Source organism: Polyergus mexicanus, unplaced genomic scaffold (genome assembly GCF_030449975.1).
Source record: "Polyergus mexicanus isolate NDT 795.1 unplaced genomic scaffold, iyPolMexi1.0 SCAF_64, whole genome shotgun sequence".
Lineage (NCBI taxonomy): Eukaryota > Metazoa > Arthropoda > Insecta > Hymenoptera > Formicidae > Polyergus > Polyergus mexicanus.
In genome coordinates, this window is record NW_027223384.1 from 59 (window position 1) to 72,147 (window position 72,089).

The window sequence follows — 72,089 nt, forward strand, 5'->3', positions numbered from 1 at the left end:
AACCGAAGAAAAAAATAACAAATACATCTGTTGACATATATTTTGGTTGAGAACGCATCTTGCTATAATCTTTAGACTTGTTTTGGTTGAAAATACAATTGGTAATTTAAGCATGAAATACAAATTAATGAAATATGTCAATGACTAATGCGTAATGTTATTGTTATATTAGGAAATACTTTACGTGTGATCTCATCCAACGAATTCTTTACATGAATAGTCACACGGCGTACTTAATTTTACGTATACATATATGTATATATGTATATATATATATATATATATATATATATATATATATATATATATATATACAGAGTGTCCCATTTTAAAGGACCCACTCAAATATCTCAAAAACACTAAATCGAAAAATGTTTCAAACAAAAGTTGTGTGGTTTCAAGGGGGCCATAAGGTGGTGACAATGATTTGACCTTGGAAAATCATTTGAAGGTCATGTGAAGGTCAACTTTAAAATCTTAAAGGGAAACCCCCATTTTTTATTTAGTATTCTTGTAGCTGACATCGAGAGCTTTCCAAAACACTATAATAAAGTATTTTTTCATTAAGTAGTTTTTGAGTTATTTTATATTTTAATCTGACATATTTTGATATAAAAAATAAATCCCGAAACAATCTCCTCCTCCAACACTAAGAGTGCTTTGAAATCTCTTCGGGAGTAATAAAATAGATAAGGAGACTCAGACTGAATCAAATAGATTTGGTCCTATTAAATATACGAAAACCCATCCAATTAGAACATATAGAGAAAAATGTCCCATGTAAATATGTTTTAATAAATACAATTAATTTGTTAAAGAAAAATAAAAGAAAAATACCTCGACAAATTGGTGACCCCGACGTGATCATGGAGGGTGACAACCAACTAATCTGGTTATTAAAGCACTTCCCTTTTGGCCAAAAAAGCCTGAACTCTGGTTTGCTCAGTTAGAGGGGCAATTCACCCTAGGAAGAATAACACAAGATGGAACGAAATATTCTTATGTGCTTGCATACATGGAAACCAAGTATGCACGGGAAGTAAGAGATATCGCCTCCCGCTGAAGGAAAATATGAAGCCTTAAAAAAAGCATTAATTAAAAGACTTTCTGACAGGGGCAGCGAATTCGTCAATTACTGGAGCATGAGGAAGTCGGTGACCGAAAACCCTCCCAATTCTTGCGACATTTGCGGACACTTGCCGGTACAAACATTTCGGAGCAACTTCTGCGAACCTTATGGTTAGAACGGTTACTTTCTCAGATGCAAGTCATTTTAGCAATTAAGATTGAAGACAGGTTGAAAGACGTCGCCGAACAAGCTGATTGTATTGCGGAAGTCACTAGCCGAATTGTGGTAGCAACTGCAACTGCACCTATCGCCGCAAGCTCTTCATTAGAAGACCAAATAAAAACACTCACGCAACAGTTAGCAAAATTGACCCAGCAAGTTAAAGGGCAATTCCGTTTAAGAAGTCGATCCAGGAATCGAGTAGTGAGAAAACGATCACAAAGTCGTAATAGGATTGATGATGGACAACGCTTTTATCATCGTAGATTTAAAAACAATATGAAAAAGTACACAACTTTGTAATTTTAAAAAAGAAAACAAGGACAGTCGATGATGGCGGCCAACGACACTGACCCACGACCCCGCCGCCTTATCGTAACAGACATAAAAATTAAGAAGCAATATTTAATAGGTACGGGATCAGTATATATCCACGTAATCTATTAAAAGGCTCGTTGGGGTTGAGCACATACCAACTTTACGCAGCAAGCAATACAATTATTAAAATTTATGGACAAAACTTGGAATTAAATCTTGGTTTGAGAAGAAAATTCCTTTGTAGATTCCTTTGTAGTGGGTTCCGTCTCCCCTGCGGGGGGACTCCATTTTCAGAAGATATAACCTAACCCAAACCGTAACGTTACGTATACGTAAAATTAGGTACGCCATGTGACTATTCATGTAAAGAATTCGTTGGATAAGATCACACGTAAAGTATTTCCTAATATAACAATAACATTACGCATTAATCATTGACATATTTCATTAATTTGTATTTCATACTTAAATTACCAATTGTATTTTCAACAAAAACAAGTCTAAAGATTATAGCAAGATGCGTTCTCAACCAAAATATATGTCAACAGATGTATTTGTTATTTTTTTCTTCGGTTATATTTCATTTTTTTATGTTTCGTGCTCTATTTTTTTTCGGCTATATAATTAATCAGATTTTGGTCCCATTTTGGATAACATGAGATGTGTTCTGTCACCTCTCTTTAATACGGTTTTCTTTATCAAATCCATGGACGGATACTTAAGATCATAGGCTAATCCTAATTTTGCAAACATATCGATAAAGAATGAGATGTAATTCATTCTATTGTTTCCTATTTCCGCCGATCTGTAATCCCAGGGAAACACGTGATGATAATTGTGATATCCTTCTCCCAATGTCAAGTAATTGATAATATTATTATCCGTCGGTTTTATGTTTCTAAAAACGAAAACATTTTATCAAACGATTTCAATATAATGAGACTAAACATTAAGCCTTATATAATTATGTCACAAAAATTACACCAAGGCCGCTATATAAATAAAACATTATTTTCCGAAGAAAATTTTAACAATATAATAATGCGCTTTGTATTATATAAAGTAATTATTTGTTATTATGCAAACAATTATGTTAAAGTTTTAGAATTTATTGTTAATCGCGCACAGATGAAATTCTGGATATCGTAATTAAACGTGCGAATTACATACTTATCATATGGTCTAGTACCCCACGCATGAGCGATGCTATTGATGGTCCACACGGTGTGCAGAGTAATAATGTATCGTATAAATACTTGCGATATTATGGCTCTGGCCCAAGTCTCGTTCCAGAAATATACGGGTATTATTGTAGGTAGAATGAAGCCAAAGAAGAGTTGAAGTGATAAATAATATCTATAAAAATACTACTGTAAATGTTTTGAAATCATTCGAGTGCCGTCTATGCATTTCACTAAATATCTATTAAGAAATTCTTTGAAATTCTTTTTCTTATATAGTAATTCTTCATAATTTTGAATTTAGAAAAAAATGAGATTATGATTCACTTATAAGAAATAAAATTGTTGCATTACATATCTCAAGAATACATTTGCCGATATTCATTTATGTTATTATACAATATGTAAAAAAAATACAAATTTATTCTGTAATTCATTATAAAATAAAGAAAATATTCTTTACTTTTCGCCAAAAACTACGACAGGATCCGACAGAAAATCTGACATATTGATCTGTTTGCTTTTTTCAATAAATTCCGGATGTTCCTTCATCATTATCCAACCAATATGCGTAAAAAAGAATCCACGCTCAGTATTGTGAGGATCAGCATCAGTGTCACAATATTTGTGATGCATACGATGATTTCTCACCCACGAACCTAGTCTATTCTATGAATAGCAAAGACATTTCTATGAAGCAAAATATTATGTTATCGAAAAAATATAATACATAAAATATTATTTATTACATATTTACTTTTCTAATCCATTTAAAATCGATTTTTGTCGAATTGGTATTGGACATTTTTTTATACTTTTAATTTTATCTCGAATATCTTGATAATTAAAGAAAAAAACTTAGAGAGAATAAAAAAAATTTTTTAATTAAAAGAAAAACAAATATTTATTTTCATACTTTTGTAACATGTAAAATATGTTTCTGTAAATATAGGCATTTTTATATATTTCTATAATAATCATAAAATAATTCTATATGCAATGTACCTGTACACTTGAGCTGTAGCATAGTAGAAGTAAAATTCTTAATGGTAACTTAGCTTTGAAAGACTTGTGACTCCAAAATCGGTGCGCACCAGCAGATGCGCCGAAATTGGATATGATGTACATGCTGATTACTTAAAAATATGAAAAAATTATATTCAAAAATGAGAAAAAATTTCTTTTATATATAATGTTATTTCTAAAATAGTATTTGGTAATTATTTACTATAACGGACCCAGCTCCAATCACGTTGACCTTGATATATGTTGTCAAGGACATAATCCTGAGTAACTTTTCCTTATAACTTAATCGGCGGTCGTTGTTTATTAAAAAGTTATTAAAAAATAAAGTTTGAAAAATAAAATATTAATTTTTACATAAGTTTGTAATTTCCACGCAAGAAACAAGGTCCATCTGCATCAGAACCCTGATTTAAATGTGAAACAAGGTCTTTACATAATTAATATAATATTAGAAAAAATCAGTACACATAGGAATCAAAAATTTTATTTATTCTACAGTTGCAAATGTACTGTTTTCATTTAAGGGATACAATGTTGCCATTATTTCAAAAAAATTACGTATTCGTACACAATATTGATATTTACGTTTAAATATAAACTCAGCCAAATAATGTATGTAATGATAATCACGAGTTCCATATTTTGGTATTCCACTTCAAATATCACGCCATATGCGTTCTATGTTTTGTGTGTGAACTCCTGCATGAGGGTCTAGTTTTAAATCAGAAATAGGTTTGGGTTAGGTTATATCTTCCGGAAATGGAGTCCCCCCGCAGGGGGGACGGAACCCACTACATCCACGCATACACTTTCCCATTCACACAACAATTCTGGGCTGAACCTCGTTTTGCATTGTAAAGTATATGCATGGATACAGTGGGTTCCGCCCCCCCTGCGGGGGGGCTCCCCTTCCGGAAGATATAACCTAACCCAAACCTATTTCTTATTTAAAACAAAAATTTGGTGTGGATTACGTCGTATAATTTAAACCAAATTTTCGTTTCGAATCCAACTTAAACTTTAAATATCTCAAAAATTATAAGAGACCGCCGATTAAGTTATAAGAAAAAGTTATTCAGGATCAAGTCCTTGACAACATATATCAAGGTCAATGTGATTGGAGCTGGGTCCGTTATAGTAAATAATTACCAAAAATATTATTTCTAAAATATAAAAACAAATTAGTTATTAGCTTCGCAAAAAGAAATAATAATATACGTAAAGACTTGTAAGAAATTATCGACATTTTTGAAAAACTTTTTAATATCTTTTGTAATATTAATCGCATTCAACGAATGTGTCAATTAAATAATCAGCTCTTAGTAACTGTGAATTGGATTTAATAGATGTAAAAGTATACAAAATATACAAGTCGTAAACATTTATTTATAATGTATTTAATGTAATTATATTCATAATGATTCTGCAATTAATATCTTGGACAGTACAAGAAGACCGAAAGACATCTTAAAAATATTTAAAGGATGGTAAGAAGTCTTTAAGTTGTCTTTTAAACATCTTTTATAGACATGTGCTGTCTGGTATGTAAATACATTGAGTGCTTTTTTTTACGACTGCCAGTTCTGCGTGACTTTTTGTGAGTATCAAATGACTCGGACAATAAAAAATTGAAGAAATTAATATTATCAATTGTTTTATTAATATGAATGTCTGAACGTTTCATTTCTGATATGAAAACTTTACCAACTTTCGACTACTATAATTTTGCTTCGAATATATATAGTACTTTGAGAAGATCACATAGTGCATTAAGATTTAAATGACATATTTTAAAAATCTCTTTCTTAGGATTCTATAGGAATATACATATATATCAAATTTTTGGAATACTTACTCCACAATGTAGTCATTGGATTTTTTAAATAATTGAAAGTACATATCCCATAAATTCCAATGATGTGTAATAATGCAACTTGCAAAACAACATGCCATATTATATCGGTTTTAAAATTAAACAAACTTGATTTTATTGTTTCAGAGTTTTTCATGTACGTCACCATAGTAGTACAGCATTGAAAAATTGAGGTATCGGTATCCATTTTTCTGAATGTTAATATATGAATAACTTTTTTTCTGAAAGATCAAAAAACATGATTATCGCTTTACTGTTTTTCTCTATAAATAAAAATTAATGTATATAAATTTATTAAATATTATAACATGTGTACGTGCATGCGTGCATATACATATAATTATAATATATATATTCTTTATTTGAAGAACATTGAAAATATTTTAATTGAAAAAAGTTGTGCACTCGCTGGCCTGATCACTAAGGCTTCTTTATTAAACAATATTTCTTGCATCTCTTATCTTCACTTATATAGAGTGTAAGGATCCACTAACTAAGAGGTTATTCAGGATATAGGGATCTCTTAAACGTCAGGATAAAGAGGGGCTTAGACAACAGGAAGTTTTCCAGTATGGAATATTTTAAGAATTACAGCGTTTGTATGCTGTATAAATAGATATATTTGTGAAAACAATATAAATATTGTAACGAACACGCTGACTCTTACTAGCGGTATCTAACCGAAAAATAGCTTACAATTAGAGCTTCTTTACGCGTGGAAGACTTAGGACGCACTCTCTTCCTTCGCGTTTCGCGTATCTCTCAATCGAACCGGCAGCGCCGATCGCCTGTTCCTCCTTAACCAATAGTAACACCTTTCGTCATCATGACGTCATAGCGTCCTCGCAGACGTCTACCAACATACGCACGCAGTCTTAAATAAATGGCACGGGTAAAGTGTAACCTTAGGGATGCCGGAGGATGCCGGAGCGACGGGCGAACTCCGACGGGTGAACGCCCTCATCTAACAATAAATGTAACTAAAAGTGTCAGTATATTATCAACGCTTTATAGTTACATTACCGATATCATTATGTGGACATGCAGAGTAATGGAGTCAAGGATATGTGCATACTTTGGAAATAGCAATAAAATACAATCTTTCCGCATTGTGTTAAATATGTAGAGACAGAAAATATGTTGGATTACTACTCTATTTCTGTTCTATCGTCTCATAGAAGCAACGACTTTACATAGACATCTGTTTATCTCGCATACATATTTTGAATACAAATTTATAATATTGCTCATATATTATCTCATATATATATTTTTTTTTTTTATTACATTTATAAATACATAAATATATATTTATTTAATTATTACGTACAAATTTATTTAGTTGCTTTTAAGAAAAAATATGTAATTTGCAACATGCAGGTGCATACTTTATTTATTTGATATATTTCAGGGTCACATTTTTTTACATGCAGATGATAAGGTATAATGAATTAAAAATATATTGTCATAATGCAACTCAGAATACATTACACAAATATGAAGAACAAGTATAAATCTCTTTGAAAATGTATACATAGAAATTAATATAAATTTTTCTATTTAAATCTTATTTGAGTCTGAATACAATAATTCTTCAAAAAACAGTGAGTATTTAAATCTCAAGTTCTTTCTTTTTATGCATTATAATTAGTAATATGCATATGATATATAATAATTACTCATTATTATAGATATCGATGTTTGGAGACTGGCTGATGACAATAGATATCATAATTTATTTCTGGTTTGCACGTAGATTAAATCAGAATTCATTATTTTATTATATTTGTGGCATAACACTAAGAAGGATTTTATCCCTTATAATTTTAATATATATATATAAGGAAAATTAAACCACAGGTAACTAGTTTATAGTTGATTTTTTAAATTTTTGATATTTTTAATGTTTTTTATATGTTTATTCAAATTATGTAATGTTAATTATCATATTTTACAATTTACATTCTACGTTCCAACAATTTTATATACTTTTTATATAATGTATAAACGCAAATATTGTACTTTCAATTAATAATAAAATATATTGCCACGTTTTTATTTGTTATTTAAAAGAGACTTGTCTATAACACCGCAATATGTATATACCTATCCTATACTTACCTATATAAAATAAAAATTTATTAATAGCAAAATAAAGATATATAAATTTTTTTAAGTTTACAAGATGTATGGAAAGAAAATAACATTTATCAGAACATAAAATCAATAAACACAAAGAAAAGTTTCAAAAAGTTTGGAGAAAATAAAAATACCTAGACGATCTTCCCGGGAAAAAATAGATTAAATGTAAATAGATGTAATTATATCTAATTAAATCTCGTTAATCTAAAAAATGAAAAACTTAAGATCTTAGATGTAAGCATATCCCCAAGTAGCAAAGAAATGTTTAATAAATGTTTAAAGCTCATTTTTAAAGATATTTTAAAAATGTTTATTAGTATTTTATCAATAAAATATTAAAAAATTAAATATTTAATAAACGTTGAATCAAGACTTATTTTGCATAAACGTTAAAATAGAGTTTTTTTAAATAAAAATATATAAAAACAGATTTCACTCATAATTAGAAACGTTTTAAAAATATATATCTTAAAAAATAAGTTTCAAACATTTATTAAACATTTCTTTGCTATTTGGGTCCATTTAGATCCAGATAGATCTATCGATGCAGATCTATTTCAAAAATAGATCTGCACCAGTAGATCTAAATAGATCATCATATGTATACTTAAATCTTAGTTGATCTTTGAAGATCTACAGAGATTTAGATAGATCTACCAGTGTAAATCTACATAGATTTATATCGATCCACTTACAATTAGATCTAAATTGTTACATAAGTAGATCTAAAAATATATAAGATATATATGCTTAAATCTAAAAGTAGATCTTAAGTTTTCCATTTTTTACATCTAATAAGATTTAATTATTAGATATAATATTATATCTATTTACATTTAATCTATTTTTTTCCGGGTTTACTAAATAATAGTACTTAAATTTAAAAAATAATGTTGTTAACATTTGACGCTATTTAGAGTATATAAATGTATAAAAAATATATACGAAAATAAAATATATTCCTAGCATTAATCCAATTATTTTAATAGGTTCTTTTTTTATCGGACGCAAAAAACAAATTTTTAAATGCAAACGATATTGCATTGTATAATTTTATTAAAAATTATTGAAAGAAAAACTATAAGTATTAGTATTATCATATTTAAAATAGTTATGTTAAAAAGTCAAATATTACATATAGATAGCCAAGAAGCAAAACTCTGACAAAAATAAATATTAGAGTGTAAATCAAATGTAAGGAAAAAGTGACAGAAGCGTAAACGAAGCTTCTAGAAAACAAAAATTAAAACAACGAAACGTAAAAGAAACGCTTCTTTTACGTTTCGTTGTTTCAATTTTTGTCTCCTAGAAGCTTTGTTTACGTTTCTGTCACTCTCTCCTTACATTTGATTTAAGCTCGTTTGACTTAATTAAAACAGTTTATGACAGATAAATTAATTATTTCAACAGTAATATAAAAGTTAATTATTATATTTTATATATATATATATAAAATATAATAATTAACTTTTATATATATATAAAATATAATAATTAACTTTCATAAACTTTCAATTAACTGTCATAAACTGTTCTAGTTCGCCGGCCGTTTGCCACTGCTGCAATATCGCGTCACTGATCTGTCTATTAATCTCATGTTTATTCTCATCATTTCATCTCTCACACTGTCACACTCGTCTCGCGGTCATTTAGTCCGGATTTGCACCTAGGGGCAAAGTCTATCGACAAAATTGGATATATTTAGTCTGGACTCAAACCAGGAGCATAGTCTGTCGACAAAATCGGATATATTTAGTCTGGACTCAAACCAGGGGCATAGTCTGTCGGTAAGGGAGCATAGTGTGTCGATAATCTGAGCACGGAAATGGCAGTCTCGCCTTAACCTAGGCCATTGGCTATCTGTCTATTCATCTGTGCTCGATTTCGCACACACACATATGTACAAAATTTTTATAAACGAAGATCTTTTTTACTAGGTTTCTAAATACATTTTTAAACGTTCACTTATATTCTTTCATGCATTTCCGAGTGGGAACCTATCTTATTTTGTACGTACAAACTGTACAACTTTTATATTAAGCAAATATTGTTACGACCTGACGCAAGAAGCCAATAAGAAAATTGTAATTTTTTAGTTTTTCTTCGTTTTTAACATAAAAGCGCATGGTTCCCACTTTGTTGATGTATATACTTTAATCGTAGAAAAGGATTTCTCATTTCATGTAACCAATAAAAAAATTTCGGTATACAAAAATATAATTATTATGACCGGTAAAACAGGACAGTCCGGAATCCTCTTAAGACGATTATAAGACATAAAATGTAGCATTATTATTAAGAGACGAAAAAGATTTCCGAATTTTGAGTTTCAAGATATCGAAAAACAGATTTAAATAAAAAAAATTTGCAGAATAAAAACGTAGCATAGATGTTTAGAATATTTAGAGCAAAAAGGAGATCAATAAAACTATAAACTTTATTTCACGTTTGCTCAAATTATGAGCACTATATTGTGCACATGATTCAGTTACATACAGAAATAATCTTTGAAATAACTTCTACTCAAAAATTTAAAAAATGTACATGATAAATAACAAGAAAAATTTATACTCACCACGATCAATTTTCAAATAATTTTTTTTTACTGACAGTAACTCTATTAAAAACAGAACTTTATAAAACTGGCTAATACATATGATGACCTACACCATAAAGCAAAACATGCCACACTATCTGTTAAATCAGATTTGAACTGTGTGATAACTGCTCAATATATAACATCTTCACTCCCGGAAAAATAGGTGGCAGAAATCAATTATACATTCAATTAAAATCACTTTATATACATTGTGTCAAAGTTTAGCGGTTCCGCAATCATAGTAGGAATGTTAAAGTAGTATTTTACGAATATTCATGCGAGATGCATAATTTGTTCAAACTTATGCGTAGTTATAAAGCATCGAGTATATATATATACATATATATTTATGTATATATGTCAAAGGGCTATTTTGACGACACTTAAATAATGAATATTTTATTGCATACATAAGAATACATTTACTTCCTAACGTATACATTACTTTTATTTTTAACATAAAATGTACTTGTACATATGTATAAGAAATAAATTACCAATTGGCTAGTACAACGACAGTACAAAACTATTTACAGTAATATATCATATGATTAATATGACGACACTATTATTTTTTATGAAACGATTATTTTAACGACATTCTATATATCAACTATTTTAAAATACACAAATAAATTCCAGACACAATAAACGAGTAAAAAAGAATTAATGAAAAAAATATAAAGAATTAATAACACAAAATTACTTTTGATAAAAACTATACTTTTAAGTCGATTTTAATTTTAATTATTACAAAACTATATTATAAAAAACGATATCCGACAATTGGAAAGAGAGAAACTCTGAACTAGTGAAGCCATTTCAGTTATAAAGGATAAACTTTATTATTGCTTCAACAAATATTGAATAATATAAGTTCATAAATAAATGTTGATCATTCCATTATAGACCTCAAAATTATATGTACAGAGACTTGAAGAGAAAATCAGATTTCTGTTAATAAAAATAAAATGTGTTTTAATTTCATAGAAACTCGTGAATCTGTGAATCTGTCTATAACATTTCTATAAATACAAGATTGATTTTATGACAAATACTATTTCAAATTACAAATCTTTATAAACTGAATTGCTTCTAAATACTTGGCTAGTTAGCTATTGATTTCATTTAGTTTTGATTTTTGATTTTTTAAAGGTTTTTATTTTTTAGAGTTATTTTTTAGAGGAAAATCTTTTTTTAATTTTTATTTTGTATAAAAATTATTTTTCAAGGAAAAACTTTTTTAAAAGTTATTTTGTAGGGATAGATATTAAACTTTTTTTTGCGTACATGTTGGGATTTTTTTATATACTTGGCGTATTTTTTTTTTACCTTTGTGAGGTTTTTTTTAGGTGATTTCAATATTCTAATACATCAACAATACAAAGTTATTATAATTTCAACTATTAGTGACAATTAATGAATTAGCATTCCACTATATATAACAAGATTCTATTAGCGGAGACTATAATATTAAAGTCCCATTCGAAAAATTCTTGTGCTTTGTAATGGATTTCTTCTTGGTATTTGACATATGCTAGATCTGTATGTACTTTGCCAATTAATATTCATTTATTACTGTTATCTGTTGAAATCAAAATAAATATATATAATATTAATAGACAGCAAGACATTAAGATCTTCTTCTTTGCAAAGGAATCATACTTATATATGCAATTGTCATCATCGTGATTTTCTTTTTCCTTAAATTCAATAAGTAAAAACATACAAAACTTAAACATATTTTTTCAAAATGTATGTTACAAAATTATCTCAATAGTATATATATTCACTCCATAGACAAATTTATTATTTCCAATGTACAAATTTCACTATAAATAAAAAAGATCAAATATAAGCAATATACAAATGTCATTTCAATCTTCTAATACTATCATCAATACAAAGTTCTTATTATTTCAATTATCAATATAAATGAGTGTTGATCACTCCACTACAGGTCACAAGATTCTATTAGCGGAGACCATAATATTGAACGCTTAAAAGATTCTCATGCTTTGTAAGGGATTCCTTTTTAACATTTGGTGCACACTGGATCTGTGTGTGGTTTGCAAATTAATATCCATTATTGTTACCTGCTAAAATCAAAATAAATGATAAGATATGATATTAATACATACGAATTTAAACATTTTCCTTTGTATAATAAATCTTACCTGTATAATTGTTATTATCAAAATCCAATCCTTTTTTCAATTTAATAGAAAACATACAATATTTACATTATTATTTCATAATGTAGTTGCACAATCCAAGTATCGCTGATGAACTTCATTCTTGCTTCAACAGATATTGCAAGTTGATGAATAAGCGTTGATCATTCCATTACAGATCACAAGATTCTATTAACGGAGACTATAATATTGAACTCTCGTTTAAAAGATTCTCGAGCTTTGTAATAGATTGCTTCTTGATATTTGATGCAAGCTGGATCTGTGTGTGGTTTACAAATTATTTTATTCGTTATTGTCGTCTGCTAAAATCAAAATAAACATGATATAATATCAAATATGACTTTAAATCATTTACCTTTGCATAACAATCTTACCTATATAACTGTCCTCATCATAATTCAGTCTCTTTTTCAATTTAATAGAAAATACTTAAAAATATTAATAATTAAAATATTAATAAAAAATATTAATAAAATAAAAAATATTAATAAATATTATAATAAAATATAATAATAAATAATAAAAAATATTAATAAATATTAATAAAAATATTGTAAATTATGAAAATATAATAAAATTACTTACTTTTAATTATAATGTGCCTCGTTGCAAAATTTTTAGAATTTGTTTTACATTCCTATAATACCCAAATACTTTCACGAACAAAATGTTTATTCAATGATACTTCAGTAAAATTAGAAAATCTAAAAAGCTTACAGATATATATTTTGAAAAACTATAAAAATAATAACTAGATATAAATATAATAATAGAGAGAAACACGCGAAGTTAAGATAACTGTCATCTACCTTGTTGCAACATTTAAGAATTTGTTGTACATTCTTATGGCACCCAAACACTTCCATGCAAAAAATGCTTATTCAATAACACTCCAGTAAGATCAGAAAATCTAAAAAACTTACAAATATATATTTTGAAAATATAAATGCGATCACACTAAATATAAATACAGAAAGAAACACGCGAGGTTAAGATAACTGTCATGTATACAGTAGGTAATATAGGCTACGCTACGGTTGGAAAAAACTACAGATGTTCCGAAACACTGCATTAACCAATTATGATAAAGAAATTTTATAATTTTTTAACCTCATTGACCAACCACCAAAATATTATGCAGCATCTCAAGTTTTAAGGGTCATAAATATACAACTATTAACACTTTATTATCGTAATTCCAAATAATACAGGACACGAAAATAAATGCAATCTTTAAACGTTGTCGCATTCTTTAGCGTTTGCCGTGCTTTAGACCGAAATTGTTATCTACAATCGTTCTTTCCGAAAAACATATTTTCCGCTTTGATCTCGGCTATCGCCAAAGATATCGATGTCATTAAAAACATATTATTCTACGTGAAACACATTATTCTACAAGGATTGACGCATCAAAATTTTAAAATTAATATAACTTCAATTATTAAAGCGACATAGCGAGCCGAAATCGTGACGCCTTTGCCTGGGTCGTTCGCGTCTAATACATTTTTTCGCTTAAATTTCAGCTACCGTTAAAAATATAGACATCAATCGAGAAAGATATTAATTTACGAGCTCTGTATTACTAGGATTAACGCATTAAAATTTTTCGATTAACACATTTTCGATTATTAGAGCGATACAACAGATTGAAATCGTGACGTAAACAACTGGCTCTTTCGCATTTGAGTCTATCTTTTAAATGGCAATCGCTAAAGAAATCAACATCGTTCAAGAATTGCATTTCTTCTGTTTTTTGTATTATTGCCGAAATATAAGCGAAAAAGTATTTAACGCGAAGGACACAGAGGATTATATATAACAATCTCGTTGCAATGCCTTGTCTTAATAATATAATATAATATATTATACAATTCATATAAAATTTTAATGCCGTAAATTTAATAACACAGAGGACAGAAAAAGATGCAGTCTTTGAACGATGTAGGATTTTTACCGATTGCTGTGTTTTAAGAGATGGATTCATTAGACGCGAAGCAACCATGATGACGTAACGATTTCGAATTGTTCTATCGCTTTAATAATCGAAGTTATATTAATTGTAAAATTCTAATGTGATAATCCTTATAATGCTGAATACGTAGAATCATTTTAATGCGTTAATCCTTGTAATAGAGATCATGTGTTTCTCGAATGACGTCGATATTTTTAGCGGTAGTCTAAATATAAGCGAAAAAAGTTTTTGGCGCTAAGGGCACAGGCGATACATAACTTTGTCTCTCGGCACGGCAATCAACGTCATTAAAACTTTTTTCCTACAACGAAGCAAATTAATCTGTTATATATTCATTATTGCTTCAAGAAAAAATTTATATTTTTATAAAATTTATCTAGAAGTCATTTAATTTATAAGTATATATGTATATACTATACATATGCCTATATGTTCCCTATACGATAAAAGTTGTTTATAATACATTTAATTTTAAATTTTATGTCATATATTATTTTGAATTAAAATTTATTTGCTATGCAATAAATAAATCTCTAATTATTTTTTGCTTCTACTTGGAAATTTTTTATTTTTATATTAACAATTTTATTACACAAAAAATTCAATATAATTTTTAAAATATAATAATTATAATAAGAACATACACATATACACACATTTAAATAAATTAAATGAGTTAAATATAATACATTTTGTAATAAAAATATTAATTTTTTTATTTAAATAATAAGGAAAGAATATATAGCATATTAATTTACTTCAATATAGGAAAAAAAAGAGAAAGCTAGTTCAAGAAATGAACCAGCGTAGTAATCTTATGCCTTACATATTACACCATGTAGCTTATCTATGATTTTGAATACTAGAGGTATATATAGAATATGTAAATTTTTTAACGTGTTTTTCTCATGAATGTTGCGAAGTTTGACAACGATTTAAGAGTTACAAAATATTATTGTAACATATTAAAGAAAAAAGGACGCATACATTGAGCAAAAGTAAATCTTTAATTACTTTTTTCTATTCTTTATTTCTTTGATTACTATATATAAGAAACATACACACATATAATTAAATTCAAGCATTATTTTTACTTTCTAATTCTAAAATAATTAATACGTTATAATATATCGTGCTAAACAAATACGCGAAATTTAATGAACAAGTCAGACAGCTATACATATTATCGAAGCTGACCGGCTGACGACAATATGTTAGGCCGGTATTACATTTTTCGCAAAATTTTTAAATGTTTTGGCTACAGGATAGAAAATTTTTTGAGTATCTAGAAATTTCACGGTGAAAACTGCTGCATTCATTTTTTTTATTGCATATCTTGTAATCTCAAAAAGCCGCGCATGTGCGTCCATCCGAGTACATCAGATTGTGAGAGCACTTCACCGGCGTAAATGTTTTCCCGCGCTAATGCTTGTTCGCCCATTGTCTTGTTTAGTTCGTAGTTCGTGGTCCGTAGTGATAACAAGTTTTTTTCTATATCTGCTTGTTATGCATTGTAATTACATCTATCCTATCTAATCCTAACCAAAGATCTTCCACTGGCTCATATGGCATTATTGCATTTGGTAAGCGTATCTTTAGACATATTGATGGCTTTTCTTCAGCCTATGACCTAAAAACTATAGGTAAGAATAGATTTACGGTAACTTTCCCGGATGGCAATTCAGCAAATAAATTCTGCAATATTTTTAATGAAAAATCTAACATCATCTTTCCTAGGGAAACATGGATATGCTATCCATATATGCTACATACCTAGTTACAGGGTTGTTAGACAGTTTGTCGTCAGGGGTATTGACGATGACGATTCCCCTGAGGACATAATAAAAAACATCCGCCCTTCGCCGGACTGGGATATTTTATTGCAACCCCCCTTCGAGGCTTCCAGACTGAAAAAACCTTTTCGAACCCAAAATAAGGATAACACCTTCACTACCAAATTCATTGATTCTGACTCATATATTATCCGTTTCAGGACAACAACTATACCCCCTAGCGTTATACACATGGGAAAAAGACTTCATCTCATCCCATTTATCGAAAAAGTCAGAAGGTGTCAGAGGTGCCAGAGATTCGGCCATGTTGCAAAGATCTGCCGGACTCCGAAAAAGAATGCTGTTTGCCAGCGTTGTGGTAAGAATACCTCTTCTCATGGCTGTAATAGTAACGATAACGAGCGCTGCATGGCCGAAAAGCCTTCTTGCATTAATTGTCAAAGACAAAAATTGCCGGACTCTGTTACGGAACACGAGGCATCCTCCAACTCCCGTTTTCCAAATGCAGAGAAAAATAAAAAAACTCATTTCTTACCATAACATCTCATTTGGAAGCCATTTCAATTCTTGAAAATACAAATCCTCATTTACAATCAGGTAACATTCTATCCCATCCACTCCCCCCTCTTGGAGTTTCCCTTCCTACCCTGGGTGAATTTCTCCTCGGCGCTTCTCCAGGATCTTATGCGGAGGCGGCATCTAGGAATAACTATAGCAATTATAATCATAATCTTAGCTCAACCATTAACAAAACTCAGTTCCCCAAAATCGTCAAATCTCAACACATCTCTAATAAATCTTCCATTAATCCATTAGCAACCTATAAAAGACAAGAGGCCAATCCTAAACCTAAAGTTTATTACCCCTCCCAAAAGAAACTCACCTACATAACCCTCTCCCAAAACCCTCCTACATCACCACCTAATCCATCTACTATCACCGAATACCACAAATCGTTACCGATCATCAAACACATCCACTCTTTCTCCCCTCGCTTCAACTTCTAATAATCTAAACACTCTCTCCTCGCACTCTGAAATCATAAACAATTGGATCCTTGAATGTCAAAACAGATTCTCCTCTGTCAATCTCATACAAATGGACATATTATCCCAAATGGGAATTCTCCTCAATAATGCCATTCTTTCCTGATGGACTCTGCCATGGGCTACCTTACGCTCATTGCATAAAGTAAATTCATATAATGACAATCAATATTTTGCAATGGAATTGTCGCTCATTGCGGAGGAGAAACCCCGAATTGGCTTTCCTACTGGATAATTACAATATTGATATCGCCACTCTATGCGAAACCAGATTAGACGAACAATTTCACCCCATTGTTAATAATTATGATATCTAATCCCAAGACCGCAACCGTCATGGCGGTGGCGTCGCTATTCTAATTAAGAAGAAATATAGATTCACACAAATTGCAGATAACAATATGAACCTTATCTATAATCGCAATAACATTGAATATATTTTAAGAAAAGTCTGGCTTAATCCAGATAAACACATATACATTTGTTCGCTCTATAGGCCTCCCCGAGGCGATAATTATGCATATACTGGCTTGGACTTCGCTACTTCAATGTTGTATTAACTTAGACCCAATAATCATTTGTGGTGACGTTAATGGCAAGAGTGCTCTATGGTCCTCAGATGTTTTGGGTTCGGATCAGGAGGGAGGCAAACTGGAAAATGTCATATCACAGTTTAATCTCCCGTGTCTTAACAACGGCGGCTACACCTGGTCGTCGGTGGATTTCTCGTCCACCTCAGCCCTTGATGTCACACTGACCTCTCCATCTATTGCGCACAAATACACTTGGGAGGTTCTTGGTGGGAATCACGGTAGCAACCATTTTCCTATTATAATAACCATTTCACACTATAACTCTAACCCGTCTTTTGGTCGCCCCTCCTTTGTCACTGCCAACATTGATTGGCACATATTCCAGCAAGAATGCTCCAAATTTGTACGTCATTTTCATATTCTTAATGATAACTTGAAATCTGCTTACGATAACTTAATCAACAATATCCACCTCGTACTGACGACCGCAGATGCCAAAAAACAATCCTCAAACTGTATTAAGAAAAAATCCCCGACTGTATGGTGGGACGATGAGTGTAGGGGAGTGATCCTGCGAAAGAACCAAATTTATCATAGGTTCAAGCTTTCCCCTTCATCTAAGAATCTAACGGAATACCTAGAATTCAGAGAGTACTCGTCTAAATTTTTTGCTAAAAAAAAAGAAACTAGCGTTCCGCGAATTTCGCTCTTCGTTGAGCATTAATACACCGACATCAACTGTTTGAAGATATATCAGAGCATTTACAAATAGAAACTCTAATAATTCTCCACGTTCTCACATCTCTGAAGACTCTTTTCTGGAAGCTTTCAATAAATTGGCTCCCTCTTCTGCCCATATTCCCACTACTAATATTCAAAGCTTTATTTCATCTTTGCCTAACATCGGTATTAACATTGATAAAGAATTCCTTCTTACTCCATTCTCCAAACTAGAATACAATGAAGCCACATACACTTTAAAAGTTAAATCAGCTTCCGGACCCGACTTAATTTCTAATAAAATAATTCCCGGAAGAATTACACTATCTTATATTAAAGCTATTCAATCTAATGTTCAACAAAAGCATATACCCTCATCAATGGACTGAATATTTTACGGTATTCATCCCCAAACCAGGTCGAAAAGACTCCCTAAGACCGATTTCACTAGCTAATAATCTATTGAAGATCTTTGAGGAGATGATATATAAAAGACTCGAATGGTGGGCCGAAAATAGTTCCATTTTTTGCAATACTCAGTTTGGCCTCAGAAAAGGCCTATCCTGTATAGACAGCATCTCCACACTAACTACGAACATACACATTTCTAATAGGGCTCGCAAATTCACAGGAGTCGTATTCCTAGATATTATGGGAGCATTTGACAGGGTCCAACCTGAAGTTCTTACAATGCTTCTCTCCAAATACGGTCTCCCTCCAAAAATTTTAAAATTTATAAGTGCCCTCATCTCTTGCCGACATCTTATAGGTTTCGCTGCAGGTATTAATTTGCACAGCCGCTATACTACAATTGGCCTTCCCCAAGGCTCCATACTCAGTCCTATCCTATTCAACTTATATATAGCCCTTTCTCACACCGTTTTACCTAACTTAGTAAAAATTTTGTATTATGCTGGTGACATAGCAATCTACTGCTCTGACAGCCAGTTGGAGTTCATCAAACACCAGCTAAACATCGCACTCGATAACCTTTGTCAATTTTTCACCAACTTCGGACTTAGTTTTTCTCCCCCAAAATCCAACTTTATGATATTCTCTGCCCTTAAACCGCGTAACCTTCGTATCCTTTTAAATAGACATAAATTTACATTAAAAATCAATGATGAAAGCATCCACTTTTCCGCTGCAACTCGTTTTCTGGGGGTCATATTGGACTCCGAACTTAACTGGAAAGCACACATCAACTATTTGAAAAATCGATTAACACCAAGAATTAACATCCTTAAAGCTATTACAGGGATTCGCTGGGGCGCCCATTCCGCTAATCTTCTCACCATATATAAAGGCTATATTAGACCTATACTGGACTGCGGGTGTCAAGCTTTTAACCCACTGAGTGAACAACTCTACTTAAAAGCCAGCCGCATGCAATATGCGGCCTTGCGCACTGTCTCAGGCCTGATGATAACCACTCCCACTAACGTCCTGTTAGATATTAACGGGGAATTCCCACTTGAATCGCGCTGACATTATTTTACCTTGAAGTTCTTATGCAAAACTGTTGCGCGACATTCTCATCCTTTATATCAAACATTAACATATATTTCCAGTCAGCCCGACAACGAAAAACATAATACATGTTGCCTCATTGATACCTTTCTCGACTACTCAGATCTTTACGAGCAAATTGAACACTATTCCTTGCCTGGATATCTTGAATTTCCATATAATTGTAGACACCATGAACCCATAATCAATACAGACCTGGGCTTTCAAATCTCGGCAGATGCGGACATTATCGATTCCTTTAACCGCCTCACGCTGCCCTTTAAATTTGAAATTTCCTATTACACTGATGGTTCTTGAACGGAGTCCGATAAGAAGGTTGGCTACGCGGTTTTTTCTCCGGAGACTGGCTTGGAATACAGAGAAAGAATAAACAATAACAATACTATCTTTGAGGCTGAAGCTCTGGCAATACTGTTCGCCATTAATACCATCTTAGAAACTAATGCACGTAAATCTGCAATTTTTTCTGACTCTCTGAGCGTGATATCTGGTCTCAAAAACCGCCGCTACGGGCGACCCTCATCACAGAATTTATCAAATTCGAAAAGCTCTTTTTGAATGTTCAAGGCAGTCGTTAGAGACACATATCTTTTGGATCCCTAGTCATAGAGGTATTCCCGGCAATGAGAGAGCTGATTCGCTGGCCAAAGAGTCTCTACACCTTCCCGATCCCTTCCTCCTCAGCAAGTGTCACTACACCAATTTGTATTCCAAATCCAAAACTCTATCCAAAAATAGAGCTTCCCAGATTATTCGTGCGGAAAGCCTCACTAAAGGAACAAGTGTCCTGTCCCCCCCATGGTACACTGACAAAAGCATAAAGGAGGATCTTCCAAGGCCAATTGTCACATTCATCTCGAGAATAAGAACATATCACACTTCGATGAAGGATCATCTTTGGGACAAGAACATCTCCACCTCCTCGGAGTGTTCCTGTGGACACCTATTTCTCTATGGTATGCATATTATTAAAATTTTCTATTATTCTTCTAAATATGCTTGAATTAAAAAAATTGAATGATAATTTACATTTATTTTTTTTTCTATATTAGATATTAATGAAAAGACTAACTCATCAGTAGATGAAAATAATAAAAATCGTAAGACTGATATGCAGAACCATTCAAAGAAGTTGACTAGTAATATCTCTGGTATGTAACATTTTTATTGTAAAAATATTTTTAAGGAATTTTTTAAATGGATTCTTGTGTTATTATAAATTTGCATTCTGCATTAAATCATGTCAAATTCTATAAATCATTTCAAATTTTGTATTCTTGATTTTTTTTAGAAATAATATTAATGGATACGGCAGGAGATATAGATGCACTCATTAATTTAGAACTATGTACAAGTGAAATTTTCAATGATGATAAAAATGTTTTTAATCCATTAACATTTTCCTATGGTTAGTGTATTATTAAAATTTTTAATTAATTTTTTAAATAAACTTGTATTGTAGAAGTTAGATGATAATTTTTTTATTTTTTTTCTATATTATAGATGAAAGGACAAACTCATCAATATAGATGAGAATAATAACAATCGTAAGATTGATATGCAAGATCAATCCAAGAAATTGAATTGTAATGTTCCTGGTATGTAAAACTCCTACTGTAAAAGTAGCTTTAACTAATCTTTTTAATCGAATCGTATTATTTTAGATTTGCATTTTGCATAAAATCACGTCAATTTTTGTATATTTTGTATATCATATTTTTTTTAGAAATAATAATAGCGGATACAGTAAGAGACATAGATGCACTCATTAATTATGAGGAATGTACAAAAATTTGCAATGATAATGAAAATGTTAATGTGTTAACTCCCCCCCACCCCATGAAATCTTTTATATGAAAGTAAATATTAATTAAAAAAAAAAGTATATATTTAAAGTATATTTAAAGTATATTAATTTAAATGTAAGGCTCTCAAATTAGAAATCTATTAAAGGCGCAGTTATAAAGGCGCAAAAAAATATATTAAAGAAACTCACGTTACATAAATAAACGCAAAGCGGACGTTTCGGCTAATCTTTTAGCCTAATCATCCTTTATGTCAGAAAAGAGGCACCGCTATGGGCTTAATCGACAGAGTAATTTTACTGTCCTACATTCCACCATAAGAATTTTAAGCTCGCTGTGGAAATTCTGTTAGATAATGGCTATCCTCTTGAGTTCATCTTTAAAGTCTTAAATAAACGCCTCAAGACCTTATTTCATAAGATTAGTTCTAATCTCGATAATACAAAACAGATAGTCGAACAGGAAAAAGTTTCTTATTTTACGATACCGTACGTCCCTACAATATCAGAACAATTTAAGAACTTCACCAGAGACTTAAATGTCAAATTATCTTATCGAAGTCTCAATAAATTGAATACATTCATTAAAGTTGATAAGGACTCCTGTCCAAAGTTGACTCACAGCAATGTAGTCTATAAAATTAATTGTGATAACTGCGATGCGTCATATGTGGGACAGACCAAAAGACAATTACATACTAGAATTTCAGAACATAAAAATCATATACGAAGAAACACGACGAACAATTCCGTTATAACAGACCACAGATTGACATATAACCATGATTTCAATTGGGAGAACGTTGAAATATTAGATAAAGAACCACATTTAAACAAACGGTTGATTTCTGAAGTTTTACATATTAAAAGGAAGAAGAATAGTCTAAATTTGCAGACTGATACTGAGTGCCTTCCTGAGGCGTATCTTACTGTTTTAAAAAAACTTTCGAGAATTTGATTTACTCCTAATGCCATTTATAGACTTAATTAATTTATCTTATATTTTGACATACTATTTGACTTATTTGACATAATTTAATTTTTTATACATTATTGTCTGTTCCCGATAATTTTGACAACAACTGTAAGCTATATTTAAGATTCTTAGTTATTATTGACGTTTTTTATAACCTTTGTTTTTTGTTTATATTCATACTTATTTTTACATCATTTTATTTATGTTATGATTTCGTCATATATATATTATTTTTGCGACCGTACCTATCAACCGTTGAAAGGAATGTTACGTCATTTGTTTTTAACCGTTTGACATACTACGATCCCTCGACACCTGTTGTTGTATTGCAATTGCTGTGGGCTGATTGTGCCAAGTTAACTATACTCTCCGCTAATCAATCGGTGCAATGAAGTCCGGTGGTTCTCTTACGTGTAAGTCATTGTTGAATATTGTGTGCGTGCGCGTTCTCTCACATTAGATCGTTTTAAAGAAATCGCGCCGATTATTTACAGGCTTTATCAGAAATTTATTGTTCCGGCATGCTTGTATGCTGACTGGATTCAACTTACGACCTACTAATCGAGTAGCTGACCATCCCAGCGATACCAGTAATGCGATTGAATTTTCATGAAGATGTGAGAGATCCCCGTTATGCGTTTTCGACAATTTGCTGATGAATGTTTGAATTTGCGAGGTGGTCTATCTTCGGTAATTTTAATTTAATATATTGCGAATGTTTATGAATTTACGAAGTAATTTCTTTTCCGGTTAATTTTTATTTTAATTTAATGTGTTACGCTGAAGATGGCTAAAAGATTAGCCAAAACGTCCGCTTTGCGTTTATTTATGTAACGTGAGTTTCTTTAATATACTTTTTTGCGCCTTTATAACTGCGCCTGGCTCTTATTGCCAATATATCCCTTTAATAGATTTATATCATTAATGCTTTTACTTGTGTAGTTTGTAAAATTAAATTTTTTACATTTATTTCAATCTCTAATATAAAGTATACAAAATAACTCTTTTAAGTAACATCCAATATTGACAGGTTTCTGAAAATATTTGCAGAAAAAAATTATAACACCAATGTGTTGAAGCAAATATCGATGTAAGAATATCATTGAAATGAGAGGCAATTATAATATCAATGTATATATATATAAAATTTATATAAATTATAAAGCTGATTTTTTGTGCGTTTAAGTATGGAAAAATGCACAGTAATGCACAATATGAAATTGTTTTATGAATTACATCATTGATAATTTGAAAAAAATTCTCATATCGCATGATCAATATTGTGCATTTTTCTGCATAAGTGCGCCAAATATCTTCTTTATATCCATAAATTTTAGCCGCCTCGCATCTAAAAATTATTATAGTTTTGATATTTGATATTATGACTTTCGTTTTCAAACTTTATCGGAAATCTATCATTAATTAATGTGAGATGTGAGATATTCTGTATCTTATTTTATTTTGGTTATTACGTAGTTAAATCAATATTTGAACTTGTTTTTATTTTATTTATAATTTTTGTTTATTTGTAGCTACATGCAATGACTCTGAATAAATAAACATAGAGAATTGTGTTAAGAGATTAACTTACAGTGTTGCTGGTATGTTAAAGTCAAATTTTATTAGTGATATATTTTATTATTTTATTATTTTCTTTCTAATTTTCTTTCACTGCTGTAGAATTCTTAATATTTATAATTAATACATTTCTAATAATTTTTTAAAACTTTTTTATCAGACATTGCAAATATGTTGAAATATGTCAAAAACGAAGAAATCATAAGTAGTGTATCTAGGCCGGTTCTAAGCCATGGTCCTCTGAGGGGGGTGAGGGGTGAGGGGAAACCGGCGCGGGGGGGATGACGTCACGGGGGAGGGGGTGACGTCACGGGGGGATGACGTCACGGGGTGGGAATGACGTCAGGGGGGGGTGACGTCACTGGGGTGAGTATGACGTCACGGGGGTATGACATCACGGGGGTGGGAATGACGTCATGGGGAGGGAATGACGTCACGCGGGGATGACCGCGGCGGAACGGTAGGCGCGGGGTCCGCGGTGAGGGGGAGGGGACCGCGGCGTAACGGTAGGCGCGGGGTCCGCGGAGAGGGGAAGGGGGACCGCGGCGGAACGGTAGGTGCGATGGCCGCGAAGAGGGGAAGGGGAACCGCGGCGGAACGGTAGGTGCGGGGTCCGCGGAGAGGGGGAGGAGACCGCGGCGGAACGGTAGGCGCGGGGCCGCGGGGAAGAGGGAACGCGAAGGTACGATGCCGCGAGTAGGTGTGGCATTGGTGTTGGAAAAGGATGACGTTCGCGGGAGAAAGAGATAAAGAGAGATAGCGCGAGGCATGCATGTACCGATGAGATAGCGCGAGGCGATGCGAGAGAGAGCATACGCGAGGCGGTGCGAGAGAGAGCATATGCGAGGCGGCGCGAGGCGATCACAGGCACGAGGGAGAAGGATAGCGTCCGCATTGGTGTTGGAAAAGGATGACGTTCGCGGGAGAAAGAGATAAAGAGAGATAGCGCGAGGCATGCATGTACCGATGAGATAGCGCGAGGCATGCATGTAGGAAAAGGAAAGAAGAAGGTGTAGAAATAATTGATACTTTAATTACAATTATAATAATAATAAGTTTATTTCATAATTGTGTGTATATTACAATGTGTGTGTGTGTGTGTGTGTGTGTTAAAATAAAAATAAAAATAATAATAATAAAAATAATAATAATAAAAATATATATATATATAGGCGGCGCTCCTTCTGAAACAGAAAAATATTAAATATTAAAAATTAAATTTATATTAATATAATATTTTTTTAAATAGATACTTACATTATCCTCCTGGAGCCGCAAGCTCTTCCTCCCAATCCTCCTCCACCTCTTCCTCTAAATTTTCTTCCTCATCTGACACCTCTTCCTCTTCCTCTTCCTCCGGCTCCCAATTCTCCTCTTCTTCATACGGCTCCAAACCGAAAAGAGGCCGTAAATAAAAAATGTCTTCGTACTGCGTTGGGTGCACGCATGCACACTCGCGGGCTTCGCGAGTGTCACCCCACAAGCTTGCGTGCGCCCAACGCAAATTTCCTCTCATCCACCGCATGTATCGGCGGTGGATGACATCAATTTGCACGAACTGAAATATATTATTAATTAATACATATCACACATAATGTCGCACACACATGCCAAAACACTGAACACTACTTACCAGATTAAGACGAAACATTTTTATTCGTCGTTCTTTAAGTCACTCACTTCTAACTGTCAAACACTTTGTGATGAACATAACGGGATAGACATTGTCTCAAACATTTTATAGTAGGAGATGTATCACTTACGAAGAACGCTTACTCTCAGCTCTTGATAAGAAAACAAAAGTTAGCATGTTTTCACGAGCAAATATCTAAAGCCTTTTAAATATGAATAATATATTATAATATGTAAACCACTATCGAACGACTATCGAACGGCCATTGAACGGCTATCGAACGGCCATTGAACGGCTATCGAACGGCTTTGAACGACCATTGAACGGCTTTTGAACGGCTTTGAACGACTATCGAACGGTCATTGAACGGCTATCGAACGGCTTTGAACGGCTATCGAACGGCTTTGAACGGCTTTGAACGACTATCGAACGGTTTTGAACGACTATTGAACGGCTATCGAACAGCTATCGAACGGCAATCGAATGACTATAAACGACTATTGAACGGCTAACGAACGACAAAACAATTATTTGTACACCATTCAAATATTTAAAGTCTATGTGCATGTACTGAAATGTAACATCCGTAGCTTGATAAGGTGGCTGACGCCGCTATCTAACGTCACGTACTGAAATTTAATACTCGCATACTGGGATATGAAAGAGGAAAAGGGAAGAATAAGAAAGAATAAAATATATTTTAACAGTAGTTTATTCTAAATAATGTTTGGGTGAATCTTTATGATGATTCGTCCACCAATTGAATATTTTAAATACATTTTGTAAAGCGCAATTTTTCAAATGTTTTTCACAGCGCATAGTATTAGTAACATCTAGCTTATTTAACGAAGTGATATCTTCATAATCCGCATCCAAGGTCTCAATAATAACGTCGTTTCTCGCATCATCGTCAAGTATATCGACCAACCATTCTCGTTTTTCGCATCCTTTAACGTACACGATAGGAGATGCTCCATCTTCCTCTTCCGTCGCACCCATCACAGCTCTCGTAATCAAACGCCTAGCGAAGCTGTATGGAATGTTTCCATCCTCCCATTGAAGTCCATGGTGATGTCCGATTAGCCATGAAGCTTGACATCTCTCAGATTTTGTAAGCGCATGCCATGGTACGGGACTTGCAAAAAAGTAATGAGAGAGAACAGATCCATTTCTCAATATCGCTACTTCCTTCACGACAAAGTTTCTCCCGATAATGAATCCCTGCAGATCCACAAACGTTGGCGCGATCATGCTGATAATATTACCGTACGATTGCAAGAACGATGTACGACTGTTGTCGATCGCCAAAATCTCAATCTTTATATATATTGACATTGGAGGGGATATTTGCTGATTTAGGTAATTTTACGAACTACGTTGGTCAATGGGCAATATGGACAACACGATCGTGCAAGATGAGACAATAGGCGGTAGTATTTGTCGGTATATCCTCCTTGCACTCAAACTCTAATCTCACGTCCACGGTGGAATTTTTGACAGACTCGTTTTGTCGCGAGCAATCGATAACTGCGAGAGGACCGCAATGTAGAAATTTTGAAATGTTTAATAGCACATCATCATTATCACACCCGTAATAAGATTTGCGAAAACGAGAGTACATATCGAACAAGAGGGCGAATCTATTTTTATCGAAATCTAAATTCAAATCATCGTAGGGATAAAATTCCGAGTTTAGATAGAGTTTAACGTTGGTCAATTTGCAGTCGTCGAATGTAGTAATATCTTTTGACACAGCATTTTTTCTACCAGTCTGCAGCGCAAAGATCACGTATCGCGGCTTCTCCAGCTGAGAGGCGGCTTTCACGGTCCACGAATGCTTGGTCATATTATGCAATAGAGGAAATTCGTATAGATCCCAAGAGCGAAAACTGATATTCAAGTATCGCCCGCTTTCCAACGCGCGCAGCAAGGATAGTTTATTGATCTCGCTCAATATTACATGTGGCATACGCCATTGTATCTTGAATAATTCGATATCAACTTCAGTCGAAGCATGTCCAAATATGCAATTGTTGTCGTTGCGCGAACGTATCAGAATTAATTCGTGACGAGCGTTGATCACAATTCGCTTATAATCTTCGCAAAAACCCAATAGTATATTTAGCGGCACGCAAAAATTGAAGTAAGATTCAACAGCATTATGTGACATATTCCACGCAGCATTCCCCAAGATTTTACCTTTCTCGGTTGTTAGAGAGATATAGTTTTTAATCGTGGAAGTTATTCCAACGTTTCTGTTGCGGTCAATCTCCACACCGTCGAGTTCATATCGAAGTTCATCAAACATAAACGCGACACAATTGTTTCCCAATACCACTCTTCCCTCTTCAGCTACTTTACGCACCATCAACTTTCCTTCGACGTATAGAAAACTTTGACATGGTAACGTGTACAAATCTTGATGCTGTATCGGTATCCGTATCTCGTCGCTATATCCAAGCGTTGTGTTGGCGTATGGATTGTACGTATGAGTCTCAATCTTGATGATACGGTCGTCAAAGATCGGCTCATCTCCGATATTCAAGATGTCAATCATATTGTTATGTATTTCGTACGACGAATCCCAATGATTTTAAAAACTCGCGATTCAACGCGCTGAGCTTCTTTTTAGCGTAACCAGATATCTGATTATTGTCAAACGATACAGCAGCCACTCGCCTTCTCGCAAAAATATTGTCCCTCGCAAAAATATTGTCTCTCGCGTGCTCCGTGCTTCCGTTCAACACAAGCATTTCATTTGTCAAAGGCTTTATTTTTGCCGCCGCCGTATATGCAATCTTACGGTAATTTCCTCTCCTCGAAAATCGAGCAGATGTCCTTCTTGATCAACAATGCGTATCGTTAAATCAGTAATGCTCCGTGCGACGATCGGTAGATAAATGATCTGTGCTGGCGTTTCCGATATTTTATATCCTGGCGGCACGCTCGGTGAAAATTCATGTATCGTGTGTACGCGCTTGTCATTGCTGTACGCGCCAGTGGTTACGCTGCATTCTATACGAATAATATTTACGCTAATAATATTTATTGGTACATCCGATTCGTGCCATTTCCGAGGCTGTAATATACGATTCGACGAGAATCCCAACAACGATCCAACGTTGCCCGGTTTACTAAAATTTATTCTATAGACACATTTGATTTCACTTTTTAGCGTATTATGATTAGCGCGAATCGTTATTGGATATTCATCGTGTTTTTCGTCATCAACAATATCGTTGGAATCAACTACGCGTCGATGTCGTAAAATTGCATGTCGGAGATATTCGTTTATAGCGTGTAATTCGTACGATCCCTCGGGAATCGTAATTTCCTTATCGTCGTTATCAAAATAAAATTTATTATTCCAAGAATTCACGTTCGATATCGTATGATACGTTTCAAAGTCCGTTAAACCAAGCTCGTAATCGCCATCGTCTAAATCTATAGCCGGAAAGTAACTTACAGCAAGCGCGCTACTCTTGCCGGTCAACGTAAGTGTAAGTGACATGCTGGAAAACTGTCAAACGAATACTGAGTCGCGATGGTGAATTGTCAGGCTTTAAATTTATATCGATCATCGACCGTTTGAAGAAATCCAAGACACAATTGTCCACAAATACTTTGATTATAATTTTGATAGGCCGTGTGATTGTATTCTATATTTGCAACATTCTGTCCAAAATATTGCACTAATTCCTTGGGCGGTCGCAGATTTCCAAAACTATCGAAATATACTACACGATCTCCCCTCTTTGAATACGCAACCCAATGAGTACCGGAACCATCGACCTCATCCAAATTGACGATACCGCTCTCATTTCGTCGTACACCGTTTATCGGTAAATTATTGCGCATGAACACACCTCTAAAAAATTGTATACGCATACGTCTTGCAAGCTGTTCCAATTGTACATTGGTTGTTACACCGGCAGGCATTTTTATTTTGACATTTTTTTTTCTTGGCTGCTGTTGAGAACCCTCGTCCACGCTTGTATGGAGCGAGATAAAGTCCGTGACCTTCCATGGCGCGATTATGACGCTGCATTTCTTCGAGCTGACGTTGCGTCGCCTTGCTATCGTTCACCGCCTTCGCGATTCCCGCTGCTCCGCCAGCCAACGAACCGAGAACTCCCAATAATGGTAAAATTGGTAAGAGACTACCGCGCTTCGCTATAGGAAGTATTCGTTTTTTCGCAGTCTTTTTCTTCATCGATGATTTTTTTTTTTCAGCCCCATACCGAATTTTGTCTTTGCCTTCATAGCCGCCCAAACAGCTGTAGCGGCTGCTCTTTCGCCAAGAGTCGAATCTCTCGCGGTAATACGCGTTCGCGCTTTCGTGGCGAGTATATTATCCGCAACGTGTCGTTGACCAAGATCGTTGCTTCGGGAATAAGGTATGTCGTACTCGCGACACGCGGCATCCAATGGATTGATACCTCGATCGCCTCTAGCCAATCGTGTTTCTAAATGAGTTCCTGGTCCGCAAAACTGATAGCCTGGAATATGTAATTCGATAGGAAGTGCGTTTATCGCACGATTTAACAAACCGCTACCTCTTATAATTTTTGCTGACATTTGTCACAATTTTTTATTAACGGTGTTGGACCGTCGAAATGTGTTTGTTGCCACGGCAAATTATAATGTCGCGTGCATCGACGATACTGTTGAACCTCTGAGTCAGCTTTTATATGTTCGGGAAGCTTGTCCCACAATTGTTCCACGTAGCTACCAAAGTCTCGCAGTAAAACAATCTTGGAGATAATCTGTAACTGCTCGGTGGTAAGCTCGAGAATATCGCTGTCAACCGATAGAAGAAGAAACATTTTTGAGACTGAGCGGTTTCGATTCGGTGCGCCTCTATAAATAGGGCCCCGATGACTCATTTTCCAAAATCTGATTTGAGATTTGCGAGAGCAGACATGTGGTTCGCGCGACAAGCGACGATAATCAAAGTGATATATTTTGACGATAAAACACGAGTAATGTCCGAGAAAGAAATACGCAAGCATGGAAACATGCTGCCGACTACTATACGCGGTATCATTTGCGGTCCTTCGAATTGCGGTAAGACTAACGTGTTGATAAGTTTGATAGAAAGTCCACACGGTGTACCTTTCGAGAATGTGTACGTATATTCGAAATCGCTTCAACAACCGAAATATCAATACTTGGAAAATTTGCTATTATCCATCGATGAAATTGGCTATTTTACATTCTCTAATAATAGTGACGTTATTCCACCGAGCGAGGCGCTTCCGAATTCCATTTTTATCTTTGACGACGTGGCGATAAGCAAGATACGATAAGAGAGTACTTTGCAATGGGTCGACACTCGAGCGTCGACTGTTTCTATCTTTGTCAAACGTGCCAAGATACCCAAGCATCTTATACGGGACAATGCAAATTTACTGATTTTATTTAAACAAGATGGTACAAACTTGAAACATGTATACAACGATCATGTAAATACTGACATGTCTTACAGCTATTTTCGCGCATTCTGTCAGAAATGTTGGCAACACAAGTATGGATTTGTAGTGATTGATAAAGACAGTTTACAGACTAATGGAAGATATCGAAAAGGATTTAACGATTTTGCAATACCCTAAAGTGGTTAGTCGCTATCGATACATCGATCGAACAATGTCTAAAAAATTTTCGTCCGAGTGCAACATGACGATGACGATTGACAGTGACGATCGTGAGAAGATTGCGAGAGAGATTGTAAAAACGAGCGAATCAATCCGCAAAAAATATCGTTCTTTAAAAACCGGTACGCGTGAGTAAATTTAAGACCATCTTTGACAAAGGTTACACACCAAATTGGTCGACCGAAGTGTTTAAGATCGTTAAAGTGCAGAAAACTAATCCCGTGACCTATGCACTCAAAGATTCGCGCAGAAATTCCGTCGCCGGCGGATTTTACGAATACGAGTTACAACGCGTTGCCAATCCCGACATACATCTCGTGGAAAAGGTAATACGCAAAAAGGGCGATGAGATTTATGTGAAATGGCTGGGATTTGATGCAACACACAATTCTTGGATACATAAAAATAATATATTATAAATACGTTAACAATAATACATAATATTAAAGATATTTTCCAAATATATAAACAAAATTGTACACTTTATAAAATATACATATAATTTACAATAAATATACATATAATTTTAATTTACAATAAATATACAATTTTTATTTACAATAAATATACATGATTTTTATTTACAACGGTATTTTGTAATGTCCCCACGGTAGCGTGTCGGTGGTTTCGGGTACGATATACCGCTTGTCATCGTACGGACTTAGAGCAATTTTTGTCTCGCGAATAGTGTATACTTCGTGTAATTTAGATCTTATACAAGACTGCTGACGCGTCATTTCAATCTCTTCGTTCAAACACCGCGTGTAATCGTTGAACGTTATCGTTCTCGCGACGACGTTACTCTCGACACCTTTTATCTTTTTTGTGTCTTTTTTACCATTTACTCGCAACGCGTACATTTTTGCCCTAAGCCCGACGAATTCGGTCATGATGGCGCCATTATTTTCATCCTTCATTAAACCCGGTATCTTTTTATTCGCGAGCGGTATACCGTACACATTGTCCACCGCATAATCGCTGGTATCGAATCTGTCGACGTTGCGCTTTATATTCTCATATACATCTTCACACTCGATGTGATATATGAGACTGTCGGTGTCGGTGTACATGACTTTACATTTCTCTCGATACATAGGTATCATATAATCGTGGTGAAACTCGTACAAACATATCTTGGATATGTCGAGTATACACATACCCACGTAGATTGGTTTATTAAATTTCACCTCGAGATTGCGCAATTCAACGGCGATCAGATTCTCCGAAAACATGCTTCTACTATGAAAATTTGGTTTTGCGATCATTGCCTCTGCGCCATATCTTCCATCCCAATGTGTCACGAGCTTAATATTAACGTGATTGCGCACATTTTCCATCGTTTTGCCAAATACCGCATTATTCATTAATTTATATAAATTTTTTTCAAAATCATTTTTCGCGAGTGTTCGGAATTGTGTATTGAGTTCGATATAACTGCGAAGCCATGGAGATTGCGAAAACTGTAATATTCGATGTATTTTTGTAACGCGAAGTCCGTGTCGCGTGCATTGCTGCAGGTTGCGGTAATGTATTACGTAACGTTTCTTATCGTATAAGGTTGCGAGCAGCTTATCCTGCCGCTTACCAGGTGGTTTGTCGCGTGTCGGGCAAAACGGTAGATCAGTGTGCGCATCGTGAAAACGTTGCGGATACTCGAGATCGACTTCAAGGATGTAGCCTATAGGCGAATCGAGCGCGATCGATGATGTATCAAAATCGGATACGTCGTCGACCCATCGAAAATCTGCATAGGGCAAGGGTTGGCACATTGCCCATCCGTACAAATTATTTACATCAAAGTACGTAAGATACGTTGAAGGTTTCGATGGGTCGTACGACTGCATATACTTGTTATTAGCATGTGCGTATCTGTTGGAACATTGACTCAAACCACCGCGTATTCCGCGTTCGATAAATAAAACCATGTCGATATCCGTAAGCAATTCGAATGTAATATTTGTATGCTTCAACATGGCGTCCCACGTATATCCGGAAAGAGTGTAGTAATACGCGGGGTCGAGCCCATAACTTTTAATACAACTCTCGCGGAAATTTTCAAAAATGTCTGCTAATAACAAGACATCAATTTTGAGATACAAGTCGCTATATTCGCCCAGCGTTCGAATGGAGAACCGCTCCCACACGTTCTCGGCGTGCGCGTAATCGCTCTCGGATATCGTGTCACCGGTCAAGGAACTGTAAAATGATTCGCGCGGCGGTAAACACGTATCTTGCAACCTGTCGACGCAGTCAATATATTCGTACGGAAAGACGCCCTTCCGTGTTAATAAATTGAAATTGTCATTCGATAAATTTTGAAATTCAGATTTTAAAATTTTGAGTTTGTCTTTATTCAAGAATGATGCCAATTTATCGAGACTAGCTGTGAGAAATTTATACGAATCGATAAAACGCAATTTATATAATATGATGTTTTGATCTCTCTTCAGTAAGATTAACATTTTTCGTAAATGATATATATTTTTCCTTTGTTATTGGAAGTAACTCGATTCCCCCTTCGAACGCTGTAGCTATTTCCTTGATAATGAAGTGCGCGTCGTAACCGGGTAAATTATGAAAAACTATTGGAATGCAAAAAGAATCTTTATAATTTAGACTACAATTTGAATGCGCGGGACCTCTGTATCGCCCGGTCAGATGGCAATAATCGCGTACGCGTGTATCGTCTTGTACAAATGGTTTCTCGCAAATGTGGCATTGTGTCGCGCTATGAAAATTTTCCCATTCATCAGATGTTAAATTTACCATGGGGACATTAGCTGATAAAATACTTTTTACACGCAGTGCTAAATTTTTAAGTTCTTCGACGAACCATGATATGCAATCGATATTGCGACGAGAATGATACGCGGATAACGAATCATCGTACAAACAATGTACATAATATGCTAAGCTAAAAACTTTGTGATGTTGGTAGTTTCTCTCTTCCTCCGTCTTCTCTAAAACGCACTCCAGATCGGCGTACACGACGAAAGGAAGCCGCTCCTTCCGATTATAGTTGTTGAATGTGAGCCACTTGTTCTTATCGCTCGGTAATCGGATAGCGCACTCGTTCATCTCGCGACAGTCCACCGTATGTGATTGTAACTTGTTGTTCGAGCCAAAGTAGTGCAAACATCTGTAAAAGAAATAATTTTTAATTTTTGTTCAAAGATTTCTTTAATATAATTTATTAAATATATACGTACCGATCGCAGATATATTTTTTGTGTTCTTTTTTGCTCAATTGCGAGCTCACGAGGCGGGATAGATTCTTGATCCACGCGAAATGTCCAACGTTGTTGTCTTCCACGTACAACAGGTTGACGTGTTTGTCTTTTTTCAGCTCACTCAGACGTATCGGGACAATGTTCTTTTCCTCGATACTATATACATTGATTGAGATATTGTTGGCATGTTCGAATTTTTTAATTTGATTCACATTCACTGGAAACTCAATGTCCTGGAGATTCAGCACTGTCGTGTAATGCGGGTACGAAGATTCCCGATAAACATGATCTTCAGCTGGGTATAGAGCGGCGACCACAGACCATGCGAAACACGCATTGTCATTAGATTGCACGTTGATTACTGCTCTCTTCATCGTTATTTCTCGCGGTAATTTTATGTGACATCCCGCGCGCAATGGATTATATTTATTTATATTTACATTTAAATCGAGTATTCGCGATAATGCCCACCCGCTATCGCGTTCTTGAAATTCTTCGAGCGATGCTAGAGTGGGCTCGACAACGCGCTGCTCGTACCATTCGCGTAAATCGGATGTGCGAAAGAGTTCATAGTTTCTCGTATTGATACTTTTATTTGCGCGTTTATCACCCGTCACAAATTCACCATTGAACACTGTATTAATTTTCACACTAAAGTTTTTTTTCAGCATGGTTTGCACGTGTTTGAGCACAATGTCTTTAGCATCCCCGAAAAATTGACGAGGCTCGATGTGATTATGATTTATAACCGCATCAGTCAATATGCGGCTCTCGAACGCCGTATCAATCTCTCGCCAAATTAATCCGTGTTGCCGCGTGCTGCATCCTGCACCCGCGTGTACAAAACGTGTGCGTAACGAGTTCTTCAATCCCTCGAGTCGTGCAATTCGGGCAATCAGCGATTGTCGAATCCCAATCGATAATCGTGGACGTTTGATTCGACTTTGTCCTTCTAATGATTCGATATATTCGTCGCATCGTTGCTCCCACGCAACGTACTCCTCTATCGAATTCACCCTTGCAGATTGCTCGCGTAGATTTCGTTCGGCATTGTTTTCCGCCATATTTCCAAATTTATACAAAAAATTTTTTGCTAACAAGATGTGCTTATTAACAGCTCTTGTCTCGGAATTCTTGGCGAAAATACTGACAGGGTGTGCCTCTTTACCATGATTTTATATTCTATCTTGATGTTTCTTTCCATCATGTGTGTCTAAATCTTTATTTCGCGATTTGTCACGTACATTTTGGCTAATGTCGATTATTGCATTTTGTCGTCTAGAGCTGATGTCAAATCCCAGATGTATCGCAAAAGTTTCAAATTACATGCAGCTGTCCAATGTTAGTGCAATTTAATCATGAGGATTATCCTTATATTTTAGGATTTTGTCATGTTTTGACACGCGCGTTTGAAATCTGATATCTATGGGTGATGTCATCGCGAAGCAGCCGCACATCGGCGCTTGCAAATTTTATATTACGTTGCATTTTTGTGCATTCGGCTAAATCTCACACCTGGTGATGATGTCATCGCGAAGCAGCCGTATATCGGCGCTTGAATGGAAAAATTGAAAAAAATATCGCGTCATCAATAATCCCCCACCACATTGCAATTTTGAAACGCTAGTACATATTTTAAATATGTTCAATACGTTCAGTATTGCATCAACCACTTGTGTGAAAGGTTCATATAAAAATGTATCCCACTGAAGGAAGCCGCATGAATTATTACGTTCCGATTCAAGATGCTGATAAAACTTCACCGTGTAAGAAGAAATGTAACAAGTAAGTTTTAATTAACTTGAATATTTTTTATACTTTTTAAATATTTTTTATACTTTTTAAATATTTATATAAATAATATTGTTTTTACTCCCTAGCATTTCATCCAAGTCTCGTCGCGCGGTTCATATACTCGGAAGACGATACGCCTTAACTCCGACGTCGTACAAATATTTGGACATTGGAATAAACGTTGGAGCTGTATCTTGCGTGGAATTGGTTCTCGGCGATAATCGGGGCAATCAAATAATATTGCCCTTTGAAACGTGGAAATCGCTAATGCTGAAACGTGCGGACATTGAACGACTTCTACAATCGGCTGAAATCCCATTGCGGATTCGAGATTTGACATTCGAAGTGGTTAAAATATCTGATTCGAATATTATAAAAATTGGATTATCAAATAATTCTTTATATATGAAGCCGCCAACTCTATTCTATTTATTCGATTTTGAAAAATGTATAAATCATATGTATTACTGGTTATGCGAAAATACGCATATTGTAAATGAAAAATTCAAACAATTTGTAACTGTTTTACAACAGAATAATATCGTTAATGTATGCGACGCTACAAAAACTATACATGAAAGTGATATGTTTAACAGCGAATCGCTCATAGATTGCGAGTTATTGACATGTGCTGTAAATGATATTCTTCACGAGGCTTGTAATAAATAAGTGATTTTACTAATTATCTGTGAATTTAATTATTTATCCCATCCTTTATGTATGAATAAAACTGTGTAATAGATATGCGCAGTCTGAAAAACTTAAATCTTTCTCTCGACACACTCTGCTAAAGATGTAGAAAAAATGATGAGGTAGATGAGACGTGATACTCCAGTTAGAAGGAGACAAAAGATATGAAACTACAATATATAATTGAGAGGAGTGTGTAACGTTATAATACGCAACCGTCTTCATCCTTACGACGATCTTAACAATATGTGTTATGGCTGATCAAGAAGTTATTATTATTGAAGATGAGGATGTCATTCTCGAAGATGACAACTTGATGGAAATTGAGATTTTGTCGGACGATTCATCAGACGAAGACCGCATACTTTCTGAGGATTCCGATTACAATAGTGATTGCAGTAGTGTTATTACGGACATAAATCAACGTACTTTAAACCGAGTTGAAATAAATAGTTTAGGTGCGGTAAAAATTTGCGGTATATACTTTTATTATAAAAGTGAAGACAACAAAAAATTTTGCACATGCTGTTTTATGCGTATTTCAGATTTATTTTCGAATATTCGTGTTGTGCGAGAGCATGAAAGTGCAATTTATGAACTTATCCTGGGATCGTTTTGCAGAGAGTGTGGAAAACCGCTGTACCAGATAATGCCCTGCAATATGTGCCCAATTTGCACAGTATAAGCTGGACAAAACTTGTGTTGTAAAAAGACTTAAATAGGAAATATGGGGTCCTCCGAACATTTTGCGGAATTAGAACAATTTCTATGGGAGGATTTCATACAGGTGAACTCGGTGTGTGCATGTGAGTTATGGGAAAGAACATGCCTTAAATGTCTCGAGTGGTTGGAAGAACAGTACCGACACGAGATGTTACAACAGGGGCATGGAATTCAATCGCTGGCTAGCCGAATCGCGCGACTTGAAAGTTTAAGACATTCGTTACGCACAAAATACAAACCTTTAGATGTCCGTGTCCCAGCGCTATCGACAAACACTCCTGTCACTTCAATTGTACAAATGGTGCAAGGTCAAGCAATCGGTTTGAAGAAATCTCGTACAATAGATTTGGATCATTGTCTGCGAGATCATTATATAGTGATGTCCAAGGATTGGGATTTTGATATATAAAAATGTAAGTATCTATTTAAAAAAATATTATATTAATATAAATTTAATTTTTAATATTTAATATTTTTCTGTTTCAGAAGGAGCGCCGCCTATATATATATATTTTTATTATTATTATTTTTATTATTATTATTTTTATTTTTATTTTAACACACACACACACACACATTGTAATATACACACAATTATGAAATAAACTTATTATTATTATAATTGTAATTAAAGTATCAATTATTTCTACACCTTCTTCTTTCCTTTTCCTACATGCATGCCTCGCGCTATCTCATCGGTACATGCATGCCTCGCGCTATCTCTCTTTATCTCTTTCTCCCGCGAACGTCATCCTTTTCCAACACCAATGCGGACGCTATCCTTCTCCCTCGTGCCTGTGATCGCCTCGCGCCGCCTCGCATATGCTCTCTCTCGCACCGCCTCGCGTATGCTCTCTCTCGCATCGCTTCGCGCTATCTCATCGGTACATGCATGCCTCGCGCTATCTCTCTTTATCTCTTTCTCCCGCGAACGTCATCCTTTTCCAATACCAATGCCACACCTACTCGCGGCATCGTACCTTCGCGTTCCCTCTTCCCCGCGGCCCCGCACCTACCATTCCGCCGCGGTCCCCCTTCCCCTCTCCGCGGCCCCCGCGCCTACCGTTCCGCCGCGGTCCCCCTTCCCCCTCTCCGCGGACCCCGCGCCTACCGTTCCGCCGCGGTCCCCTCCCCCTCTCCGCGGACCCCGCACCTACCGTTCCGCCGCGGTCCCCCTTCCCCTCTTCGCGGCCATCGCACCTACCGTTCCGCCGCGGTCCCCCTTCCCCTCTCCGCGGACCCCGCGCCAACCGTTCCGCCGCGGTCCCCTCGCCCTCACCGCGGACCTCGCGCCTACCGTTCCGCCGCAGTCACCCCCGCGTGACGTCATTCCCACCCCATGACGTCATTCCCACCCCCGTGACGTCATACTCACCCCCGTGACGTCACCTCCTCCCCCGTGACATCATCCCCCCGCGCCGGTTTCCCCTCACCCCTCACCCCCCCTCAGAGGACCATGGCTTAGAACCGGCCAAGATACACTACTATCATACAATTTTGAAAGTTAATAAGAAGTATTATGTTTTACTTTATATCAGAAAAATAAATTTGTTTACATACTATTATTTGCATCTAATATATTAGTAAATTATATTGATATTATCGTATTCTTTTTGTGATATATATCTTTCGTTAATGAATGAATATACAATATATTATACGTATACAGGGTGTCCCATTTTAATCTCCTCAGCAAATATCTCAAAAACCAAGCCCGGAAGAGAAAAATGTTTCAGACAAAAATTGTTCGGTTTCGAGGGAGCCATAAGATGGTGACAATGATTTGACCTTGGAAAATCATTTGAAGGTCATGTGAAAGTCAACTTTAAAATCTTAAATGGAAACCCCCATTTTTTATTTAGTATTCTTGTAGCTGACATCGAGAGCTTTCCAAAACACTATAATAAAGTATTTTTTATTAAGTACTGTTTGAGTTATTTTATATTTTATTCTGACATATTTTGATATAAAAAATTAAATATCTCGTAAAATATTTAGTTTTTGATAATCTTATAATACTTCTATGTAAATTTTAAAGTTGACCTTCACATGACTTTCAAATGATTTTCCCAGGTCAAACCAATGGTACCATCTTATGGCCCCCTCAAAACCAAACAACTTTTGTCTGAAATATTTTTCTCTTCCGGGCTTGGTTTTTGAGATATTTGAGGAGATTAAAATGGGACACTCTGTATATATATATGTGTGTAATATATGTGCAATATACATATATTGTATAATATATATGTATAATAATAGATATATAAATATTTAATATGTAATAAGTTTACATGTGTGTCTTTTATCTAGCAAAAATGGATTTTGATTTTTAATCGAGATTTATAATAAAAAAAACTAAAAAAAGTTTTTGATATATTCTATCAACATATGTACATATACACAAATAATGGCATAATGCGAAAAAATTTATTTCAATATAAGCACTAGAAAAAAAAAATTATGACTTTATTTCTAATGTTATAATCTAATATATTTGCACTGACAGATAAAAAGTCTTAATTTTTAAAAATTATTTCTACATAATTTTCAAATTTTTTAAAATTCTCTTATTTAAAAAAAGTTTTTAATCTTTAAATATGTTTATTGAGCAGATGTAAACTTAATCTATTCTTGGTTTTGTTCAAATTTAGATAATGATAGCGATAAAGAAAGCGATATAGAGTATTTGCCTTCAGAAAATGAAAGTTTATCAGATAATGACGTATCTTCTCAAAAACAAAAATCTATTAGGTGTACAACTTTGCTTCCGCCATTTTTTTTCCGAAATTCGAGGCTTTATTGTAAAAAACTGGTTATACATTTATGATTCAAAGTATTGTCCATCGCTGGCCACTACTTTCTCCCATCTTTCGGGCAGCGTACGAATCCCGCGTTGAAAAAACTGGTCATCTTTTTAAGTGGTCCACGAATCGATCCAATTTCTTACTTCTTCATAAAACCGGAAGTGCTGGTCAACCAGGCTGTGTGCCATTGATCGAAACAAGTGATAGTCAGAGGGAGCAACGTCTGGAGAATACGGCGGGGGAGGTAGGACCCCCCTCCCATTTCAACGTTTCCAAGTATGTCTTGACCACTTTCGCAACATGGAGTCGAGCATTGTCATGCTGCAAAATCACTTTATCGTGTCTTTCGTTGTATTGCGGCCGTTTGTCTTTTAATGCTCGGCTCAAACGCATTAATTGCGTTCGATAACGATCGCCTGTAATTGTTTCAATCGGTTTTAACAGCTCATAATATACTACGCCGAGTTGGTCCCACCAAATACAGAGCATGATCTTGGAGTCGTGAATATTCGGTTTGGCCGTCGACGTGGAAGCATGGCCGGGATTTCCCCATGATTTTCTGCGCTTGGGGTTATCGTAATGAACCAATTTTTCGTCCCCAGTCACAATGCGATGCAGAAATCCCTTCCGTCTTTGCCTTTCAAGCAACTGTTCACAAGCAAACAAACGCCGTTCAACATCTCTCGGTTTCAACTTGTACGGCACCCAATTTCCTTGCTTCTGAATCATTCCCACGTCTTTGAGGCGTTTTGAAATTGCTTGTTGAGTCACTCCCAATAATCGTGCCAATTTTTTTTGACTTTGACTCGAGTTTTCATTAAGTAATGCCTCCAATTCTGCATCTTCGAAAACCTTCTCTCTTCCACCGCTATGCCGATCTTCGACGTGAAAATCACCATTCTTGAAGCGTTGAAATCACTCACGACACGTTCTTTCACTAATAGCGGCTTCACCATAAGTATTTGAGAGCATTCGATGAGCCTCAGCCGCAGATTTCTTCATATTAAAGCAGAAAATTAAAACCTCCCGCAAATGACGAGAATTTGGCTCGTAAACTGACATTTTCAATCGAGAATAACTTTATGATGCAGACACAAATCGACTAATGTTTCTATGGGGTTATCTTGACAGATGCCCAAGTTTATTGCATGACGTCTATGATCTATTTATAGACCACTACTTACCGCTAAAGCCATCTATAGGAAAACGGCGGAAGCAAAGCTGTACACCTAATATTACTGCAAAGAAATCTTCAAGTTTAGATAATTCATTAAATATTGTCGGTACATCTGTAGGTACATCTGCATGTAATGATGAAATGATGCATGTTAAAAAATCTAACGCAAAATCTGTCAAACATCACTACTGTTTTTACTGCATGAAGCCACAAACACAATTGGCTCGACATTTAGAACTAGTGCACTGTAATGAGCCTGAAGTAAAACAATTTGCTAATTTGCCCAAAAAGAATAAAGAAAGAAAAAGAATTATAGATACCATAAGAAAAAATGGAAATTTTAAATTTAATACATCTTCAGAATTTAATAATGGGCAGCTTATTGTATGCAGACGTCCCAATAACAAATTTGATAAAACAGCTACAGATTTTACCGCTTGCATAAAATATAAGGGCTTCTTTGCAAAAAATACTATACGACATCATTCTAGAAACTGTCTTGAAAAAAATTTTTTAAACAATAGGACTATAATGGTTATGGGCAGAAAAATAATTGGTAGAATACATGAGCTGGCAAATAAAACTTCAAGAAACACAGTGTTTTCTATAATGCGAGAGGACGATGTAACACGAATAATAAGATACGATGAATGTAGATTATTACTACTATATTGATCGCTGGGAGGTAGGAACTTGTGATGAAGCGGCGAGGTTTTTGTTAATAAAGTCGATGGTTTTTATATCAAGACATTCTATATATATTTTCGTCAATTTACATGTGATTGACTTGGCGAGAAAAATAATTGATAGGAACGTAACGTTGCTGGCCTCCTCGCTTCCGGGTTTGTGTCGCCTGATCTCGGCACTCGGCTGAGCGCCCGTGAGTCTGGGTCTCCTGAGTACCCTTAGCAGGGAGCTCCTCGGTTTGCATCTCCACTGAGCGGGATACTGGAGGGGCCCAGGTCGGCAACCATCACGGTACCGGTCCGTCGGGTGACGGTTCTCTTGGTTGTGGCGTCTTTGGTCGCCCGTGACTCTCGTCAGATGACGAGATGATTATTGGCGAAGTCGATCGTATCTTCGATGTTGCTCCCGTAGCAGGCGAAGGCTCTCGTCTCAGTGCCTCCTTGCTCCGTTGCCACGTGGGTTCAACGTCAGTACGCCCAGGGTGGGAGTTGCGCCGTTGTACCTGGAGCCGCGGCTGATGAGCGCCGGAGATGATGCGTACAATTCTCGGCTTTGATGGTGGTGCGCCCGGCTGAGTCGAGGATACGCCGGAGCTGGGGCGCTTAGCGCCAGGCGAAGGCGAGGACGCGCCGGAGCTGGGGCGCTTGACGCCAGGCGAAGGCGAGGATGTGCCGGAGCTGGGGCGCTTAATGCCAGGCGAAGGCGAGGATACGCCGGAGCAGGGGCGCTTGACGCCAGGCGAAGGCGAGAATACGTCGGAGCAGGGGCGCTTGACGCCAGGCGAAGGCGAGGATGCGTCGGAGCTTGGGCGCTTAACGCCAGGTGAAGGCGAGGATACGCCGGAGCAGGGGCGTTTGACGCCAGGCGAAGGCGAGGATGTGCCGGAGCTGGGGCGCTTAACGCCAGCCGAAGGCGAGAATACGCCGGAGCAGGAGCGCTTGACGCCAGGCAAAGGCGAGGATGCGCCGGAGCAGGGGCGCTTGACGCCAGGCGAAGGCGAGGATGTGCCGGAGCTGGGGCGCTTAACGCCAGCCGAAGGCGAGAATACGCCGGAGCAGGGGCGCTTGACGCCAGGCAAAGGCGAGGATGCGCCGGAGCTTGGGCGCTTAACGCCAGGTGAAGGCGAGGATACGCCGGAGCAGGGGCGCTTGACGCCAGGCAAAGACGAGGATGCGCCGGAGCTGGGACACTTGACGCCAGGCGAAGGCGAGGATGCGCCGGAGCTGGGGCGCTTGACGCCGGGCGAAGGCGAGGATGCACCTGTCTTCTTCTTGGTCAAGAGGTGAAGAGGCGTCGGCCTAGTTCGCTGGCGTATGCCAATTTCTCCTCCCAGAAGAGAAATTTTCGTCTGGGTCTTCGTCTTGGCAGTCAGTTGTTTCTTTCTTGCGATAATTCTGGCGCCGTGTCGATAGGAGTCGTAGCTTAAATGCGCTAATTACTGATTGATTCTTTCTTCCCCGGGAAGCCTGCTTATCTTTTCCGTGGGTCGACTTTGACCCTCGGAAAAGTATACCTGGCGTGTGACGCCTAGTGGAGGTGCCCGATACTAGGCGCCCGCGGCGTATACAGGGTGATTCAAAACAACCTTCTGTCCTTGCAATGTCATATACTTGACACTATTCTAAGAAGATTTTTCCTTTGCCAAAATTTTTTCCGAGGCTTAGTTTTTAAATTATAAGACAAAATAGTTAACGAATTACAGGCCGCGTACGCGAGGCAGGCAGGAGCGGCGCAACTCACCGTCCGATGCTGGTGATTACGTGAGGCGCTCGCTGAGATCAACTGTTTGCTACATGCGATGGGGTGTATGTGTGAGAGAGAACGTATACGCGTATACACACACATACACATTCTCTCTCTCTTTCTCTTTTACACCCATCGCGTGTAGCAAATAGCTGATCGCACACACGCACTCTCTTTCTCTCTGTCTCTGTCTTTCTCTTTTACACCCATCGCGTGTAGCAAACAGCTGATCGCACACACGCACTCTCTCTCTCTCTCTCTCTCTCTCTCACTCACTGACTCTTACCTTGTATGTAGAGATTCGTTGCCCTCATACGACTCAAGAAGTAATATTTTTGTATGATACAACGAATAACTAACAAACTTTTTTCACACACGAATTGTACCACTTGTCGAACTTTTACGAATTAATCCACGCACTTTATCGATAAACTGAATTTATTAATGATTATAACGGTTAATCACAACTACCGATTACTACCGATTAATTATTAAAATAACTTGAAGAAAGAAACGCGTTATTCGATGCGGAGACTGCGCGACGACAACTTGATATGTTGACTGGTTTTCCGTTGACCTTGATCTTGTATGTCTTCTCATTTCTTTGCAGTACTTCGTATGGTCCGTCGTATGGTTGTTGTAGCGCTCCGGTTGGGGCGTCATGGCGTACGAAGACTTGTGGTGTCGTTGCCATGTCCTTGAATATGAATACTGCTTTCTGTCCGTGCCTTTTTATTACGGGTCTTAACTGTTGCATAGTTTTGCGTAGTTTCTCAACTACTGTGTCTGATTGTTGCTCTCTCTCCTGTCCCTGTTGTTCCCATAGGAATTGTCCAGGGAGCCGGATTGTTTCTCCGTAAACCATTTCGGCGGGGGTTGCCTGCAGGTCTTCCTTCCATGCGGCTCTAATGCCTAGTAGTATTGTTGGTAGTACCTCCGTCCATGAGGTGGTTTGATAGCATTTGATTGCGCCCTTCAATTGTCTGTGTAAGCGCTCGACCATTCCGTTGGCTGCCGGGTGGTATGCTGTTGTCCTTATGTGCGTCGTACCGGTTAGCTGTGTTAGTTGTTTGAATAAATCTGCTTCCAATTGTCGGCCCTGATCCGTTGTAATTTTTGTTGGTGTGCCGTAGCGTGTGATCCATTCTGTGTATAAGTGTTGTGCGACTGTTTCTGCGGTTATGTCTCGTATTGGGATGGCTTCTGGCCATCTCGAAAATCGGTCTATGATGGTTAGGCAATATCGGTATCCCTTCGAAATTGGTAGAGGTCCTACAATGTCCATGTATATATGTTGGAATCTCTGTGTGGGATTTAGGAAGTTTCCCAACGGTGTTTGATTATGCCTTGAGATTTTTGCTTTTTGGCATGGTATGCATGCTTGTGCCCATCTTGTGCAGTCTTTTTGTGCTTGTGGCCATACGTATCGGTGCGTGATGAGTTTTACTGTTGCCTTTCTTCCTGGGTGTGCCAGGTTATGTAGTGACAGGAAGATTTGTCGCCGTAGTGCTTCTGGTACGTATGGTCGTGTGATTGGCGTTTCCGTGTCACAATACAATTCGGTTATTGTTCCGGGAAGAGGTATCTTTGTTAGTTTACTGCCTTTTCTACAGCTTCTACGCGAGAAAGAGAATCTGCCACGACGTTTTCTTTTCCGGAGACGTGTCGAATGTCGGTTGTAAATTGTCCGATCAATTCGAGGTGTCTGGCTTGTCGTGGTGAGCTGCGCAGTGGATCTTGTCTGAAGGCGAACGTAATCGGTTTATGGTCCGTGTATACTGTGAATGTTCGTCCTTCCAGCAAGTGTCTATAATGTTTTACAGCAACGTAGATCGCTAGTAGCTCTCGATCATACGGGCTATACTGCTTTTGTGCGTTGTTAAGTTTTTTGCTTAGAAACGCGAGTGGCTGCCATTGTCCGTCTACTCGTTGTTGGACTACAGCTCCGATTGCGGTGTCTGAGGCGTCTGTTGTTACCGCTAATTCTGCTGCTGGATCTGGATGTGCTAGTAGTGTTGCTCGAGCTAAGCTGTTTTTACAGCTGGTGAATGCTTCTTCTAGTTCTGTCGTCCATGTGATAGGTGTTTTTCCTTTCTTCTTTGGACCTTTCAGCACGTCGTTGAGGGTTGCCTGTTCTTTAGCAGCCCCGGGGATAAAACGTCTATAAAAGTTTATTATCCCCAAGAACTGGCGCATTTGTTTAATGCTGCTAGGTTTTGGAAAGTTTCTTATGGCTTCTACTTTTTCAGGAAGTGGCCTAGTACCTTCTTGTGACACGAGGTATCCGAGAAACTTTACTTGTTTTGCCTCGAAAACACATTTGGCTGGATTTATTTTGATCCCGTATGTATCTAATCTGGTAAAAACTTCTCTCATATGTTTCCTGTGTTCCTCTTTTGTTTTTGAGGCTATCAGTATGTCGTCTATGTAGGCATAACAGTAATCCAGTCCGTGTAGGATTTCGTTTATAAAACGTTGGAATGTTTGTGCAGCGTTTCTCAATCCGAATGGCATGTATAGAAATTCGTAGAGTCCGAATGGTGTTGCTATTGCCGTTTTTACGATATCGGCGGGGTGTACCGGAATCTGGTTGTATGCCCGTACTAGATCGATTGTTGTGAAGATCTGTTTCTGATGCAGCGTTTGCGCGAAGTCCTCTATGTGCGGAATTGGGTAGCTGTCTGGAATCGTTCTCGCGTTTAGTTTGCGGTAGTCTCCGCATGGTCTCCAGTTATTCTCTTTCTTTGGCACCATGTGTAGCGGTGATGCCCAAGGACTTTTTGATGGTCTTATAATTCCCTCTTGTAGCAAGAGGTCGAACTCCGCTTTTGCTGCTTGTAATTTATCGGGTGCCAATCTGCGTGGTCGGCTTGCTTCCGGCTGTCCTGGTGTTGTCGCTATATGGTGCTCTGTATTATGTTTTGCTATCTTCTGCGCTCCTGCGGGCTGTGTGATTCCCGGAAACTCTGCTATTATACGGTGGTAGAGTGTTTCCTCTTTCACAACTTTTATCGAGGTGACTTCGCTGTATTTTGCCGTTCCTGGCGTGGCCAGTCCGGTCTTCCCGTCTATTAATTTTCGGTTCTTGACGTCTGGTAATAGGTGATATTGAGCCAGAAAGTCTGAGCCGATGATTGGTTGTGCTACGTCTGCTACCGTGAAGCGCCATGGAAATGCTCGTCTCAATCCCAGGTTTGGTTGCAGGGTTATCATGCCGTACGTTACGATCCTCGTGCCGTTTGCTGCGAATAGATCGAATGGCTGTCTCTGCTGATTTCCCTGCCTAAACCTGCGTGGATAGACGCTTATGTCGGAGCCTGTATCTATCAGAAATGTTATTTTTGATTTCTGGTCTTTTATGTACAGGCGGCGAGGTTCTGTGTCGCCGTCATTGGCCGCCCTCAATGACTGCTTTCCTCGTTTTTTGGCTTCTTGTACGTGCATGGTTGAGTGCATTTGCGTGCCTCTGCTCCAAAGCGTTTGTGATAATAGCATATGCCCTCTTGTTTAGGTGTTCTTTGATAATTTCGGCTCCTGCTTCTTGAGCGTTCTCTCGTGCTGCCTCGGGTGTTCCTTTGCTTCATGAACCTTGTCATCTGTGTCGTGAGTGCTGCGACCTGCTTTGTCAGCATTTCTATCTGTGCTGTCCATGGGTTGGCTGCTTGTGTTGCTGCCGTTTGCTGTCCGATTGCCGCCACGAGTGTCCGGTTGCTGACCTCGTGTATTCGGTCTGCTTGCTCTGCTACGCTGCTCAGTTCGTCCTCCGTTCGTGTAGCTAGTATTGCTTGCATTTGTGGAGGCAATCGCCCTAGCCACAAGGTCCTTAGCAGCTCGTCTGATACCGTCGTTCCGGCCAAGGTAGTCAGATGTCGTAGAAACTGCGACGGTTTCCTGTCGCCTAGTTCTTCGTGCTCAAGGAGTTGCTTTATCTTTTGCGCCTGTGAATCTGTTAGGCGCTGTATGAGGGCCTTCTTGATGGCCTCGTATCTGTGAGTTGCTGGTGGCTGCGAACTGTCCTTCTAGCTGCGCGAACCACAGCTCCGGGTCTTCCGGCCAGAAGGGTGGGATGCGTAGTCCCATCCTGCTTGTTGGCTGGTCTTCGTCGTCGACGAGTATCGTGCTATCCTTCGGGTTTCTCGGCATCCTTCCTCGTCGGGGTCACCAATGTGGTGGTCGTGTGGATGTGTTCGAAGATAGGATGTCGATTGAAAGGTAGAATGCGTGGTCTATGTATCGACAATAAATATATTCTCCTGATTATATATGTACAAGTGTTAAATTTTGTGTGGCCCTGAAAAGGGCCGATGGCGTCGCGTTTAGCGACTCCTACGCGTGGCGTAGGAGGTTTTCTCGCCACGAGATGTGTGGTGTGGTTCGAGTCCACTTCAAGGGTCCTTGCCCGGACGTGCCCCTGGGCTTCGCCGGTGTGGAAACCGCTCGTCGGATACGTGTGGAGGCCTGGTGATATGCTGCCTCTGTTTGCGTGGCCGTCGTCCTGGTGGTGGCCTCCCAGTCGGAGTCGGAGGACTGCGTGGCCCGCTCCTGTTTCTGCGGTTGTCGGTGTTGCGTGCCGCGATGTACCAGGCTGCGACGATCCGTCTGGGTGGCCCGCTCCTGTTCGTCGCCTCTTTTTGCGTCGCTCCTGGGAGGTGTCAGCGCCGGTGGTGTCAGGAGTGCTGGCACCGTTCCTGGATAGGAGGGTGATGTATACCTCCTCAGTCGTATGTCCCAGGTAGCGAGCAGGCTTCTTGGAGGACGTGTGAGGTTGACGGCCGGTATCTCCAGCGGCTCCAGCTTCCAGGGCAGTAATGACCACTGTACCCGCTTGGCTGGTGGTTCGCTGGTTCGCTGTGTGCCCTCCTGGTCCGCTCTCTGCCGTAGGTCGGCCCCTGGTGAACGGGGCGGCAGCGGTCGTGAAGGCGAACCTGTTAGGGCGCTGCTTAACAGCTTTTTGACGCTCTAAGCGTATATCAAAAGAGTCGTGCTCACGTATCTGTTGCTTGCGCTCTCGAAAGCGTGAGCAGACTGTTCTGCCTTGTCGCTTCGCTACCTTATATACTGTTGTTGATGGTATTCTGATAGCGAGATTTTGGTTTGCCCAATTCGCCGCCTCGCGGTTAGGTATTTGACTACCTGATCTGTTATGCACGTGCTTATCGCGTGCTCTTCATCCTGTGCGCGGCACGTGCTCAGCGCGTGGTTCTTGTTGTGCGCGTGGCACGTGATTAGCGCGTGGACCTTTATTTCCCGCGAGTATTTCGCGCGCCTTATATGGCATGCGTTTCTACTTGGTGGTGGATTATCCGCCACAAATACTATACGACATCATTCTAGAAACTGTCTTGAAAAAAATTTTTTAAACAATAGGACTATAATGGTTATGGGCAGAAAAATAATTGGTAGAATACATGAGCTGGCAAATAAAACTTCAAGAAACACAGTGTTTTCCATAATGCGAGAAGACGATGTAACACGGCGAGGACGCGCCGGAGCTGGGGCGCTTGACGCCAGGCGAAGGCGAGGATGTGCCGGAGCTGGGGCGCTTAATGCCAGGCGAAGGCGAGGATACGCCGGAGCAGGGGCGCTTGACGCCAGGCGAAGGCGAGAATACGCCGGAGCAGGGGCGCTTGACGCCAGGCGAAGGCGAGGATGCGTCGGAGCTTGGGCGCTTAACGCCAGGTGAAGGCGAGGATACGCCGGAGCAGGGGCGTTTGACGCCAGGCGAAGGCGAGGATGTGCCGGAGCTGGGGCGCTTAACGCCAGCCGATGGCGAGAATACGCCGGAGCAGGGGCGCTTGACGTCAGGCAAAGGCCAGGATGCGCCGGAGCAGGGGCGCTTGACGCCAGGCGAAGGCGAGGATGTGCCGGAGCTGGGGCGCTTAACGCCAGCCGAAGGCGAGAATACGCCGGAGCAGGGGCGCTTGACGCCAGGCAAAGGCGAGGATGCGCCGGAGCTTGGGCGCTTAACGCCAGGTGAAGGCGAGGATACGCCGGAGCAGGGGCGCTTGACGCCAGGCAAAGACGAGGATGCGCCGGAGCTGGGGCACTTGACGCCAGGCGAAGGCGAGGATGCGCCGGAGCTGGGGCGCTTGACGCCGGGCGAAGGCGAGGATGCACCTGTCTTCTTCTTGGTCAAGAGGTGAAGAGGCGTCGGCCTAGTTCGCTGGCGTATGCCAATTTCTCCTCCCAGAGGAGAAATTTTCGTCTGGGTCTTCGTCTTGGCAGTCAGTTGTTCCTTTCTTGCGTTAATTCTGGCGCCGTGTTGATAGGAGTCGTAGCTTAAATGCGCTAATTATTGATTGATTCTTTCTTCCCCGGGAAGCCTGCTTATCTTTTCCGTGGGTCGACTTTGACCCTCGGAAAAGTATACCTGGCGTGTGACGCCTAGTGGAGGTGCCCGATACTAGGCGCTCGCGGCGTATACAGGGTGATTCAAAACAACCTTCTGTCCTTGCAATGTCATATACTTGACACTATTCTAAGAAGATTTTTCCTTTGCCAAAATTTTTTCCGAGGCTTAGTTTTTAAATTATAAGACAAAATAGTTAACGAATTACAGGCCGCGTACGCGAGGCAGGCAGGAGCGGCGCAACTCACCGTCCGATGCTGGTGATTACGTGAGGCGCTCGCTGAGATCAACTGTTTGCTACACGCGATGGGTGTAAAAGAGAAAGAGAGAGAGAATGTGTATGTGTGTGTATACACGTATACGTTCTCTCTCACATACACCCCATCGCATGTAGCAAACAGTTGATCTCAGCTGGCGCCTCACGTAATCACCAGCATCGGACGGTGAGTTGCGCCGCTCCTGCGTACGCGGCCTGTAATTCGTTAACTATTTTGTCTTATAATTTAAAAACTAAGCCTCGGAAAAAATTTTGGCAAAGGAAAAATCTTCTTAGAATAGTGTCAAGTATATGACATTGCAAGGACAGAAGGTTGTTTTGAATCACCCTGTATACCGCCGCCTGAACGTCTTTCGACTTACGGGTAAGCTAGCTCGGCGCGCTCCGCGTGGCGGCGGCGCCCGTACTATCGGTGCGGCCGCTTGCCCGATTATTCGTTTGTGCGATTGCCACAATGAATTATTAATCATGTATGCAAATAAGCTTTGCATATTAAATACAAATCTCAACATCGGCACGATATGATTCGTGTCAGATTACGTTTTCTTGGCCGTTTCCTTTTGTCTTTCAAAAAAATAAATAAAGATGTAGAAGATTTCAAATCGTTCTATCAACCTAGAACGTATGATGATTGTATCTCTGCGATTAATATAGTTGCGGGATATAATGACGAAGAAAAGATGTATAGAGTCCCCGCAGTAGCAGCTAATTTATCGACTTTAATCAAACATATAGGAAATATCCTCATTACGGAATATATAAAAAAAGAGAATACAGAGAAAAAAATTAGTTAAAGATTTTTTGAAGTTAGTGATTGTGGATATAGGAACAAGTGTAAATAAAACTGTGATAGAAATACAATCGGCTTATAAGAGAAACAAGAAGGTATCTCTCCCATCCCGTCGAGCTCTACGCAGACATGTACGCGCACGTTTACGCGCGTACGCGAGAGCTCGGCGGGCTCGGCGTGGTTTTGACCCCTAAGGTCAAGGCCGCCGTGAGACTCCAGGCTAGGCGACGCGCTCTGGAGAGGTGGGACGAACACCTCTCCAACCCCCAAGATACATCGGGGAGGCGCGTCGTCGAGGCCATCCGCCCCCATTTGATCAAGTGGGTCACACGGGCGGGTGGCGAGATGTCGTACCGTGCGACGCAGGTGTTTACGGGCCACGGGTGCTTCGGCTCATACCTGTGTCGCATCGGTAAAGAGGACAGCGCACGCTGCCACCATTGTACGGGGGGGGGGGGGGACGAGGACACGGCGCAGCACACGCTGGAGGTGTGCCTAGCGTGGGCGGAGGAGCGCCGTGTTCTCGTCAACGTAATAGGGGATATTGACTTCTCGCTCTCGAGCATCGTAGTGGCTATGCTCGAGAGCGAGGAGTCCTGGAGGGCGGTCTCCTCCTTCTGTGAAGCAGTCATGCTCCAGAAGGAGGAGGCCGAAAGGGAGCGGGAACGGCTTTCCGGAGAACACCCGGGGGGCCGCAACCGCGCCCGACGGGCCCCCGGGGGTGGGCCGATGGGGGCTGGGGCTATACAAGTCCCCGGTCACCCCAGAAACCCACCCCAGCAAAGGGGGGGCGCACGCAGGGGGAGGGGGCGGGGTCGCAACTGTCCCCATCGAACTCCCCCGGCGAATGCGCGGGGCCCTGACAACTCGGGGGGACGTCCGCTATTCCGTCGCGGACGTCTCACCCCGAACTGGGCCCGGTGGTCGGAACCCAGGTGGGGTACCTGGGCCCGACCACGCCCTCCCCGGGAATAATACCGGGATGGCGGCGAGAGGGGCGGTGGTCCCCCTCTCGCCAAGTTAGGATGATGCCCCCAACAACAGCGGGGGCACTGGGGGAGACAGAAACCGCTCCCCCAGCGGGCATGGCCCGTGGGCGGGGGGTCTCTCTGATGTAGTGCATACGCCAGCTTCCAGAGAGGCCCCCTGAAACGCCCGAGATAGGCCACCCGGAGGGGTTTTAGTGGGTAGTCCCCGGCCGTTTGTTTAGGCCGGGGGTAGTCCCACATAACCCCGCCTGGAACCCCATCGAGGCGGGGTATGCGTAAAGGCATTTCCCCTCCGTCACAAAAAAAAAGGTATCTCTCCCATCATTGGAAGATATCCAAAAATTATTTAAACTTTTGAAGAAAAAGAAAACCGAAGCTTACAATGCCTTAAAACAATCTTTTTCTTATGATTATTGGATTTCATTAGCAGAGGTGACACTAACTTCAGTGCATGTATATTATTTAACAGACGACGATCAGGAGAAATTGAACGAATACTTATTGAAGACTTTCAAAATTATGAGAAAGTAAATAAAAATATGAATAGTGACAGTTATAATTCTTTATCAGAAGAAAACAAAAAAATCGCAGAAAGATATGTTCGATTTTGCATAAGAGGGAAATTGAGACGTACTGTACCTGTTTTATTCTCGAACGATTTATTTCAATGTATTACATTTATCTTAAAATTTCGAGAAAAAGCTAAAGTCCCAAAAAATAATCCATACGTTTTTGGATTGCCTGGTTTTACTAAAAATAGATAAAGATATCTTAGAGCTTGTATTCTAATGCGCAAATTCTCAGAAGAATGTAACGCAATGCGTTCAACTAGCAACTTTACGAGGTACAATATTGAGGAAACATATTGCAACACATTGTATACAAATGAATCTCAATGATGTTGATATTTCGGATCTGGCCACATTTATGTGGCATGCAGATAAAGTACATCGAGAGCATTACAGACAACCACTTGCAGTTCGGGATATACTTAAAATCTCACAATATTTAGAAGCGGTACAAGGAGACATAGAGAACTCTAGTAATGAATCTCTATCAAATAGCGAAATCGAACAGAACAGCAATTCAGAAGATATTATCAATATCAGCAATGAAATAAGTAAATGGGATTTATAAATTATATAAAAATTTAAATTTTATATTTTCAAGTTTTTTTAACACTATTATTTATTTGTATATAAATTATGTGTACGGCTACTTATTATCGAATTATTTCAGATATAACTTCACCTAACACAGAAAAAATTGCAATACAGGGAAAAGAAGGGGAAAATAAAAAACGAAAATGTTCTAGTAAGTATTCTGCATCTATTTTTATTTGAAATAAAGTTAATTTTATATGAATAACTTTTGGAAATACTTTACTAATGTATCAAACATATAATTTTATAAAAATAATATATTTATTATATCAAATTTTAATGTTTCCGTATTTTTAATTAGACATTTGATTAATTGGATTAATAAATTTGTAATATAAAATTGAGTAATATTTATTTCTAAATTTTTTATATTTGTATCTATATTTATTTTTATGTATGCACATAGAAAAGTTGCGTTTGGCAATATACAATAAATCTGAGGCATCGGAAAGCTTTCTCTCTTTCTATTTCACTTTCTTTTCTCGCTCACTTGAATGCAAAAGAAGACTCTGATACCTCAGATTTAACGTGTTTCTTGTTGAAAAGTGCCCATGCATTTATTTTATAATACGCTCTTTCTGTTTTCTTTTTAGCATCACCTTATGGAAAGACAAAAAGATCGCGTTGGACTGAACATGAAAAAAATGATGCACTTCAGGCATTTGCCAAACATATGGAAAATTTAATTTTGCCTTCTTTAAAAGAAATTCAAGAAATGAAGAAAAAATATACATCTCTGACCAATCGTACATCGCCACAAATAAAAACATGAGTAGCATAAGGGCAACTATAGCGAGACACAACAAACCCCCACTCCTCGGCCACTGGCGCTGACCCCCTGCTGTGCCTGTCTGGGGCCCTCCCTCTTAAGGGTTGTAGACGCGCCTTCGATTTACACGTCCACATTAACAGAATTTATTTGTTTTGCCGATCGGAGAGATAGGACGTAATTGATTTGTCCGGGTTTAGTTTGTTGAACAGTATTTATTCCTTTCGACACCAACTCCCGGACCGTCTTAGGTAATCGCACGCGACAGCAAGATATGAGCGGACATGCGAATTATCGTTTAATTATAACTTTATGAGCGTTAGGCGTTCGGTGTGCTCCCGGTGAAGGCTTGCGACGAAGTGTTTTAACGAAAAACCTTCTCTGCGATCCACGTACAATAGTCCTGGTTGATACGGGTACTACAAAAAAGGAGGAATTTCGATCGTTCGATTCCGAGAGCCAATCGGCTATCGACAACGAGGTGTTTGTCAGAATCGAACGATACGAAGAAACCGCAAAAACGGAATGAAAACAAGGCTTCGCACGTAACGTCTCGCTTTAGAACGTTCGAGAAACAAAATTAATAATATAATTTATAAAACGCTTACTTTCTTGAACAAGGGTGTCTGTGGAAAAAAAAGAGTGGAGGGGACTCATGGACGTCTACGAGGCAATTTTCCCTTTAAATTTTTTTATTTTTTACTTTTTTTTATTTTTTACTTTTTCGGACGCGTGAACATGCTCGGGCTCGAACCTGGGTCCTCCACATTTCCAGACAGGGTCCTAGTATACTGGGCTAGCTGAAATCTTATTAGAATAAGGATTAGATGTAGTATTTGTAGAGAGTAGTCCTCCGGCATAGGGGACCCTGCGCTCTGATTGGCTTCCCTATAGTTGCCGGCAGTTTGATTGGATGAGGAGCATGTTTCTGAGTGAGAGGGAAAAACGCGGCAAAATAACACGTGTGTAAGAATCGGCAAGATGGCGGCCACCGAGAATGGAGACATCACGAGAATAGAAGGGGTCGTAAAAAACAAGACTGTGCAGGTAGCGATTACGATGGTTTTAGAGCTTTATGACGTCACTTAGACGAGGAGAGAAAGGATAGGAAAATAGTAAATGTTTTTATATAAGCGATTTAAAATAAAAATTTTTTATTAAATATTATACGTATGTTTAAATGTAAATAATAATTTCGCAATGTACAAAATTTCTTATGTGACGGAAACATGCAAATTCGCTGCTATATACATTGATAAAAACGAGAGCCGAGAAAAATTAACGTTCTATTATATATCCGTATGGTAACGAACAATGGCTATCAATAAACCTACGTTTTAGCAATAGGTTCACATACTTTAGTTTCGTCCCGTGTTACGATCTCATGAAACGCGGTGCGACGAATTGCTCTAAAACGTAGATTTATCGATGTTCCAGCCAATTCTTTTTCGTTCTCTTCATTTTCTCGTACTCTCTCTTTATTTAGCAATAAATTTCTAATACTATTAAAATTGACTAACCGCGAATTTTCGTAATTTAGGGTTATGCCTTTAACTTTACATGCCTCGTGCGTTCGACCGTCTAGTGCGCGTACAACATATGCATAAAATTTCGGACCACCGGATACGAACGCCTCGATATAGCTACCGCTCCCGTAGCTCTCGAGTTCATCGGTCATATCGCCTAGAAAATTTCCCGTACGCGGTTCATACTCGTTCGGATCACCGCTGCTCACGTAAATACATGAATCCGTATCATAATACAAAACGCGACGATCTAATCGTTCTAAATAAGAATATAACGTTAAACGAACTTGTGCCGTCGTATACGCCGCTATCACGACATTAGTCAGCGGGGAGGAAACAACAGCTTCTTGTCGCAATCGCCATGAAACATATATTACCTCATCGTTTACGGATAATATGTCAGTTATTTCATGCTCGGCACTTGTCAGCAAGGCTATAAAACGTTGCGGCGTTCTCACGACCTCGGTATTAGGTAAATTGGAGCGCTGACCAAATTTGCCCCAAAAAGAATTTAAGCACAGTTTCGCGACAGAACGTAAACCGGGATTCCGCGCGACGTTACGTTTATCAAGAACGATACCTTCGGTTTTCTCATACTCCCGCAGATATCTTTCTTTAGCATCGTCGTCGTTTTCTCCGCATTCGCTCGGCCATCCGCTGGCTTCTTGTTTAAGTTGCAAAAATGTATTTATATACTCGGCGAACAATCCACCTTGACGGGTCGTATGATCGAATTGACTAACTTTATATTGCCAAATCTCACTTACAGCCGTCACGTGATAGCCCTTTTCGACGGCCTTGCGTAATCCGCAGGACACCCACGTACCCTCGAATTCGCGTTCCTTAGTATTGTTGTGCGTACAGTCCGATTGTGACAATGTTTCACAGCAACTGCGACATAATGCAAAAAGCAATTTTCCCTGCGCGCGATATGGGAGTACAGGATGAAATAAATCACGCGGTGGAAGTACTTTGCACCGTATGAGACCTTCGATCGTATTAAAATTATAATTCGGTGCCCTCCCGATTAATGCGGAACATTCCTCGCCGACATAAATATCAGGATGACCGATCGGGAAAGCACCTGTTTTCAAAACATATGAGTATAAGGAGCATACGTCCACGTAACGTATTTTTTCCATACCTGTAACTTCATAGCGCGTCACAATATTCCCCGTGCGTCCACCGAAAAATGCATCGCGCGGATCGAGCGGAGGCGTTTTCACCATCGGATGGTTCTCGAGATATTCACGCATTTCGCGACTATCTCGCATATCGCGATCGAAAGAGCACTCCCACTTTTCTATCACAAAGTATTTCCGTTGCCGAAGTCTCCACGAGATTGCGAGAGTTCGCTCGTAACGTGAGTCAATCGTATCCTTGCAATCCGATGTAGAAAGTGGTCTATCGCGATTCATAGGAAAGCAAGACGGGCATCCGTGCCAAAAACATCCGTGAAATTGTAGCACATGACGTTGAGGCGTCTCTGTATCAGACGTTTCGTAATATCCATCGACGAGCGTGCCGTCGATTGTACGATATTCACGCGAGCGCCCTGCGTGGTTTATAGAATGTCCGAGCTCGCGTTCCTTCCATATCAACCACTGCAGAGCTTTACGGGAACGATTGGTTGCTTTTCTGTATCCGCCAGTTGGAATGACGCCTATCGTATTTTGTTGCAAAAAGTTTTTCCGAAAAACAGTCATGCACGTCGAAGCAATTGTCGTGCATTCCTCGAACGGACATACATTTCCACGATCAATAAAAATTTTTCTAAACGCCATACATGCTTGTCGAAGAATATCAACGTCGGTACGACAATAGCGAATGATCTCACGTTGGAAATCGAACACGGTGTTTTTTTGTCGCATATCAGCATGCCATACAAGAAAGCGTTCGCGCTCTTCCGATTTCATTGTCTCCGGAGAATAATAATGCGCGTCAGGCAAGGGGCCGACATATGACTGATTTTTGATAGTGTTAAACAAATGCGGAAAAATGCCTTTATCCGACGTATCCTGTAATCCGAAAGCCTTCGGTAACTCGGATAAGCGCATCGGCATATAATTAACACTGTCGATGAATTTCGTATGTCCTACCGTTAACACCACGATCTTTGTACCGTTTAATATTAATTTAGGTTCTAAGTTATTACGATTTTCAACAATATACTTTAAAGTAAATTGCGCGTCGAACGCTTTCGTATTATGTGCTATGCAAATGATCTGCTTGAAGTATTTTGTCGTACGCGTTGCAAAATCGACGAATTGTTTCACAGGATCATGACGAAATACGAACTCTCGCACCTTGCACCATCGGCACCTCGCGGACAAATTATTTTCTTTCGCGCACGCTTCGCAAATTTGTTGCGCCACGCAAAGAGTGGGAACGTGTTTCTTTACGTTCGACGTACCTTTGAGCGACTCGTCTTGTCGCGTTTCAAAATCGTAAAATACGAATGCTACACGCTCTTTTTTGCTCGTACATGCACGATCGTTTGCCACTTTACCGTCAAATTCTGTGCTTTCTTCTGTGCTTCGCATAACTGTCATCGCTGGAGCCATTGTCGATGATGAAGACGACGGTACGGTAGAGGAACCATTATCACGTCGAAGAGGCTGCATGTAGCACTAATGATTCTCAGGCTTTGGTGAACGGCATAATTTGCAGTAAGAAACACAGCATTCGTGTCTCGCGCCAAATTTAACGATGCGACCGCATCCGTCGCAAAATCGCACGACATTGCAGATACTTTCAGATGATTTACCGTCGTACGATTTTACGCTGCGATGATGCTCGAAACACTTCTTACAGAAAAATGCCCGATTACACGCGTTGCATTTTATACTTTCGGACTGCTTACACGGCGGCACAGTGAAACATCGTGGGCATTTATTTGGACAGCGATGGCCCGTTTTACCGATAACCTATATTACACGGTCCGCAATAATTCCTACAACCCGCGGCGGCATTTAAATTTACAATAGGGTTATAATGACGTAAACGCTCATAATACATTATATTTAAGCGTAACGAGGATTCACGGTCGAGAGAAGCAAGTAGCGCGATACCGTCGTACATCGGTTTCTCACCGCGCCCGAAAATACTGAAATTATAAACTATAATTGCGATATTATCAGCTGCGAGATATCGTTGAAAGCGCTCGATTTCCGGAATTCCACATCCCTCTTCAGTTATCGTAACACCAGCGTTCCTAGTTAATTGTAATGCGAACTCACGTTGAAGCGGGGAATGCATGTGTTTTATATTATTTCATTTTTCATGTAACTCACCCGTACGTAAGTTACCGCGTTCGCAGTAAATTCGCGCTACTACGAGAGCGCGCGGAAAACATAAATTGTCGAAATTATTTATTGTTACTATTGAGCGCTTCACAACGTCTTGTTAATTTAACATGTCCGCGACCCGAAGGAACCGTGACATTAAAAACACGAATGTTAAAGTGTTCCGCGATATCGAGCCCCCCAGCACTCTGCGCTACTGACTAGTTTCCAGATATCCTCATACGACATGTCTCTAGCCGGACGAAAGGATAATCTAGCAGGGCCCTGAGATAAATTCGTCGAATGGAAAGTCATTCCCACATAATCTCCCGGTTCGCATAAATTTAACGCATACGCGTGAATTTCACGAAACGCATTTTCTAATGTGTGATAAATATTCGAGCCTTCGCGTATCGGTCGTATCGCGAAACTTGCTTCTCTCCCGATTATGCCGAACCTCCTAAATTGCCGCATATTTTCCGTCAATAAATCTACGTAATTAAAATTAATATCGCCGACCTCATGACGTTGTTGCTCCTCTTCCACCTCCGGCTCCTCTTCACCATCTTCTGTCTCCGACGAGGGATTACAGCGTTCTTCGCCGACGACTTCCTCTTCATTCTCATCCTCATCGGTTACTTCCTCGTTATTACAGAGTTGCGTTACTCGTTCTACAGGAGTCGCTTCTTCATTTTGTCAACCACCGTCTCTCTGCACTGTCGAAACAAAAGAAAAATTTAATTATAAATAAAATAAAAATTACATCTACGTTATTTTTATTCTTTTCAAAATTTTGTATCTCACCTGGTGATGCCGTGATATCAGCTTCGCTGTCGTTTTCGGCGGAACGTGCTCTTCCTAAAATTTAATATTTTATCAATATTGAATATAGAATCAGTATATAAAGATTAATATTTTTATTTTATTTTTATGCGAAACTTACTCGAAGTTCCTGTTTCGAGCTCTTCTTCAGCCGGACGTTTTCGAAGCTGAGAGGGAGTCTCTCGCCCATCAGTCGCAGACGTGTTTCGATCTACAAATTATGATTTTGAAAATTTTGATTAATCACTGTCTATCGTATTCGATTACAATACAATTGTACAATATAAATAAAAACATTTTGCTTACCGTTTAAGCGGTTTCCTCGATGGTTTGATAGCAGGAAGGCTATAAGGCCGTCTGCATCCTCCTCCTCGTGGTCAAATGCCTCGCGCATTTCTATTATCTCACCCGCGATATGCAACAACTCGACATAATTGTCAAAATAGCCTAGTCTATATAGCACAGCGAGTATAGTATTCGAACTAGCACACGCAAATGCCCGAAAAACTGAATAATTTATTTCCGCCGATTCGTCCGATAACACTGATAAATAGCGTTCACTATTTAACGTAGGCGACAAATTCGAGCCTATAATTATGCATTTACCTAATAGCTTTTTAAGTCCAGCCATTTTTGCCACTTACTCGCGAAATACACGATATCTCTATTTTCCACGGAACGACTCGCGTTACTTCGGATGATGTCGAACTCGAAATTACCTTTTTTACTTCGGCACGGAGAATTTATTTAAACGCATATCCCCACTTTTTTCCAAAAAGGAAAAGTCTTTGAAAGATTTAAAATTTTTCCTTTCTAGGTAGTTAGATTAGATTAGTTCGAAGAAAACAAAAGAACGCCGGCAAAAGAACGTCGACAAAAAGAATCCCTGTTTTCCAAAAAGGCGATAAAGTAGACAAAAAAATATTTTATTTTTTATCACGTTACTACATTATTTACTTACTTTTATTACTTTTGTTATAGCGATCCTAAAGTAAAAGCTTTGTAGCGATAAACGTTTTTAAAAATTTTCGTAGAAAAGACGGGATTATGTCGATTAGAAAATTACTCCTTTATAAAATTTTTTACAATATAATCTCTTACAATACAATCTATAAAAATTTATTACACAGGTGATAAACATTTATTTACACTTTATAACATATTGTAAATGTATTTAGAGAAAAAAAAGTTTAGAGAAAAATTTTTCTCTTGTAACGAATCTAATTTCTAGATGATTCTAGATGTTTTTTCGCGTAATTTTTAGCCAGTTGAACAAGATTGAACATGAAAAATCACGATTTTTCCTGTTATTTAATTGTCTATACAAACTTTTCCCCCCACTTTTCTTTATATTTCGATATACAAGTAGCGCGAGAAGATGTAAATCCTTCATTCGAGTTTCCCCGTACGAAGTCTTCATTTCGGCCGCGTTACAAGAATTCGGCATTGTTGTGCCTGGTGTTCTCTCAGTTTTATTCCAAAAGTAATAACAATGGCTGCCGCGAAAGAAGTTTCCAGTGATAAAAAAAATCTAACCGATTTTGTTAAATCTACACACGTTTGTAATATTAGCAAATCGGACAAGTTCGACAACGATAGAAGAAACGAACAGCGATACTTATTACTATCGACAACGTATGCCCTTAATTCATCGTGTACTAAGAAGCTACATGTGGGCTTGCAAGCAACAAACGAAGGTTATTTCGCGCCAATTGTTAAATTAACGGGTAATTATGCGGACGGAATTTGTCTCGATACCGTTACCTGGCAACAATTTCAACTCAACATGGAACAGATAGGACTGTACTTGAGTGAGAATCAAAAAACCAAACCAAGTCCGATTATCATCAACAATATTTCCATCGGCTTCACCATCGCTTACGGGACGAGGGCTGTGATAGAGACTTACAAGGAAAATGTGGAACAATCCGCGAGTAATGAAGAGACGGAGGAGCAAGCGCAGCCACCCTTGAAGAAACGAAAAACGCACAGTGTCGCTATTGTGATGCAGAAAGCAACTTTTCTCGGCATGGAAAATATTACAAGATGTGTGGATGCTCGATTGTCACAGCTAATTTCCATCACCGACGCCGTCAACACCTGCGCCAATTACTTAATGAACGAGATAGAATTAAAACTCCCAACGGCTTACATAAATCGTGAAATTATAAAACTTATGGTTAGTGATAATTTTCAAGAAATTGAACGCAATGTACAAACGCAAATAAGAGATTTAACCTTTTTAGATGTATATTTCAATATTGTATTTGAAGAATTACTTTCGCTCGGCTTTAATGAAATTGTACGTATAATTTTAAATCGTAATTGTTAATTTTATAAAAATAAAAAATAAAAAATAAAAAATAAAAAATTATTATCAATAAATATGAAATTTTTCCCACCTTAAAAATCACAGACTATATTTTTCCTTTACTCCTCTCTAATATTTCCTTTACTTCTTTACTTTGCGCATAGAACATTCTATTAAAAATAATATCAAATGTTAGTTGAACGCTAAACGAGCAACTTATTTCTAACTTAAGCGTCCACAGAGCACCGCTTATAAGCTCGTAAGCAGCGGTGCTCAAAAAACGCTGAAGCAAGCGCGTCCCCGCGAATACGCTTATTAGCATCGTTCCCGCGGCTACTTATCAGCTAATCGCCCGCAGTGCTTTTCGCTTGTACGCTCTCAGGAAAACGCTAACGCGAGCATGCGGCCGCCGCGGTGGGCCTTCCGGAGCGCGGATAAGCTTATTACTCTCAACATATATCTACATATTAAACATATTCGATGCACGTATTTTTGTTATTGTTATTAAATATTCCTGATTACTTTTTTATTTATGAGAGCGCGCGTAAACGCCAAATCGTTTATTTCGCAAAATGGATGTACGGTGGAAACATCCTTGGACGTCGATCGTCTGCGGGCCAACGGGATGTGGAAAAACAATTTTCGTGAAAACGTTTCTTCGTCATTTATCCGTCATGTCGGATGTTCGATTCGAGAGAATTTTATTTTATTACGCCGAGTGGCAAGATGCGTATCAACGTTTACAATGCGACGCGAGTGAAAAAGAAGAAGAAGAAGAGAAAAGAACACAAAAAACCGGTTACGATAATAATGCTATGATAAAATCGAAGAAAAATATCATCGAATTTCGCGAGGGGTTACCGCGTCCGGAAGATTATTCCAACGATGCGCTTTCGCCAAAATTAATAATAATCGATGATCTTATGAGGGAATCTTCGTCGTGCGACGCTATCGTAGATCTGTTTACCAAAGGAAGTCATCATAAAAATCTCAGTGTTATACTCATCTCGCAAAACCTCTTTCATCATGGTCGCGGACAGCGTGACATATCTCTCAATGCGAATTACATAGTAGTTTTCAAAAATCCACGCGATCGCGCTCAAATACGTCATCTAGCGCGCCAGGTATATCCCGATGATCCAAAATTTATGGAAGAAGCCTACTATGACGCTACATCGAGACCTCACGGGTATTTATTGCTCAATTTGAAACAATCGACTCCAGACGAATATCGCTTTCGTACGTGTATCTTTCCCAACGATACGCTGCATTACGCTTACATTCCGCACAGATCGAACAATAGAAGTGGGGGCGTATAAAGAGTAAAATTCCTGTTCGCAACTTGTCAGTCGTGTAATTACAGCGTAATAGTGAAAAAAGAAGATCCCGATAAAAATCTGACGTCATCAAATAGTGCAATAAAGCATGCTAGACGGTCTATCGGAGAGAGAAACATATGTCTTTTAAAAACTTTGTGTCATTTGAAAAAAATCAAAGAACATCATTCTGACGCAGACAATAAACTCATAAAGTGCATTCAAAAGTGCATTTTCAATACGTTAAAAGATAACGTACCGCTTCGTTGTAGCGATAAAAAGCGATTAGCCAAACATAAAACGGCCCTACGGCGTGTTGCGGCAAAACAAGGTAATTGGAAGACTAAAAGAAAATTGTTAGTACAACGAGGTGGATTTTTACCCTATCTTATCGGACCTATACTAGGGGCTATATTATCTCGGATTATCACACACACACACACACACACAACGAATGAAAAAGAAAAATACAATCCTATACAGCCCATACATTCTAGGAAAGATAATAAAAAAGGAAAGTGTTATCAGCTGTATTTTGAACAATGGAGAGAGCTAAAAAAATGGTTTTGATATCTACCGAAAATCTTGAGAGAATGCAGCGAATGCAACAGCAACCGGAAATGACATCTATTGCGATGACTGATAACTCGTCGAAGAAAAATACGGGAATATCAAATGCGGAAAATGTAAATAATAATAATAATTCAGTACGAACACCGGGAACAGCTTTATCGCGACTCGATGCAGAGATGTGGCGTATTCTCAACCTCACGACTCAGGAGTCGACGAGGACAAAAGATGGAAATTGTATAAGGAAGTACTCCAACGCTATCTTCACTTTGCTCAGGAAGCTAAAAAACGCTTACGCGAGGATGAGCAGGATAACGACGAGGACATTAATGACGAGCAGAACGAAGACACGAATTTGGATGTCAACGATAACGAATTTATGGAAACGTCAGCTTTAATTAGCAGCGACCGCGGTGACGGGAGCGCTAGTAGTAGTAGCAGTAGTTTCGGGAAAAAACGCGCGCAATCGGCTGAAATGATCAAAAAAATACTCACTAGTGTACCGAAATCTTATCGTGACAAAGCGCGTGCGATATTAAAATACTTGATCGATATTCCGACATCTAAGATTAGCTGGGATAGACGAGGACTCGTAACTATAGACGGAGCCGTCATAACGGGTTCGAATATCGCGGAACTTATAAACGACGCGATACGCGAGAGAAAAACATTTAAAGCAACCGGAAGAATTCAGTTTGCTCGATTACTGCACGACATAGGCACTCCTTCCAATCTCATAGGAAATATTGATTTATTATATACGTTCGCCCGATCTCATCGTATTACTTCCGCGCGGAAGTTCCACTCCGAAAACTTCGACCGAGCGTTCAAAGTCGTACAGCCGTAAGGTAGACGAAACGAGCGAAACCGAAGGAGATACGCTATTTGTATCCGCCGACGAGGACGAAGGCGATAAAACATTAACGAGCTACGCAGATTCTCCGACAAAGAAAAGAAAAGGATTGCTCGACTGGAGCAAACTCGAATGATGGAACTCGAAAAATTGTATTACAGTCCCTCGCACTATGCCGGCTATTTGGCGACGGCCAATTTATCGCGAGCCGGTAAACCGAATTTCACACGTGACGAGGTCATCGATTGGCTTAAATCGCAAGACGCATACACGTTACATCGTCCGGTACGTCGAAAATTTCCACGCTTACATTATAACGTGACAAATATCGATGACTTATGGGAGGCTGATTTGATCGATATTCGTAATCTCAAGAGTTATAATGACGGTTATTCATATCTATTAACGGTTATATCGATATGCTTAGTAAATTCGTTTGGGTAGAGCCTTTACGCGACAAAACAGCTGCCTGCGTGGTAAAAGTCTTTCAACGCATATTCTCGAGAAACAAAGAGCGCCTACCCGTATACCTGCAGACCGACAAAGATAAAGAATTTATTGCTCAGCAAGTACAAAATTTCTTAAAAGAAAAAGATATTCGATTTCGTGTAGCACGTAATCCTGATATTAAAGCAGCTATAGTGGAACGCTTTAATAGAACGCTCAAGGAACGGATGTGGCGATATTTTACGCACAAAAATACGCGACGCTACATCGATGTTTTGCAGGATATCGTTCGCGCTTACAATCATACTCGACATTCCACCATCAAAATGCAATCTGCAGTCGTTACGAGGGAAAATGCGCGAAGCGCGCGTGAAAATATGAATCGTCGTTGGAACGACAACGGCGATGGGGCGAAGAAAAAGAATCGCGGGCAAAAGGCTAAATATAACGTGGGCGATTTCGTGCGTGTCAGTAGAGCAAAAGTAGCCTTTGAGAAAGGATACGAGGCAAAGTGGAGCGAAGAAATATTTCGAATTCACCGTGTTCTCGAATGGAGAAAACCGCACGTATACGAATTAAGCGATTTAGCGGGCGAAGTTATAGACGGAATTTTTTATGAACAAGAATTAGCATCTGTTGTTAAAAACTTGCGAGAAGAAGAATTTATCGTCGAACGTGTGATAAAAAGTAGGGGGCGTGGTAACAATAAACAATTATTAGTTAGTTGGCAAGGATATCCTTCAAAATTCGATTCTTGGATACCCGCTTCGAGTTTAAAATCTTTGAATCGAAAATGAGGGAGGAAGGATTTTATATGATTCTCCCTAGTAATAGCAGTATGCGTTTTTTTCCGGAGAATAAAACCACATGTTTCACTACTGAATTGCCTCAACGTATAGACTTGCAAGGACGTTGGGAAGTAGCGCTCACGGAGATTCAATTTCCGACTAGTTTTCTTCATATATGTCCTGGAGAAGGAATCATAAGATTTATAAATATTCAAGAATTCACGATAGGCCCCCAAAAAAAGAAAATCATCGCTAAGAAATCTGAAATACCTTCGGATATTTACTCAAGTTTGCACGATATTATAGAAGCTGTGAATTACTCTGCAAAATCCGTGGGTTGGCATATCCATTGGCAATTTGGAGCTATTATCGGGCGCAAAATTATTATGAAACTTTCCTGCGATATTATGAAATGTGATATGATTCATTATGTAAATTTTTCCGAAAAACTTTGCGAATACTCGGCTTCGATACGCGCAATAAGCTCAATGCTAGTGTTGTGGAACGTTTACCGTTATGGCTTTTTAGCGAAACTGACTTCGATATACAGAATGGCGATGAGAAACATGATAAAATTGAAAATAATACCGGTACATCGGGCGTTTTACCTGCCTGGATTTATGACGATGTTGAAATTTATACATCACCATTTTACGTATTTCCGCGTGAACGAGTAATAATAGCCGCCGAACCGCTTTGTTGCGAGGTATTCCCGACAAGCTCTTTGTCTATTGCGATATTTGCGAATCCTATATTACCGGCGATGTGCAATCTTCTCTTTTGCGAATAGTCGCACTCGATATTGGAAATGATTACGCGTTCGCGTCTACTCAAATAAAGCATTTCTCACACACTCAATACATTGCCCTGCGTCAAACGTCTTTTCGCACAATCGAGATAGATATAAGAGATCAACTAGGACAGAGTATACCATTCGAATTTGGAACGCTGATAGTGACATTGCACTTCAGGCGTATCGAGTAGATAACATAATAATAATTAGAGACCGTGATAAAAAATTAAACGTTAATGGATTATTATTCGACGTATTACGACGAGTTACAAAACGGCGACAGTTGCGGCGGTGAATTTCCGCGAGTTTTCGTCGGATCGCCCTATCAACGAGGTCACGGTATTGGTAGTTTTCTCGGAGGATTGTTCAGACGTGTACTATCTTATTTAACTAGAGGTGTACGGGCTGTGCGGAAAGAAGCTTTACGTGCCGGTGCTAATATAATCGAAGATGTTGAAAACAATATGCCGTTTAAAGTAGCGACCAAACACCGATTTGAAGAATCGCGCGACAATCTTAAGAGAAAAGCTAAAGAAAAAATAAGTAGTCTGATGAAGGGCTCAGGTTATAAGTCGGATGCAAAAATGCATGTAGCTCAGTTTCCTTTCGGCGGGCTCAACACGCGCATCGCTAAATCCGCGACATTACGTAGATGACGCCAGGCGCGTAAGAAAAGTTCGTCAAAGCGCCAGACGCGAGGGAAAAAAAGAGCAAATACAAAAATATCGAAAAATAAGAGAAGAAAAAAGCACACAACGGTGAAAAGACTTAAAATATCCACGAAACGGCGTAAAACTGCTAGAAAGCGTACCGTATCCGACATATTTTCTTAAACGGCATATATTCTAAACACATCTAACAGTGAGAATTACAGTGACGACAAAAAATTTGCGGTAAATAAGCATGTCCTTTCTTCACACGCATTCGAGCGAGTATTTAAAGAGCGAACTCGATCTCTTTTCTTTACCACCCACACAAACTAGTATCGAGAGTTCGCAATGGATTCATTACAAACTTGTGACTTCGCTCTCGGACGATTCTCCGATAGAATTCGTCATTCCGGGTCACGGAGAAGAATATTTAGATCTCACGCACACCATGTTAAGTCTCCGCGTACGCGTAGAAACACCGGGCGATTCCACGGGACATACTGCGGGCGCAACCGCCGCGGCCACTATAGGCCCCGTAAATCATTTACTTCATTCCATGTTCAATCAGATCGACGTGTATTTCAACCAAAAGCTCGTGTCGCCTCCAAACAACGCTTACGCATACCGCGCGTACATCGAGGCGTTATTAAATTATTCTTCACCTGCAAAAACTTCCCATCTAACCTCCTGTCTATGGGACGCGGATATACCCGGTCAAATGGACGAACCGATGGAATCAAAATCGCCAAATTCCGCTCTCGTGAGACGCGCGCGTCACATTCGCGGAAGGCGCGCGCTAGATTTTGTAGGACATCTCCATTGCGACGTTTTCAATCAAGACAAATTTTTAATTAACGGTGTAGAAGTACGCTTGAGGCTCGTTCGTTCGAAAGACTCGTTCTGTCTTATGGACAGTAACGGTTCAACGTCGAAAATTCATATACAGGATGCGAGTTTACTCGTGAGAAAAGCGAAAATAATCACAGGATTGTTACTAGCGCACGCTAGAATGTTGAGTAAAGTTACGGCCAAATATCCGCTCACGAGAGTCGAAGTTAAAACATTTACGATTCATAGTGGTGTTGCGGGTGAATCGTTAGATAACGTAATACTCGATCAACTTCCGAAAAGGATAATAGTCGGATTTGTTAATAATAAAGCGTTTAATGGGGATAGAAAATTAAATCCGTTTAATTTCAAAAATTATGGAATAAATTTCTTCTCGCTATACGTCGACGGTATGCAAATTCCTAGTAGGCCGTTACAACCGGGTTTCTCGTCGGAGGAACCGCTTTACGTCGAAGCTTATCAAACACTCTTCACGGGAACGGGCATCCATTTTTTGAACGAGGGAAATTCTATAAGTAGAGACGATTATTCCAAGGGATATACGTTATTCGCTTTTGATCTCACACCCGATCTGTCTGCTAATTACGCAGGGCATTGGAATCTCGTGAGGCATGGCAGTTTACGATTAGAAGTGCGCTTCGAGAAGGCACTCACTGAGACCGTTAATTGTATTATTTACGCCGAATTCGATAATGTAATTGAAATCGATTCGTCTCGCCAAGTCATCGTCGATTTTGCCGGTTAGATATTTATCACGCTCAAGTATTTGACTGTTACAACGTAATACTCGGAAAATTTCCCCTCCTTTTTCTCCCCTCCACATTCGATCAAAATGCCAGCAGCATAAAATATCAAAAATTGTGTAATGTAACAAAAAAAAGGATTCAGTTTCATTCGAGACACGAGCGTCGACGCTTCGCGAGCAGTTCAAACCTCGCTATCGTGAGCGATCCAGTCTTCGCAAAATGGATATCGTCATCGACATACAGGGTTTCCGCGATGCCAATGAGAAATTTATCCCTAAGGACGTTTCTGTTATCGCGCTTGACACTCCATTCGTCGGACATTGGATTATAATGCCTCCACTATCATTTGGCGATTTACCAGGAAAAGTAAGACATGAAAACAATTGGCTCACGAGAAATTATCATGGTATCGAATGGTTCGACGGCGAAGCTAATCCAAAATATTTTACAACGCAACTACGTGAAATAACAAGACACGCACGTTACATTTACGTCAGAGGTATCGAAAAAGTAAACTACTTGGAAAATCTACTCTCCAGAAATGTATATAATTTGGAAGGTATTTCCCCCGCATTCAAAAATCTGTCGGAGGGGGAAGTGCGTGGACAATATTGTGGTTATCACGGATTTCGAAAATTCGGTATATTTCATTGCGCATTACGCAACGCATATAAATTAAAATATTGGTTGATCGAGCAAAATAATATCGCCAACGACAACGCCGACGACAACGACGACGACGACGAGGACAACGAAAGCGAGGAAATCAGTAGAGCGGATGAGATTTCCCATGAAAGAAATGAAATAAAGAAAAAAAATCTACAAAAATTTGAGCGATCAATAGAAAAAGAAGAAGAAGAAGAAGAGAAATTTGAAAAATCTGAATTATCGGCGTTGATGACTAGTGACGAGTTTAAAGCAACTACTAATTCCGTACAAGCTGACAATAAAATCTCAACGTTACAGACCAACACGGCCAAAAACACAATACCGAAAGAGGTAAATACCGAAATTATTGAATATATAATACCGCTCGTTCGTTCGCCTCCTTGTCAAAATAATGAACTCTCGCGAAATTCTACAAGCATTACGTCACATCAATGCCAGGCATGCGGGAGTTTATCCAGCCGACAGAGTCCCGAGGGTGTGGACGAGGTCGACAGCCATCGTCGCTAATACGTATGACCACAATCGACCTGGAGAACATTGGGTCGCCTTCTTCCTCGACGAGCATGGTACTGGCACATATTTCGACAGCTACGGAATACCACCCTTTCACCCCGGATTTCTCCTCCGACTTCGTCGAAACTCCGTCATTCATCGTTGGAATATTCAACAATTACAAGGAATTTTTTCTCAAACATGTGGACAATATAGTTGCGTATTTTTATATTATATGTGCAACGGTTATGATCTTAATCGGTTTCTTAGTCTTTTTACCGAAGATTGTGAACATAACGATCGCTTAATCGTACATTTATTTCGTAAAATTTTTCTTTGCGAAAAAAGAAACAAGTGAAACATTGTACGCTATGCGTTGCCGTGTTTAATCATGTAATTCGATTTGTAATACGTTATAGACGATGTACTCCTCTGTAATATCTTAATTATATATAATAAGAATATTGATTTATGTAAAATTAATATCAATAAACGTAGGATGTTTTTTTTACTTAAATTGTTAAATTTTTTTCATCTCCCCTCTTTCTTTTTACAGTATAATGCTCCAAACGCTTGAACTTTTTAGTGCCTGTTTTTTATTATTCTTTCATTGGTTGAGGTAACGTAATTTCTTTCGGCGTGGCAAATACGAAACCCTATAGAAACTAAGGGAATTAGTCAGCCATAAAATGAAAATAACTAAAAATGGGCAGTGCTAGAATAAGGAAACTTTTTTCCCCCACTTTATTGTCCTTTTGGAAAACACTGGGGGGATTATGTATAAATTCTGATTTCCCATGAAAAATCCAACATTAGTTTTTCACCTCTTGAAATTTTTTGTGCGTTAAGTTAAGTGAAGTCCTAGTGTGCGAAAATGTGTGTCGCTGATATTTTAAGAAAAATCGCATTATTGTTTGCTGTTGCTCT

General features: G+C 38.6%; 2 protein-coding genes and 1 pseudogene across 2 annotated transcripts; 1 reads left to right on the forward strand and 2 right to left on the reverse strand.

The window, feature by feature from the left end:
• Positions 1–2,230: 2,230 nt before the first annotated feature.
• LOC138943945 (acyl-CoA Delta-9 desaturase-like) lies at positions 2,231–6,431 on the reverse strand. Its single transcript, XM_070314840.1, has 6 exons — positions 6,383–6,431; positions 5,669–5,907; positions 3,793–3,923; positions 3,251–3,456; positions 2,777–2,962; positions 2,231–2,504 (listed from the first exon to the last, which is right to left on the reverse strand). Exons 2-6 carry the CDS (start codon positions 5,871–5,873, stop codon positions 2,231–2,233), a joined length of 1,002 nt encoding a protein of 333 aa, XP_070170941.1. The 5' UTR covers positions 5,874–5,907; positions 6,383–6,431.
• Positions 6,432–20,502: 14,071 nt separating this feature from the next.
• LOC138943946 (uncharacterized) lies at positions 20,503–53,729 on the forward strand (annotated as a pseudogene).
• Positions 53,730–56,376: 2,647 nt separating this feature from the next.
• Positions 56,377–59,196, reverse strand: LOC138943947 (uncharacterized). Its single transcript, XM_070314841.1, has one exon. It carries the CDS (start codon positions 59,194–59,196, stop codon positions 56,377–56,379), a length of 2,820 nt encoding a protein of 939 aa, XP_070170942.1.
• Between the last annotated feature and the right edge of the window lie 12,893 nt (positions 59,197–72,089).

Bases quoted from the DNA above. Each gene is read 5' to 3' on its own strand.
- LOC138943947 (XM_070314841.1), bottom strand. From the start codon at position 59,196: ATGCAGCCTCTTCGACGTGATAATGGTTCCTCTACCGTACCGTCGTCT.
- LOC138943945 (XM_070314840.1), bottom strand. From the start codon at position 5,873: ATGGATACCGATACCTCAATTTTTCAATGCTGTACTACTATGGTGACG. The intron at 3,457-3,792 runs GTACATTGCATA...TGCTATTCATAG, and splicing joins GCTACAGCTCAAGTGTACAG to AATAGACTAGGTTCGTGGGT. The intron at 2,963-3,250 runs GTAAAGAATATT...GTATTTTTATAG, and splicing joins GTCGTAGTTTTTGGCGAAAA to ATATTATTTATCACTTCAAC.